The sequence below is a fragment of the Myxocyprinus asiaticus genome, chromosome 9, assembly GCF_019703515.2.
Source record: "Myxocyprinus asiaticus isolate MX2 ecotype Aquarium Trade chromosome 9, UBuf_Myxa_2, whole genome shotgun sequence".
NCBI lineage: Eukaryota > Metazoa > Chordata > Actinopteri > Cypriniformes > Catostomidae > Myxocyprinus > Myxocyprinus asiaticus.
The window spans coordinates 20,040,636-20,112,724 of record NC_059352.1 but is presented as its reverse complement, the minus strand read 5'-3'; the positions used below and the strand labels follow the sequence as shown (position 1 = coordinate 20,112,724).

Here is a 72,089-nt window from a genome sequence, read left to right as displayed (position 1 = left end):
AAACACACACTCTCTCTCTCTCAAACTTGTGTCTCCGGCTCCCCTTTATCTCGCTCTCCCGCTGATCAGCTGATTCAGCTCTGGCCGTGCACCCTCAAGGCCCGGCCAAGCCCTCCTCCTGGTCACAGACATTTTTATGAAAAGGCATATTTTGTTCATGTCATGTAGTGTAACCTTGAGTAAACCTGATATTTTTGACTCAAAAATTCATAATATATATATATATATATATATATATTTACTGTATGTACCTTGAAAATGTATTTGAAAACTTTTTGGAAATTAATGAAGTTGTTTATAGTCTCATGTATTCAAGGTGAAAAGAAAGTATTATTATAGTTTTTACTTGATGGTTACACCACATGACAATTTTAAAGTTTTAAATATTATTGCAGAAAATGCTATAAAGTTTTTTCAAAAATGTATAAATCTAAATTGGACACAAAGATTAAATTTCTGAGAACTTGACACAAGTGTTTTAAACTAGATTTTTAAAAGATTTATCATTTTAACACCTTGGACATTTGTCAATGACCTATAAGGTGGTGTTTCTCACCAACACCTATCATATCACTTCTGAATACATGGATTAAACCACTGGAGTCATATGGATTACTTTTCTGCTATCTTTAAGTGGTTTTTAGAGCTTCAAAGTTCTGTCCACCATTCACTTGCATTGTATGGACCTACAGAGCTGATATAGTCTTCTAAAAATCTTTGTTTGTGTTCTGCAGAAGAAAAAAAAAGTTATACACATCTGGGATGGCAGGAGGGTGAGTAGTTAAAAGATGATTTTCATTTTTGCGTGATCTATCCCTTTAAGGTTTTTGTTTAATATTGTTTTGCAGTTCAATATGCTGTATCCTCCTGATTTAAGGAGAGAGTGGTCTAATGTGTGTGGCACTTTCCTGACAGTGTGTGTATTTCATACTTGAAAATAAGTCCTTTTCATCAGAAGTGTTGGAGGTATCATCTGGTGACTGGGACATGATCTCTTTTCCTAGATGGTCTCTGAAGTATACAATGTTTTTTCCACATTTAAATTGTAAAATGACAACACCGCACTAAACAATACAACAGTAGTAAGTATGGTTAAACGAATGCAACTTTGTGAATGAAATGGCACAGTATGGTTATTATAAAACCATACTGGCATACATTAAAACAAGGGTCACCTATAATGAAGACATTAAACAAAAGGTTGACCTGTGTTCTCAGGACGAGTATTCTTCATAAATGCAGGTCAGTGCAGATTGTATGTTTTTAAACTGTTTACAATTTATTTATTACGATGTCTGTTGGCCAAACAATGATCTTTGTAAATTGGCAATTAATACATATTTGCTATTTTATCAATCATTTTGTGTTTCATAATTGTTTTACTGTTTAAATAATTGTAGGAAAACATACCTCACTAGGTCAACGTGTGTTTAATAATCTGAATCGTAATGACCGAAGACGCTTAACAGATGAGACTATAGATTGCAATAAAGCTAGACAAATCTGGTATTATGCTTTAGCCTAGCTGTTAATTTTATGATTTGATCATTCTTAAAACAGAAGTCAATATATTTTCTTTTACATAAAAAAAGAAATAGGACAAATAAACTGTTCACAGCTCTTTATATAGCTCTATACATCCTATATTTCCCTGCAAACTCATTTGCATTGGCAAGAGTGCATTTATAAGACTACTGCTAGCAAGCAAGTACATCTGTGACAGTTTTATTAAGATAATATTAAAAATGACTTACCTTGATGTGTATTTCAAGTTTGACGGCGAGTTCTTGAAAGCTGATACAGTCATCGTGTATTTGCTAGGCAGGCACAGAAGACATTTAAAAATGACACTGCTGTTATTTCCAGTTATTTTGGCACTTAAATGCATTGGGCAACGCTATTCACCTTATTCAGCACTGGCCCTTTTCAGCATTCCGCTCTTCCGAATTTTATATAACTTTCTGTTTGTATTGAAGATACTGAGAAGAGTCGATCAAAATGGATTACGAGAGAGAGCACAGAAAATATTTTTCATCAAGAGTTGATGGTGAGTCTACACTACACATCTGCTACATGAAAATGCTCGTGAGGTGTTTTCTGTCACTGTACAAGTTTTTTTTTTTTTGTTTTTTTTTATGACACGTGGAGGTAAATTGAACTTGGCAGATCACATTTGGACAGCTTTGACACACTGCACTTTTTCATGATACAAATGTGTAATAGTATAAAGATGGGCAAGGAGGAGGCGGAAACTGGCTGAACAGTCAACATAAACACCAAACATTACATTATTAATACATTAATAAGCTACATATAATTAGTATGTTATTTGTTTATATTCACTTTAGCTTACTATTTATTATTGTTTAATAAGTTCATATATAGGCAGTTTGATAATGTTCTTATCCTTAGTAAACAACTTGTTAATCATATCTAACTTATGTATTTTAGATGATGGAAACCAGTGGTAAAGAAGTGTTTATGAAAACATTAAGAAAGCATAAATTCATAGTTAATAATTAATTCAAATATGTAATGAATTGGATACACGTTTCTACTTAATGTAATGTTTTAGGAACACTTACTATTAAAATCAATGAATGCTTTATAAAGGTTGTAATAAAGCACTTAATTGCTAGCTAAGCTTTTTGCATTACCTAATCTAAAGTGAGAACTAAATATGCCTAATTAAACATGTATTAATTCTGTCCTGGGGTCAGTGTGAGAGTTTGCGCCTTTTGGGCCAGTACTACGTTGTCACTAAATCTTATATTCGTTGATCTTGCAAATGTGTTGTACATGTGTCCTATAGTGTGATTATTAAACCACAACAGCCTGCTATTTCCTTAAAGAAATGTCCAGTTCTCTTGTGCTGCATGCGTGTAAGCGAAACGCTTATTGAATGCGAAGCACGCACCTCTTCCCATACTATTTGTTTAATTAAACTGAAGCCTCTTTACGGTGTAATAATCACATGACCACGTAGCGAACTGCTTATATGGAAGTGAGAAACTATTGTTAAATAGACACAGAAACTGACACAGTAAGCTGTCAAAATAAAAGCTCGGTTTAAATGGATGCATGAAATTGTAGAAATTACCAAATAAATATATTACTACTACATAGTAAAAATGTAATATTAATAATAATAATAATAATAATAATAATTATTATTATTATTATTATTATTATTATTATTATTAATAATATTACATTTTAAAATATAATATTATATTTTGACAGCTTACTATTATTATTATTATTATTATTATCATCATATCAGGAATAATTATATTTAAGAAAATATCACAAGCAAGTGTGCTGTTGTACTGAATGTACTGTAGGTTTTTCATTTATAGAGTGATGCTCTGATGTGCTCAAGTTATTTGACAAAATAACTAATGTGTTTTAGATTCAGCTGTGAAGATGTGATTGAAGCACTTTATTTGATAAATTATTTTCATTTAATGAACGTTTTATGAATTAATTTGATTAGTCATCTTTTTGATAAAAAGCTAATTAATCTTTTAAAAATGGAATTCAGAAAAAATTAAATGGAAAACAACTGGCAAAACAAAACAGAATTAGGAAAAAAAAAATTCACATGATCCTATTTTTAATGCCTTGCAAACTTAAACATTTGCATTTTCTTTGAAGTAATACAAGTTATTGATGTATTGAATATCAAATTTTGCTAATTTTGAAACTTGTCATCAAAGTGGTGATTTGGCTAAAAATAGGCCTGAAATCTGAAAGCTGAATTCTTCGTTGATCAGCATTCAAATCTTAAGACGTTTTTGTCGTACTGCAGATGTTTGTACATTAAATACTGTGTTTCTATCTTTTTACTACAAGGATTGGTACCTGAGATACAAATCTGCCCATGCAATCTCTGGAAAATTATTAAATAAAATACCCTGTTCAGTAACCACAAGTGACTGTGATTGTTCCATGTATATATATATATATATCCCCTTTTTTCCCCAATTTGGAATGCCCAATTTCCACTACTTAGTAGGTCCTCGTGGTGGCGGGGTTACTCACCTCAATCCGGGTGGCGGAGGACAAGTCTCAGTTGCCTCCACTTCTGAGACCGTCAATCCGCGCATCTTATCACGTGGCTTGTTGTGCATGACACCGCAGAGACTCCCAGCATACGGAGGCTAATGCTACTCTCCGCGATCCACGCACAACTTACCACTGCACCCCACTGAGAGCGAGAACCACTAATCACGACCACGGGGAGGTTACCTCATGTGACTCTACCCTCCCTAGCAACCAAGCCAATTTGGTTGCTTAGGAGACCTGCCTGGAGTCACTCAGCACACCCTGGATTCGAACTCGCGACTCCAGGGGTGGTAGTCAGCGTCAACATTAATTAAGTTTAAATGTCTATCCAATTAATGCATATATAATTTCTTTATTAGCTATGAATTCATGCCTTGTTCATGTTAAAAAAAAAAAAACAACAACAACAACAAAAAAAAAAAAAAAAAAAAAAAACTGCCCATAAATGAACTAATTAAACAATAATAAATCATTTGCTACAGTGAATATAAATGAATAACAAACTATTTGTACATAGCTTATTAGTGTAGGAACAATAATTTATAAATATGATCAATTGACTATAAACTAATGACTTTACAAATACTTTATACCGTGTACTTATTATAAAGTGCTACCTCATTGTTTTTGCAGTTCTAGTAGTTAGTGGTGCAGAAATCACACAGCAACTTTCCTGCCATTTCTGCCGTATTGACAGGGCCTGCCATTATTGCTACATCTAATGTGGCGAGTGCTGCAATGGATGCTTGTCTTGTGTCCTGTAGTAGATTTATGTCAGCCAATTTTGCCCATTGAAATTAGATTTTTCTCACTTTGTCACTTCTACAAACATAGCAGACACAATTTCAGCACTTGTGACAGGGCCCTTTGATAATTTGTTCCTGCTGAGAAGTCAGAGGGAGAAATTTGGGCTACACCTTTAATAAGTATTCTCATTGGCATAATTTAGCTCCAGTCGCTGCATAAATTACTAGGTTGCACAGCTCTAATTTGCAATGTAAAGAATGTATTTTCTGCTACAAATTAACATGTCACAGTGTTGCACCCAAAAGGGGCTAGTCACCCCATCTCCTCAATTTGGACTCAACACAGCAGCTATTGCAGTGCTCTCAAGAGAGACTAAATGTGTCACACACATGCTGACACTCAAAGAGAATGTTCAATACAAACCTGGAAGATGAATGTTTGTACATAGCATTCAAGGAAAAACTGATTCATAGTCTGTCACCTCCATAAAGCCCCCATTTCCATATTCAGCCCAGGCAAAGGAACATCACCAGGAAATGTGGGTGGTGACAGCCAAGAACAAAAACAAACCCATTAAAATTTGACACATTAAAAAAAGTTCAAGTATGGTAATAATTAATTATGTACAGTGACATATACTAATTGTTACATTTGCCATTTTGTAGTATAAATACAGTGCAAGTAGTATGTTCAGGCTGAAAACTGCAATGAAATATGTATTTGCTCATTCGAAAAAGTATGGAATGCTAGACACTTTACACACTCAACAGTTGCAGCTTTCCCTAAGTAGTGGGAGGGGTGGAGTTACCTGGCCGTGATGCAAAAAAAAAAAAAAATAGAGTTCCATTTGAGAAGATACTACTCTTCAAAAATGAATACACTATGACGAGTACACAATGTGTAGTATAAGTACATAGTGTAAAATACATCATTTGAGTACATCTGGTTTTAATAAACAATCTGGTAAGAAGTATTGCCTCACATTGCATCATATCTTTTGGTAACTGAAAACATTAAATGTTGGGAGAATGCAGTCTCCTACCACCATAACAGTGCCATCAAGAGTCTTCACTATATAAAGCAAGTACATACAGTATGTTTGTAGATTTACTGCTGACATTCTCCAAATATACCCTTATTTGCTGGTTGAGCCTGTGAGTGAAGGATGACTCATCACAGGAACCTTTTTACACTACTCAGCAGACCTCATGTGCTGGCACCATTTTACAACATTGATTTTTAACATTTATACACAGCAACCTAAACAAAGCATTATAATAATGTTAAATTCTTGACTCACTGTTCTTGAATAAACCTAGATTGATATCGTAGAGCGTTAAACCTGTTCTGGCAATTCCTTGCGTGCCAAGCCATACATATATGTTGACATCATGGTTGAGCAGTCTAGGCTGTCAACAATATTGTGCATAATTGGTGGCATCTTTATCACCAATCAAGCCAATGTCAGAGCAGCCAGTATGCATCCCAAAATATCAGTAATTTAAAACATATTTTTTTACAGAGGCTTTTCCCAAATGCACCTTTTAAATAATAATTCTGACTGACTGTGTGGAATCTTGTTACTGTGGTAACCAAAATATAAATCAACTGCAACTACCCAAAATATGACCTGAAGTATTGTTGAGTTGGTTTTATGAGTAATCCCTGCTCAAAAACTGCAATATAGTAAAGACATTCAGTGCATTGAAATTCTATGAAATTAAGCTGAACACTGATATGCTCTAGCTAGTTACTAAAAGGATACACACAAGGAGATGTTAGTCCCAGTTCTCTTTCACTGCATGTCTCTATAGTTTTTTTTTTTGTTTGTTTTTGTTTTTTTTTAGTTTTTTTTTTTTTACACCTTTTATGTTCCACATAAAGAAAGTCATACAGAATTGGAACAACACAATGATGAAAAATTATGACATAATTTCCATTTTTGGATGAAATATCCATTTAATTAATGCATTACATTTTTGTGATCTGCAACATTAAAAATATTGGCTCATCTTTTTTACAACAAACTATTCTTTGCTTGTTTTTTTTTTTTAGTTGTGAAGCTATTCTCTACAGCTCATCAAAAGCTGTTTCTGAGACAATGCCCTGCCTGTATCTTGATAAGTATAAGAACAATTGAACAAATGTCTTTTTGAAACACCATTCAGTCTGTAGCTGATTATACACCAGACATTAGAATTTAACAAATATAGGTCAGTGAAATAGTTTGGGTTAATCACATAAAAATCATGCACTTTCTGTGCCAAATAGCCTCAGGTGTATTCATGAAATGTTGTCTCATTTGGGAGCAAAATACATTATCAATTTGGATCCTTTATATTTATTTTGGTGGTGAGTCTTAGTAAACAAATCCAAGACAATTTGTATGTTATATTTATATATATATATATATATATATATATATATATATATATATATATATATATATATATATATATATATATATATTGTGTTTGAGCATTTCTTGTTCCAAGCTTCCAAAAAATATAAGTATAGTTAGCTCAATGAGGCTAGTGGGTTTTGCTTTTGATGTCAATTTTCTTTCATGACTCAACCTAAGCTCTTTATTGAATCAAAATTTCACACAATGATGCACATGCACAATGTTGCAGGAGTCTCAAATACCCCCCCCCCCCCACATAAAAGACATTTGTAAAATGTGCCTTTATTCTGTTGACTCCTCCTCTGGCCACTGAATTCCCGGATGAGTACTTGCTGTACCAGGGGATTATCTAATAAGAGATGCATTTAAAACCCAGCCAAGGGATCCCCGACAGCAATTTGTTGGCAATTTGAAATGCAGCATAGATTGGTTCTTGTGGGATGGGACTGATGGGGCCCTATTTGTTTCTGTCTGGCTGAGCCAGTCTCGCAATCACCTCCTCAGCCTCCAGAACCAAGGTTTGACTCAATTATTTCACTGAGATCAAATACAATGGATCAAACATCAATATCCTGTGTCTTTGCCCTCACAAATTGACCCCCTAAATTGTCTGATTTTACTAGTTGCTTGTGTGTTGCAAGATCATGAATTAGCCATACAGCCACTGGTGTATGGGACACTTTTTGAGGGGGCCCCCTCATGGTGTTACAAGCAAATTACATTATGTTTTAGTTTGCCTATCTAGAGCATTGAAGATGAATCAAAGTGGCAAATGTACTGTGTGTTTACACAAACATTTTTAAATCTCACAGATGCGGCTTAAATGCATTTATATGCATACCACGCACTCAAATGTTTGAATGATGTTTGATTTACATGTACAGTAGACCAAAAATGCACAATGCAGGAGCAGATATTTCCAGTTCAACTTCTTTGCGGTAGAATTGAACTCCATTCTAGAATGGCGGAATCTTTTCCCTCTCATGTATGTCTTACATGCTCAACAACACAGTCTGTCTGTTTATATTCTAGCAGTAGAAAGTCTTCGTACTTGCTCTGCAGCAGTAGCAGTAGCATTAACGGATCTAGTCCACCAAGACCAAACCTACCAACTTGTCATATTTTTTAACAACTTACATTTATTCAGAGTTGTTATGACTGAAATAATTAATTATAATGTCACTTCTGAAACATCCTCATCTTCATCAATAGAGGAAATCATGATACAGTTCTTTATTAAACATAATGTTTAGTGCAGACTGATCTCACAGTGAAATCGTAAGTGGCCAAAGCAGTAAGTGTTATTGGGCCTATGGGCATGTGTGAGCTCCATTTTGCGGGTGTAATGTCCACAGAGGCAGAAGCGGGTTGTTTTTAGCTGTACATGCTGTAATACAGTAAAGAGGAATGCATATTTTATAAACTGTACCCCTTAGCCCAAACCTCAAACCTAACCATCAGTGGAGTAAAAATATAGTGTTAGAGGTAAAAATGCAACCTCGAATGCGATTACTTCCTGGTTTCATCGTGGGATCCAAACCGGGTCTCCCACGCTGCAGACCCAATGCGTTGTCTGCACCACAGGGGAAGGTAAACATATTGGAGCCCATGCAAAATATCTGATAAGAGATAGTGCTTGTCAGTGAGTTGGCAGAATGTGCCTGATCTTAGGACACATGAACTCTCTGAAACAACATGCTGACTTCTCATGTGATCATGTTGTTTAGTGTGTGCATTCAGCTCAATATCACATTGGCAGCAAATAAAGTAAAAGGGACTTTAATGATGCAGTTCAATGATAAATTCTAATTGGATGTAAAATTGTGATTGATTTGTGGTCACACAAACCACATCAAGTGGAAAGAACAGCGCAAGTAATAAATTGATGTTGATATGGTCCTGGCCCTAGACAACAAATTGCTACTGCTTTGTGAGTTGGTGCTTCTTGATGGCATTGATCTCCCTGAGGATCCTTTTGTTCTCTCAGGTAATAAAACTGCACATTGATTTATTGGAAGTAGACGGCTACCTTTTGCCTGCCTCCTGTTTACTGCAGTATCTGGTCCTCCAGAAACCTACAGTGGAGCACAAGATAAAGTTTGTGTCAAGTTAGCAATGCATCTTCATCCTGAATCACAAGAATATAACAATGTTTACATTGAAGAGATCAAGCAGACAACACGGCCTCTATTGATCAAGCTTGGCACACTGCCTTGGAGTGCTTAATGAATAAAAAGGTAACATACACAGTTGATGTATGCTCTTTCTTTAATCTCTCACTGTTCCAGAGAGTTTTCCATCTTCATCAGAGGTGGTGCACAGTAAATATATTGTAATGCACAATCTTTTCTTTTCCACCGCTATTTGTGTACAATTACAGCAGAATGATAAATTGTTTTGTCAGGCTAGAATACAAGACAGATTGCCTTTGTAACGTTGTGCCATTTCTTATTGTCATATTGTCATTACAAAACGTGTCAACTCATTGCAGCACACAACTGACAAGCTCTCATTTTACAGGCACCCGGTGCAGAGAGCAGGTGATTTGTATATGCATTCTGGCAGTAACTGTTCCCTTGGTTATTCGTGTTCACAGAGTAATTGCTACTGTGCGGGGTGTTTCACATGTGGAAATGTTGCAGTAACTGCAATGCGGATAGATTCTCGAAGGAGGAAGTAATAAATGTAGTCTTTTTCACTTTTAAAAAGGCTCTGTACTTTTCTCTCTAATCTCAAATAAAGGATTGTAGGATGTCTTGTAATATGCAACTTCGCTTCAAATGGTAGCTGCACATGTGTAATTTTCTTTGACGTACAATCCGACCTTTACATTATGCAATCTGTGTAAATTGCATAAAGATTTTTTTCAGATATAAATCTGCCTTGTGAAGAATATGCCTTCAATGAGTTAACCAAGATACTTCCCTGGAAAAGCATCTGCCCATCATCCGTTGAGTGGCAATTTGCAATAGCTCAAAACCCCTCACAAGAAAATGCAGTCTGAAGAAGATTTTCATAGTCTTGCAAAAGGACTGTGTAGAAATGTGACATTAAGACATTACACAAATTACAAACTAATGGTGAGGAGTTTTTTTTCCAGTCTGGCTGACAACTGGTCTGTTCGTTAAACAATGATGAACTATGGGTAATAGGCAATATAATGATCAGTTCCTACCCATGGATATTTTCTTTATGTCTAAAAGTCATAAATGCTTTAGGGCTTTAAAATTTCCTGCATGTTGGGATTTTTTTTTTAATTATTATTATTATTTTAACATTATTATTCTGAAAAGGAACAAATAAACTTTTAAAGGATGTATTTAAGAGAATTGCTGTAGGTAAGGCTCAATTTATTTACTGTGCTAATTCTAGGTAAAAGGTGTGAACACAGATCATAAAGAGGCAATTTAAACTTTGTGTTGGCATTAATGCAATCTGTCAAGTGACATGTTGACACTAATTAGCATTCACACTTTCTAAATGAATGTAATGCAAAGGAAAGTGATAAACTACACCAAAAAAAAAAAAAAAAACATTTTTGGCAAATGTGAACAGAACAAAAGGTATGCATTACAGTTTATACTGAGGTGCACAAAAAAAAGTGAGAGAAAAAAAAGCTTCTGTTTGCTGTATTTTCACGAAGGCACACTGGGTTCCACAACCTCTGCCCTATTTTGGTATCACTGATACATTCTAAATAAGGCTTATTTGTAATTATATATATATATATATATATATATATATATATATATATATATATATATATATATATATATATATATATATATATATATATATATATATATATATATCATATATATATATATATATATTTACACACACACACACACACTGGCGGCCAAAAGTTTGGAATAATAATTAAAGTGGCATTCAACTGATCACAAAGTATAGTCAGGACATTACTGATGTAAAAAACAGCACCATCACTATTTGAAAAAAGTCATTTTTTTATAAAATCTAGACAGGCCCCGTTTCCAGCAGCCATCACTCCAACACCTTATCCTTGAATAATCATGCTAAATTGCTAATATGGTACTAGAAAATACTTGCTATTATATCAAACACTGCTGAAAGCTATTTGGTTCATTAAATGAAGCTTAGCATTGTCTTTGTGTTTGTTTTTGAGTTGCCACAGTATGCAATAGACTGGCATGTCTTAAGGTCAATATTAGGTCAAAAATGGCAAAAAAAAGAAACAGCTTTCTCTAGACACTCATCAGTCAATCATTGTTTTGAGGAATGAAGGCTATACAATGCTTGAAATTCTGCAAAGATACCAAAGATTCAGAAAGATCTGCAAAACTGTCATTACTGCACGTGGAGGATTTTTTTGATGAGAACTCTTTGAAGTAGTTTAAAAAAAAAAAGGAATTCAAATTGTAATGGTAATTTTTCATGTTATTAGTGTCCTGACTATACATTGTGATCAGCTGAATGCCACTTTGGTGAGTTGAAGTACCAATTTCTTTCCATAAGAGCAAAATCTGTACATTATTCCAAACTTTTGGCCACCAGTGTTTCTATATAATGGTTCAGTGGAACTATAATAATAGAATTCCTAATGCAGAAGCAACAAAGTGTAGAAATGCAGGAAAATGCAGACAATCACATGAGAAAACAGGTCAATACATTTCAACCTGTCACTGCATATGTACAGCTCCATTCATAAGTATTACATTCACAAAGCTCATACCACTTTACATTGGCAGAAAAACCTCATGTACCTTCAATAACACAACACTAACTGAAAATCAAATATATACAGTATATAGATATAAGAAATATTAGAATTCAGATAATTAAACTACAGTACATCATATACATATATTATGACAACTCACTATCCTTTAGACAATACAAAAAGGGGCTTTATAAGCCAAAATATTGTTTGTTTTATTTCCATATCACTGAACATAACCCTATTATTGGCCTACTTCCCTCTGCGTTGATTTTAATTGTTGGTTTGTGTAATCATGCGTCAGAGAGACACTTTTGGAGCATCTTACTTTAGTTGTGTTCGTATCACTAGTTTTCAGCATCTAGTTGTAAGCACTGTATTTTTTAATATGCTGTGTCAAGGTAAATGTTGTTTAAAACTTTGAAGAATGCTTATAGAGAGCCTGCATTCTGTTGTGTTTGGTCCAGCTGTATTTCAGTGCAAAAGCGTGTCGGTGGAAGGATCTGCTGCCTGTTGCTATTGTTGGTTTGATGAGGCATGCTGCCTGTACAGCTGGAACTGACTGCCTCCTACTGCCACATCAATTTGTCCAATGGTAGGAACATTCCTTATTAGGGAATGTACAGATGGATCAGGGAATGATTATGATTAATCTGACTAAATTAATGCATTAAATCGAAAGCCCTAATATATATATATATATATATATATATATATATATATATTATACAGTACTGTGCAAAAGTTTTAGGCACTTGTAAAAAAATGTTGCATAGTGAGGATGTCTTCAAAAATAATGCCATAAATAGTTTTCATTTATCAATTAACATCATACAAAGTCATCAATTTCACATTTGCATTCAGAAGAACTTTATTTGTTGACTGGAGTCGTGTGGATAATTTTGATGTACCCTAAATATGCATTTTGAATCATCAAAAAATGGAGTACATTCACTTGCATTGTTTAGAGGAGGAGGCTGAAATGAAATCCTAAAAGTCTTAAATTCTGTTTTGATGACGAAAGAAACTCAGATATATCTTGGATGGCCTGAGGGTGAGTAAATTATCAGCACATTTTCATTTTTGGGTGAACTATTCCTTTAAGACAAATGTTTTGTGAAACATCTTAAGTGCCTAAAACTTTTGCACAGTACTGTATATATAGTATAAGGTGAATAAAAAGCTACTCTACCTTGCCTTTATTTCAACTTTTTTAAATATGTTATAAGGCCACTGGTAAAATGGCTCAATATAGTTCAAATTGGCAATAGACTGCACTGTTCCAGTAATACAAAGGGTGCATGTAAAATCAATAGGAATCATGTTTCTATAAATTAAAACGTAAACCAAATTAGTAGCACTTACATAACAGTAACACAGTCAAAATCTTGGGCATTCGACACTCACAAACTACACCCTCCCTTCCAATGAAATTTGAATAAGAAAGGCAGAAGCTTATAATGTAATTATGTTAATAAATCTGTTTCATTATTATTATATCAAAGATTTACATCATATTCTCTGCATTTAATTTCTCATTAAGTGCACTCAATTGCAAATATATAATGTGTTTTCATATTCCAACTGATCTGTCACATAGCAATAAAAATATGCTAATAAATAATGCAACCATTACTCCATTATAACACAATGTTTAATAACAATTTATCTACAAAATGTCTGACATCACTGTATTCTTTCCAAGGAAAGCACACTGCCATTGACGCAAAAACAAAACATATAAAAATTACAAAGACTTCATACAGTATATTGTTAAAGCCTCCTCTTTGATCTCAGTGTTGTACTATACAATAAAAATGAGTCTTTTCTTTTGAGCAAGATCTACTAGTGAATGTAAATTTCACAAAAAACTTCAGAGAATATCTCAATTGTTTCATCAGTTTCCAAGAGTGTCTCAACCACTGAAAGTCAAAGCATTGCAGCTTGACTTATTAACAGTCTACTCCGCAATTTTACAAATGTTCTATTGCTGTCAATCAGCTTAGATGTTTTAGGTGCTAGCTACAGAGTTTGGTGGTCTCATAATCCAAAGAATTTGGGAGACGGGCACTAAAGGACTGTAGTGAGGCGTGAATGCGCACCACTTCACTGGCTGTTAGTTTGAGACGGTGGCGTAACAGGCAGGAGAACAGGTCCAGAGGTTGCTGGCCTGGTGGAGAGAGACGGTTTACCCGGTCACGGATTTCCAGCAGTTGTAGCAAAGCCGAGTCCTGTGAACCCTGTGTGTATGGATAGTCCAACTGCAGAATCAAGTCCCGAATCGCTTCCGGGTCAAAATGCATACTGTAACCAAACACTTGAATGCTGTTGATCTTCATATACCCCAAATTTCGAGTAGGGTCAGTAATTTCCAAAGGCTCCAAGTAAACACTGTCATTGGCCCCAGTGCCTGGAGTTTTGATGCGGCTTCTCAGGTAAATGTGAATAGTCTCAAAGAAGGTTTTCCATTTGTTGCCCAGAGTCAAGGTCCAGTTAAAACACTCAAGTGGAAGGTCCAACTTGACAGACTTCCAGTCTGGAAAATTGTTCTCATTCACAGGAATTAACCAGCTCTCTGAATGGCTCCCTCCAAAGGGATTGATAAAGAGCGTGAGCGCAGGTTCGAGTGTGCTGTTTTTAGTAAGACAAATTTGAAGGGAGACACCTAATAGCATGTGGACTAGGTTGGATTTGTATTTATTACTCTTTAGGGTAAGCAGCATCCTCTTCCTCCAAGAAGGATCAAACCAGCTATTAAGACGCATGTCGTTGCTGATGAAGATTGCATGAACCTCCAGGCGTCGATCGGCTCTTTGAAGGAGGTAACGTAGCTCTAGATCCTGAAGATCAGTCTCAAAGCCAAGGTAGTTCTCTGTGGAATCTGCTACCATTGGTCGACAGGACCCTTGACTTAACATGTAGCCAGTATTGCAACTGCCGCAGCGAGTGTGGTTGTCACTTGCACAAGCAGCACAAGTGGGACCTTCCCCAACAGAGCATGGTGTGGGTACCTGGCAGGAGCTGTGATCATATGCACAAATGCAGGTGTGCATCTCTTCTGAGAAGGAGCCCAGCTGATTGTTCTCCGAGCAGTAGATTAAATACTGGAAGTAGTTCAGCCAATATGACTGTGGCCTAGATTTAATGAAAGATAAGATATACAGTATATCAGTTAGACTGCTTAAACAGTAACTGTTGTGATGAAATTGTCATATATCCGAAGCCAGTAAAGCAGCAAATGGATTAAAAGCTCAAACATAAATATAATATATATGTTACACAAAAATACAAGTTACTAACTTTGGTGGGTGACTTAAGTCACACTTAAAAATGTATGAATTTCACTGCAAACATAACAAAATATCAAAGTAAGAGGTAGCTGCACACAAATTATGCTAGACTTCTCAGAACTAACTTAAAACTAACTTTGCTAACTTTCTTTAAGTTAAATGCCACTTGATTTGATATTTTGTTATATATACAAAAACATATAATAAGTGCAAAATACTTGTTTGTGCCATTGTACTAACCTATAAATAAACTTATGGCAAAACTGTCACCTAGCATTTCTCTGTTACAACAATTGCTTCACGTTTTATTGTAATGTGTGCTATGCATCGTTATAAGCAAAAACCAAAGACAGTTAAACAAATCTGAATGCTACATATTAAGCAGCACAATAAACCAATGCTGGTATTATTGATTGTGGGTTAAAACTAAGCTGCAATCTCCCTGGAGATTGTTTGGCATAATTGTCTGCAGAGCGAAACCGGTCTGGGAAGCAGAAATCAATTACATGTTGCTCATTTGTGGGCGAAGTCTTCCAAACGGGATACATACAAGTCTTTCAAGTGCTCCCTATCACTCTGAACCACACTGACAAACATTCTGCTATGTGGCCCATGGAGTCTAAAATGTGGGCCACTCATGAACACAAGCAATAATGATGATACACTGTGTGGAGATTTCCCTCACTGGAAACAGTAATTGGGGGCTTTATTCCATTTCCGAATTAAGTATCAGTGTATTTATCACCACAACAATGAGGAGATAATGAGCCTGTTGTGTTCACCTTTCACGTGGTAAGTTAATGTGGGGCTGCTTTTGGCACCTCTTGCTGAGACTGAAGAGCTTGTACACCACTCGCTGGGCTCTCTTGAAGAGACTCTTCATGCTGTTTTCCAGCTGTTCATAGCGCCGCTGAAACATACCATCCAGTGACCACAAATGCTGGATCATCGAGGAGTTGAGAAAGAAATTCTGAGGCAGCCTCATCAGAAATTTTTTAAACTCATCTGTTGGAGAAAAAAGGGGTAAGTTCTTTCAGATATAGGTGTGTTGTCATGTAAACCTGACTGAACAATGGATGTAAGGGGGTAAATGCCTCAGCATTCTTCCTTTATACTTCACTCTCAATAAGGAGTGAAGAATAAAGGAAGACAACAAGGCCAATAAGGAGGAATCATTTCACTGGAGAAGACTTTTTTTCTAACAGTTCTTTCTGAGATGCACTTTGAGCTTTTCATTTTAGCTGACAGGGCAGAACATTGAATGTCTTTCGTTTCTCTTAAACACATTTATGATACAAGCAAAAGCATATACTGTATGCCTGGCACTTCTCACACTTTCTGATAGCTCTAATAACAAACTTTGAAAGTAGTTGCTCTCAAAAAAAGATGGGAGTGTGGGAGAAAGAAAATCTATGCGTTTTAATATTGTTCAAGAATTAATGGTCACTATGGGGTGACCTCATGGGCAATAATACAGCACCTAAACACTATGCTAAGTGCTCTTATTCATATGCTTGATGAAAGATGCTGGGCTGGCAATAAAGGCATTTTATGGGGGATTAATCCTGTTCAACATATTGTAATGCAATATGCTGGGCAGGGTTTATTTTTTCTAACCCTACTCTGTCTCTGAAGGGCGCTGTGTGACAAATGTAAGGATTCACTGAAAGTCGTTAATATTTACTCAATCTGGCCTATAAATCACCACATTACATGAGCAGAATGGACTGTCTCTGATATAATTATGCAACATGTGATCAAACAACTTGTTTATCTTGTCTCCACCTCTCTTATTTCTTTTGCTTACACTGTAAAAAAAAAACAAAAACAAAAAACAGTTCTTAGATCAAGTAAATAAAGCTGAACTAAAAGGATTTACTTGGTTTTCTTACTATTCTGAAGTTTGAGGAACCCACATATATATACAGTAGATGCAGCTTTTCTATTAGATACTTGTTCAAATGATGGAAGATTTTAAATCATGACTCTTTAAAGGATAAGTTCAGTGAAGACATTTACTTAATATATACTGTACTTAGTAATTTAATTAAACTAGAAATAAATAAATAAATAACCATGCAAACGGCTTCCTTCATTTTTTAAAGTTCTACAACCCCTTATTTTTTTACAGTGTAAGTTATTTTTTACCTGAATCTTCAAACTCTTTGTAGATAAGACCCCAAGATTCAGAGATTCGCAGAAGGCTTTCTTCCATTGCCTGGATATCCGTGTACGGGCAGTTGCACTCTGGGAATTTCGGGTCACACTTGCACCAGCAGTCATTGTCTCTGCAGACAAAAGTTCCCTCTCCATTGCAGGCAATGTAACTAAGAGCTGCTTGGACAAAGGTGTCTCTGAGATAATCTGGCAAAATTACCTGCAAACCTTCAGTTACAGAGAAAAGAAAGGTTATTATGAAAATACTGGGGTTAATAAATAATAATAATAATAATAATAATAATAATAAAGGGGTTTGATGAAGTCACCAAGTCTATATATATATATATATATATATATTATGTATTCATTATGCATGTATGCACAAAATGAAAAAAAAAAAAAACAAACAACAAAAAATTTGTTGATTAGTTATTAGTTGCAACCGTGCTTGCAATTATCATATCATATTTAATTAACAATTAACTGCATGTAGCAGATAGTATACAGGATAAAATATGACATATCAATGGGCTTTTTTTAAAGCTACACTATGTAAGATGTTTTTGTTAGAAATTAACTAAATTTAATTAATAAGCAAGTACACCAACAATCCATATTCCAAACCATGTTTTTGCTTTACCCCAATTCACAATGGTAAGCCTATAATAATGATTTATATTTTAGAGCTGTCGGGACGGATTTGGCAAGAAATTGCATACTTCCGTCATTTGTCTGTGCATGTTTTACATCATGTCTGTAAAGAAAAGAAGGTCCAGGTACTACAGCGCATGTACTGTATATGTGTACTGATTCAGTAGGTGTGGAAGTAGTTTGAAGCTGAAAGCTTGTAGCCACAACAAATGAGCAACATTGACCATGGATCATTTAAAAAGGCAACCCTCTGGGGAATCACCCGTTTTCAAAATAAAGAAAAATCAAACTGAGAAGAGTCTGCAGGCAAAAAGGGAAACCGACTGTGGCAGCGGGGGCATGGTCGAGCGTCCGTCCGGAGAGAGAGAAAGCGGTGAGGGCGCTTGCACCTGAGCTAGATTATGTGTAACACCTGTCTCTAATTCCAGTGAGCATGGGGAGAGCTGCATATAATCAGCCACACCACCAGCAGAGAGGGTGAGAGAGTCTGGCACAAAGAAGGCCACGGTGCTCCTGAAGCTGAAGCTGTTACGTTTAACTTGTTATGTTTATGAAGCTGATTGTGTTTAAGTGACTACGTGTTTATGAAGCTGATGTGTTAAATGCCTATGTGCCTGTGAAGCTGATGAGTTTGTGAAGTTGTAAAGCACTGAAGTGGCCTATTAAAAGTCCTACCTGAGCCAGGAAAAACCTGCTTCCCTGTGTTCTCCTTCCCACCTGTTGTGAAGCTGTTCTACACTGGTGCCAAAACACGGGAATCATTGAGGTACGCCCCATGGGGCCCTCCCAGTTGAACGAGATCCTCCAGTCCCTTGCCAGCCTACATCAGAACCACCAACAATCCCTGCTTGAGCTCTGCCAAGACCAGGATCGGCGCTTCTTTGAGATACTGCGAGTTCAAACAGAGGACCGGCATGCGATCTGGAGCCTTCTTGGCCAGGAGAGAGCCCCAGCTGCAACCCTGGACAACAGTAGCACCCTGCCCCCACCCACACTCCTGAAAATGGGGGCAGAAGATGACGCGGAGGCTTTTCTTGACCTTTCTGAGGTCTGGAGCTGGCCGCATGACAAGTGGACAGCCAGGCTCCTTCTGCTCTTGTCCGGGGAAGCCCAGTTTGCTGCCCAACAGCTGCCGGCAGCTAACCTCCTGGCCTATGATGACCTGAAGAAGGCCATCCTGCAGTGGGTGGGTCGAAGTCCGGAGCAGTACCGACAGCTCTTCCGGACCTTGAAGCTGGGGAAGTCCGACCGCCCGTTTGCCTTTTCCCAATGGCTCTGAGACACGTGCCGGAAATGGCTGCTGGCGGGGAACCGCAACGTCGTGGGTGTCATCGATCAAGTGGTACTGGAGCAGCTTATCCTTCGTCTGCCAAAGGGAACAGTGGAGTGGGTCCAGTGCCACCGCCCGGCGTCGCTGGAGGAAGCTGTCCAACTTGCGGATGACCATATGGTGGCGTACCCGAGGGCGGTAGAGCCCTCTTTTTCTTCTTCTTCTCTCTCTCTCCCTCTTCCTCCTCCCCCTTTGTTTTTCCCCCTCTCTCTCACTCTGCTCTCTCTCCAGAGTTCGTTCCTGCCCCACAGAGGCGAGGAGCTCCGCCACCGCGGCTAGTTCCCCGAGCGAGGTGGGGGACACCCCCCCTTCCCCTACAGTGCCCCGCTGCTCTCCCCCCTCAGGTGGAAGTGTCCGCCGATGCAGGTGCAGACGTGGCACCTGGGCCTGTCTGCTGGAGTTGCGGGGATCCGGGACACTTTCACCAACGCTTGGTTCAACGCGAGGCTTTGGGCACAGCAAAAATGGTAAGGGTGAAGTGTGCGCAAGGGGATATTCACAACTACCCTGTGGTGACCCTTGTTATTAAATTTTGGGGAACAAAACATAGAGTGGAGGCCGCAGTTAGTTCCTGCCTCACCCATTTATTTAGAAATGTATTAAAGGGAATATGCGCTATGAGATGAGTGATGCTCTGGCAGGGGAGGTGGAGCCGGGGCTGTCTTCGTCTGCTCCACATCAGGATGACGTGTGGGCGGGAGAGGCTACAGCCCCTCCTGTCCTCTGGGGATTTCCCGAAGGGGATTTTCCTTTGGAGTAGTCACGAGACGAAACCCTCAAGCACGCCTTTGACCAAGTGAGAGTGATCAATGGTCAACAACTCCAGCCGGGTGTCGCCCTTTCATATCCTTATTTTGCTATTATAAACGAGCGGTTGTACAGAGTGATGCAGGATGCTCAAACAAAGGAAGATACAAGCCAGCTCTTAATACCACGGAGCCGTCGGGAAATGGTGTTCCAGGCAGCTCATTATAATCCCATGGTGGGTCATAGCCTAATAGCCCATATTTATTGGCCGGGCATTAGCGGCAATGTCCGCAGGTGGTGTGCGGCATGCCGCGAATGCCAGCTGGTGCATCCACAGGACACCCCAAAAGTGCCATTGCACACTCTTCTGCTGATCAAGGTCCCCTTTGAGAGAATTGGAATGGACCACGTCGGGCCATTAGAGCGGTAAGCACACGGACGTCACTTTGTATTGGTCCTAGTGGACTATGCAACGTGATAGCCGGAAGCAGTGCCTCTGTGCAACATCTCAGCACACAGTGTTGCGGAGGCACTTTTCAAAATAATCTCCCGGGTGGGGATTCTGAAAGAAATCCTCACCGATCAGGGCACAACCTTTATGTCACGAACACTACGTGACCTTTATGAATTATTGGGCATTAAATCAATCCGCACCAGTGTTTACCATCCACAAACAGATGGCCTGGTGGAGTGATATAATAAAACCCTTAAAACCTTATGATTCGTAAGTTTGTGCACGAGGATGCTAGAAATTGGGACAAATGGCTCGATCCCCTGTTATTCACAGTACGAGAGGTCCCGCAAGCCTCCACGTGATTTTCCCCATTCGAGCTGCTATATGGGCGGCGCCCGCGAGGCATGCTTGATGTTATGTGCGGAGCTTGGGAGGAGGGACCTTCAAACAGTAAGAATGAAATTCAATAAGTTCTTGATCTTAGAGCAAAATTCAACACTTTGGGGAAACTAACATAGGAGAATTTGCTCCAAGCTCAAGAACGACAGAGCCGACTGTATGACAGGGGAACTCGGCTGCGGGAATTTGCACCAGGAGATAAGGTACTCATATTACTTCCCACATCGAGCTCCAAATTACTCGCCAAGTGGCAAGGACCCTTTGAGGTCACACGACAAGTGGGGGATTATGAGGTAAAGCAAACCGATAGAGTTCCTTCACCCCTTGACACCAATTTCCCATGACAAACAGCCTTCTCCACGCCATTTGGATTACACCAATTTGTGAAGCTTCCGTTTGGTTTGTTTGGAGCCCCGGCTACGTTTCACCGTCTCATGGACTGAATCCTCAGACCGCATCCGGCTTATGCCGCTGCCTACTTAGATTACATCATCATTTACAGCAATTATTGGCAGCAGCACATGCAGCATCTGAGGGCAGTTCTGAGATCGTGAGACGAGGGGGACTCACAGCAAACCCCAAGAAGTGCGCGATTTGGTGGGTGGAGGTACGGTATATGGGGTTTCACTTGGGCCATGGGCAAGTGCATCCACAAATTGACAAAACTGCGGCGATCGCGACCTGCCCGAGGCCCAAGACCATAAAGGGGGTGAGACAGTTCCTGGGGCTGGCTGGCTATTATAGGAGATTTGTGCCTAATTATTCGGATGTCACCAGCCCACTGAATGATCTCACTAAAAAGGGAGCTCCAGACCCGGTCCAGTGGACAGAGCAGTGTCAACAGACATTTACGCAAGTTAAAGCCGCACTTTGCGGGGGGGTGCTTTTACATTCACCGATTTCTCTCTCCAGCTCTTCAGCCATTTAAGTTCAAGGTGGTCCACAGACCGGGAGCGCAGATGGCTGTCACCGACTTCCTTTCCAGAAATGGGGGGTGGGAGTGGTAGACAGGCCAAATGTCTCCCCGGCCTGAGTCGGGTGGTGGGGATATGTGGCAGCGGGGGCGTGGTCGAGCATCCATCCAGAGAGAGAGAAAGCAGTAAGGGCACTTGCACCTGAGCTAAATTAAGTGTAACACCTGTCTCTAATTCCAGTGAGCATGGGGAGAGCGGCATATAAGCAGCCACACCACCAGCACAGAGGGTGAGAGAGTCTGGAACAAAGAAGGCCACGGTGCTCCTGAAGCGGTTACATTTAACCTGTTATGTTTATGAAGCTGATGTGTTTAAGTGACTTCGTGTTTATGAAGCTGATGTGTTAAATGCCTACGTGCCTGTGAAGCTGATGAGTTTGTGAAGTTGTAAAGCACTGAAGTGGCCTATTAAAGTCCTCGCTGAGACAGTAAAAACCTGCTTCCCTGTGTTCTCCTTACCGCCTGCTGTGAAGCTGTTCTACACCGACAGAGCCCAAAATAAAACACAAAACAACATTGTATTGGCTTTTCAGAGGTGGCAACAACTTTGAGACCTTAAAGGATTTTCATCCGACCCAGTTTTTCGTGTTTACATGTCCTTACGTGATTATTCTGACAGAGAGTGCGCAGTCTCTCTCTCATGAGATGTGCTCTGCGCTCTCAACCAGAAAAATCATTAATGTTTTTTTATTGTTAATTTTTTGACTTTGAAATATACTACTTATTACAGAAACGTAAACGAATAGGATGGATACAATAGACCACGATTAAAATTTTACAGCACCTTTATCTGATATTTGTATTGCAACCTCTGTACTTGACCTGTAAAGCTGGTACTTCAATGCTAAAAAAGTCAGAAAATACAAAAACAAAACACAGATCAGGCCACGTGAGGGGTGAAATGTCTTGGTTACTGATGTAACCTCTGTTCCCTGATGGAGGGAACGAGACATTGTGTCGATGTAGTGATACTAGGGGTTCGCTCTTGAGAGCCCCAGTCACCATTGCTTTATTCAGAAAAGGCCAATGAAAATTGGCGAGTGGAATTTGCATGCCAAACTCCGCCCTAGACATACGGGAATACAAGGAGATGGCATGCACCACTCATTCAGATTTGTGCTGAGTCGTCGATAGAGAGTCCCGGCCATGTCAGCGGTTGGTTCAGCACCACAGCAGGAGGGACACAACGTCTTGTTCCCTCCATCAGGGAACAGAGGTTACATCAGTAACCAAGACGTTCCCTGTCTGTCACTTACACAACGTTGTGTCGATGTAGTGACACTAGGGTTTCCTGTACGAAACAGCACAGGCACTGAACTGTGTCACGAGGTACAGAGGAGCGGACACGGGCAGGCTGCTGCTTGCCTCGCAGCGAGCACTCAACCACATCGTGACCTTCCAGCGAGTTAGGTAAGGTGTCTCCCTGGTCCCTATAAGGGTGGGAGGAGGCACTTACCCAAGGAGGCTACAGACGGTGGCCTTTCCTGTTTTTTCTATTAAGCAATTTCCAGCCAAGCACCTGCTAGAATAGCACTGGGGAAGTGCTCTTCCCTCTCCAGGAGGGAGAGCACTATGAGACCACATCCTACCGGAGGGAGGTTAATATGTGGAGAATGCCTCACATGGACTTACCGACGGGGAAGTTCACATATGGAATGATGCCACTGGGGAGGACCCTATCTACGGAGAGGGTACACAGCAACAGTGGCCGAGGCAGAGCAGAGCTCTGTCGAGAGGAAACACAGGGTTCACCTGAGGGGAAACCGAACAATGGAAACGCATCATACAAGATTATGTAACACGGGTCAAAACCAGTTCTATGTGCAGGTTTTAGAACCTCGCAAAGGTATTGGGTGTAGCCCAACCCTCTGCTCTGCATATGTCCATTAGAGAGACACCCTCGCCAGTGCCCAGGAGTACGCAACACCTCTAGTGGAGTGCACCCGGACTCCCAAAGGGCACGGCAGGTCTTGTGATTGGTAAGCCAGAGAAATTGCATCCACAATCCAGTGGGCCAGCCTCTGTTTGGAGACAGCTTCCCCCTTCTGTTGCCCTCCAAAACAGACAAAGAGCTGCTCCGAGCATCTAAAGCTCTGCGTACGGTCCAGATAGATGCGCAGGGTGTGAACTGGACACAGCAATGACAAGGCCGGGTCTTCCTCCTCTGAAGGGAGCACTTGCAGGTTCATCACCTGATCCCAAAAGGGAGTGGTGGGAACTTTGGTCACGTAACCAGGCCGGGGTCTTAAGATCACGTGAGAATGTGCCGGCCCGAACTCCAGGCATTCGCTGGTGACAGAGAGTGCCTGCAGGTCCCCAACCCTCTTGATAGAAGTGAGCACCTCCAGGAGGGCCATCTTCAGTGACAAAGTGCTGAGCTCCGCCTGCTCCAGGTGCTCAAAGGGGGCTCTCTTTAGGGCAGGTAGGACAACAGAGATATCCCAAGAGGGAATCAGGTGCAGCCTAGGTGGATTCAATCTCCTCGCGCCTTTGAGGAACCTGGTGATCAGGTCGTGCTGCCGTGAGGGTCTCCCATCCAGTGTATCGTGATACGCTGCTATAGCAGCCACGTACACCTTCAGGGTGGAGGAAGACAGCCATCTCTCCAGCCTCTCCTGTAGGAAGGAGAGCACAGACCCGACTGCGCATCTCTGTGGATCTTCCCCACGGGAAGAACACCAATTTGCGAAAAGACGCCACTTCAGAGTGTACAGCCACCTCATGGAGGGGGCTCTGGCCTGAGTGATCTTGTCTATCACTGCTGGCAGAAGGCCTGCTAGGTCTTCCGCGTCCCTTCCAGGAGCCAGACATGGACGTTCCAGTGCCCTGCCCCTGAGTGAGAAGGTCCTGCCTCAGGGGAATGCACCAGGGAGGGGCTACTGCCAGGAGCATCAGGTCTGAGAACCAAGTCTGGTTGGGCCAGTACGGCGCAACCATCAGGACTTGTTGCCCATCCTCCCTGATTTTGCACAATGTCTGTGCAACGAGGTTCACTGTGGGAAACGCGTACTTGCGTAGCCCCCGAGGCCAGCTGTGTGCCAAGGTATCCATACTGAGGGGAGCCTGGGACAGGGAGTACCAAAGGGGGCAATGAGAGGCTCTCGGGACATCTTTAAAAAGACGCCAATCGTTTGTGTGAGCTCTTTTAGAGAAAATATACTCTTTTGAATATACTCTTTATACACCTGTGGACCAGGGGAAGCACAACACTCGACCGTGCGGGGGTGACCGCTGATATGCGCCGTAATTCCAGCAGCAGAAAGTAAGGTGATGGGACGAACATACACATGCGCTCGGCTCCGAAGAACAAGTCTGAATGAGTGGTGCACGCCATCTCCTTTTATACCCATATGTCCGGGGCAAAGAGTGGCATGCAAATTCCACTTGCCAATTTTCATTGGCCTTTTCTGAATAAAGCAAAGGTGATTGGGGCTCTCAAAAGTGAACCCCTAGTGTCACTACATCGACACAATGTTGAGTGAGTGACAGACAAGCATCTACACTAATTTAAGATTTACACATTTCAAATGTATAAAAATATTATATTTTTTTTATATATATACATTACAATACATGTAATTTATTAAATACAATGCATTAAATACCCCCATTTTATCTGATATGACTAGCAATCATCATGTCTAATGTCACTGTTGCCTAACTTTTGTAACGCTATTTATTTTAAAACAACTGTTTTCCATTAGTAAAAAAAAAAAAAAAAAACAGCAGAAGATATGCTGATAACACTTTATATTTGGATATCCATCTTTTTCTTCCTTTCTTCCTTTCTTTATTTTTTGAGGGGAGGAGGTGAGTTTTGCTGTCGTAACAGGAGCCAGCTGGTACGTGATAGCCATGCGGTATGTGTAAACCTCACTCCCCTGGCCTCAAGAGGTGCATTGGCAACTCACGCTAGAGGCTGTAGCCTTTAGCCTCCTCGTTAGCACGCCCGCCTCCCATGCCGGCTGATGCCGGTTCGAATCCCGCTTGGAGTGGGTAGAGCAGGACCTGTTAGAGTGGTGCCGTAACCCGGATGGGAGTGATGTTTAGGGGGGTGAGTGTAATGGGAGCCAATGGTATGTGATAGCTGTGCAGTATGTGTAAACCTCACTCCCCTGGCCTCAAAAGGCACATTTGCAACTGATGCTAGATGCTGTAGCCTTTAGCCTCCCTGTTAGCGCGCCCACCTCCCAGGATGGCTGACGCCGGTTCGAATCCCACTTGGAGCAGGTCGAGCAGGACTGTTTACATTGTCATTAGTGACATTCACTCTGACAAGATGATCACCTGTAACCATGGTTACACCGGTACTCCTCAAACCATCAGATTCATCTGTGTAGAAGAGCAGAGTCGAAGCCCAACTCACGTAATTACCAAAACAATGTTCCTCCGCCAGTAACTTGCAGTTTTATGCTTACATAGTGTAGCTTTAATGAATAAAGATTTTAAGTTGCATTTAAATTAATGTAGGGAAAGTGTCTCAATTAATATGAGGTAAAAAAAAAAAAAAAGCGGCATGCATAATAATTATAAAAGAATGAGCAAAATGCTGTTTAAAATAGTTTTAGATGAAGTGTAGCATGTCAAAATGCAGGATATGTCAGCTTGCCAAAAGCATTTACCCTGGCACATTTGTGTTTCACATTGAAGCAATGGGTAACAAAATAAACTACCAAAACAAGGCACATGAGGTTTGAATAAAATGCTTTACCTTGCAAGTGGACTTTGTTCTCTGGACTCTGAACCAGCACAGAACTGACAGAATCAAGGTTGTCATAGTTACTGCAACCAAGAGGACCAGTGCGTGTTTCAGTTACCTGGTAAACAAAATACACACCAGAAAATGATCAACATTATCCTACAATTTGCATGGTACTGAACATGGAATACAGTAAATAAATTGCTCCAAGGATGCTTTTGACATGTTTTAATTTTAATTTAACATTGCAAATCTAGCAAAGATCCCCCCTCCCCCCCCCCCAACACACACACATTATTTAATCTATAGTTTTATAAATTATACCTTGTAATTCATATAAAAAAATCCTGCGAACTAGCGTCTTATCACGTGACTTGGTTAGCGCATTATTATTATTTATATTTTTATTTTTTTGCTGTTGGACCAATAGGAAACGCTGCAATAACATTTGCTATGCTCTTAATTTTAACTCTACATGTATATAATGTGAAAAGGGTTCATTTCCCCAATTTCTCTTTAGGTTTCCTTTGTTAAGAAAGGATAAACTGTCTGGCTATGAACAGATGCATTAAGGACTTCCTGTGCTTGGTGAGTGAGTCTTTTGTCCCAGACATGGTAATAATTATGCATGCAGTTCTCCTCTCAAAAATAATCACCCACTATTTTTCTCATTGTATTAAAACACTGAGCTGTGGGAGAAATCAAGCAAACTGTTGCACGATATTTTCTCACCTCTCCATTACAAAATGGATTTAATTGATTAGCTTCCTTGTTTAGAGATTATTTCACACCCACAAAGAAAAAAACACTATATTTCTCTCTAAAATGCAAAACATTAGCTAACCTTAGCAGAGACTTCGAGACTTAATGATGGTCGGGGATCTTTGTAGTCATATTGACTCAGGCATCTCAATTGACCTTTACTGCAAGCTAGCCCCTCTATTATCAACATTTGCAATATGAGATTTTTTTGTCCTTCTCTTTTCTACTCATCCTTCTCTCAACATGACATGGAGAAGCATGCAAAATTGAATCACACTTTTCACACTTATGGTGCCAGTGAACCTTCATCAATTCCGTGATCTCTTTTGTTTCGGCCTGTCAGACGATATCTTTTCCAGGCTGACAGTTAGATAAGGGAAGACAAGGTTGTCTTCTGCCACTCCATCACAAACCCACTGAGGAGTCTAACGTTAGTAACATGGAACATTTTAGCACATTTGCACGTGTGTTCGCTTATGGTGAGATATTTTACATCATCTTGACCTTTAAAGGAATAGTTCACCCAAAAATGATAATTTACTCATAATTTTCTCCCCCTTATGCCACCTCAAACCTGTATGACTTTCTTTTTTACATACAATGCAAATCAATAGGGTTCAAAACCTCTAAAAGGACATAAAGCCAGCATAATCCATGACTCTGTGTTTTAATCCATGTCTTCTGAAGCAATACGATCAGTTTTAGGTGAGAAGCAAACCAAAATGTAACTCCTTATTCCCTATAAATCTTGACATCAGCAGTCTCATTGGCGTATGAATGAGGGACACTCGATTACACTTATTTCAAATACACAGGAAGTGTAATCGTGTAAGAAAGAAAGTCATACGAGTTAAGATGGCATAAGGGTGAGTAAATGATGAGAGAATTATCATTTGGGGGTGAACTATTCCTTTAAAATTTGTTGCACAGGGTTACCATTCATACTATGCCTTGAACATATGGAATAAGCTTGAATTGCAATAAAACAGCAAGCTTCGCGCAGCAGTAATTAATTTTAGAATGGCCATAGCTGGTAAAATCAGATGATTATACTGTATCTATTATTATTTAATGCACCATATTATGTGCCATATGGTAAAGGGGAACTGACTGATGAACAGTGGAGGGTGATATTAGATTTCCTTTACATAAAACAGCTGTTATTCAAAGCGAATTCTTTGAATGTCACCAAATACCTTGTAATGACAGATTATAGGCCACCTGGACCTACGTGATTTTCTCCTGTTCTGACATAATGTGAGACATCAACAGTCTGGTGTTGATTCTCAAACTGCATAGTGAGCAGCTATTTTTAGAGGAGTCAAATTTCTGTATTTTGGACTTTAAACAACATGCGGGGAAGGGCCATTAGCCACTAAGTTTAGATGACATGAGGTAACCTCTAGTAAACACAGCCCTTTTTGTTGTTTCTTTAGTATCCCTAACATATTTCCATATTTACCTTGGATGATTTTGCCAACCTGGAGAAAAATGTTTCTTCTAAAGTGGTGTTCACACTTACAGCAATTAAATTGTTTGGTCCCACTTTATATAAGGTTTCTTTAATATGTACTAACATTAAAATACATGTAATTCATGTACTTATTGTGTATCTACATGTTGTTCTGCAAAATTCTCAATATTCACATTTGCTGCTACTGAAGTTGAGGTACAGGTATGTTTAGGTGTGGGGTTAGGATTAGGTTTAGATTAGGATTTAGGGTAATGGTTGTGGTAGGGTTAGGTTTATGATTAGGGGTAAGGTTAACAGTGTAACTCAAATGTAATTAAATGAAGGTGCAATGCCTTTTATACATTGTATAAAATCAAAAGTACATAGTAGTTAAAGACATCTAATATAAAGTGAGTCCAATTGCAACTAAATTTGACTTGAGGTGGCCAAGCAGAGTAGGCAGAGTGTGTCACTGTCTGCACTCCATTTGTAGTCTCCACGTCACTGCATATTAGCATAAAGTTGTTACATTGCCTACTGTTGTTATAGCTCATGAAAATAAATGACCTCAGGTTGCTTTCTTTCTGTAAATCGCTGTCAGTGTAAATGCCCCTTAACAGAAAAATAGTCAATTCTTTGACAAGGCAAACTACCAAAGAGTTGGGGTTGTCTGCCTGCTGTTCCAGTTCTGACACGGTCTGTATTTCAGAAGGCAGCAGGAAGGAAGAAATTGTCAAATCACGAGCAACATTAACCCTGCTGATTGCAGAATGGCTGGAGTTTTCACGCATTAGACAAACAACCTGAGCTTAGCCACAAAGGTGGGATAAAGCCTGACTTTGTAAGAGCTTCACTTCTGTTTGCTTTCTCTCAAAGTCCCAGCACACCAACACTCTAATAGGATTTTCCTATGAAAATATACTGCTAAATTTCCCCTCTTTGGTACCCAGTGGAGGGAGCTAGACACCTCATTGTGTACTTCATCCACTTTTAATCTGGAATTTATACAGTGGAATGTTCGGCTCTGTCTGTCGCGTGAAATGTAGGCATGGGTCAATGCCCAGTGGAAATGATGGGTGTGTCGGAGACCCCTGCTGCTTTTGCGATTCATTCTCTTGCGCTGTTGGAGCTGCACTGTCCTGCCTTGCAGGCTGCTTCCGTCACTCAAAGCCCTCTTTTGCAATTCTTGCCAGACAAACACAGCATTAACACCTGAGATCTGCCCTCCCAACTGTAATAAAAATGTCTATGAACTGCAGCAGTTGTGTGCCCAGAAAAAGCACTGTTGTATGTAATGTGATAGGGAGGGATAATCAAAGTCTAGTCTAGAATATGCATCAAACTAAGCATTGCTGTGACAGAGTAAATGTCTGCTTGGGGGATTTGAACAGCTTTGTTTGACCAATTTAATGGGCAATTTTAATGGCTGTCAGCAAAAGTGTAAGAGCAATTGCAACTTGTACATGCCCTGGATCCTTGACATATGTTAAACACAAAGATATCTTTGGCAATTAATATTAGTTTGTGTTGACCCATGAGCACTAAAAATACATTTTAAGAATGAAAGGCATGGACTGTGACAAATGCGATATCAATAAGTTATAAAGCACAAGTTATGTCATATAAAAAAATAGGCTAATTATCAACCAAAAAAGCCTTTGCTTCTGTGTACACTTACAGTCATGTTAGATTGCTCATTTATTATTTGTTTTAGAAATATAATAGTCTAATTATTGAGACTTCAGTGACTATAAAGTATATACTGCTGTACAAAGACAAACCACAGTAACTACACATGTTGTCAAAATCTTACTAAGATCTGTTCTGTTTGTTCAGAGTAACTGCAAAAATCTACATGAAGACCAAAAAATGTTTTTTATTTTTAATTTTTTTAAAAAAATTTTTTTTAGTTTTAGTGTTGATGGGGCAGTGTAGATGGTTATATGTATATGACATGTAAAACTGAAGCATTGTTGCCATATTATTATAACATCTGAGCGGTCTCCTGCCCACCAGAGGGAGCCCTCACCTGAATTCTGAACAGTCACTTCCTGTTTCCTGCCACATCAGTTCCTGTAATGTCATTCCCTGTTTGCCTAGTATATAAGCCATGCATGCTCATTCCCATATTGTGAAGTATTGCCAGATCATTGCCTTGTTGCCTAGTGTTTTGACTTCTCTTTTGGATCTCCCCTTTTGCCTGTTTGCCTGGTTGGACTGCTTTACTGTGTTTTTGACTTCACTGCCTGTTTTTCTGACACTGTGTTTGGATTTTGATGGACTGTTTGAATAAACATCCGCATATGGATTCTTCCTCGGCTTCCGCCTCCTCATCATTACAGAATACTTCGCCCATTTTGAATCCAGTGGAAGTTTCTCAGCTTCAAGCGGCGTTCGCTTATCAGAGCAAAATGCTGAAGAACTACCAAGAGCAGCTCAACAAACTGCAGTCGGCAAACAATCATTTGACCCACTATATTCGATCGCTTCCTTCGGCTACACCACCAACGGTAAGACTGGCGTTGCCAGACAAGTTTGATGGCTCTGCAGGACAATGTCGTGGTTTTATCAGACAAGCACGCATTTATGTTGAAAGCCAGAGAGATCAGTTTCAAAGTGAAGCAAGTAAATGTACCTTTCTGATGTCATTGTTATCTGGTAAGGCGATTGAATGGGCTGCAGCGGTTTGGGAGACAGATTCACAGTTTCGTTCCTCCTTTGCATACTTCTTACAACTACTCAGAGATGTGTTTTAATATCCTGAGGGGGGAAAGGATATTTCCACACAATTGTTACACATGTCTCAAGGCAACCGTACCGCTGCAGATTTCGCTATTGAATTTAGAACCCTTGCCGCTCAAAGTGGATGGAATGATGTGTCTCTAAGGGCTGTTTTCAAACAGAGTTTAAACCTTGAGCTTCAGACGGAACTGGCCTGCAAGGGTGAGGATTTAACGTTCTCTGAGTTTGTTACTCTGGCCATCAAGATAGATAACCTGTTGAGAAACAATCCTAAGAGGAAATCTGCTCATCTGCCTCACACACACTTCCTCACTACACCAACCGTCAACCAAGAACCCATGCAAATAGGCTATGCACATCTATCTGATGAAGAGAGAACTCGACGCTGCCAACATGATCTGTGTTTTTACTGCGGTGAAGCAGGCCACTGTAACGTCGAGTGCCCACACAATGTCGGGAGAGCCACCACTACTACCAGACGGGGGAGTGTTAATCAATGCTCTCTTCAGATTTCAAAATTGCTGTTGATTCCTGTTCAGCTGACTACAAAAAATGGTCCCATTACCTTGACTGTGTTGATTGACTCTGGTGCTGCTCTGAATTTGATCAACAAAGATATTGTCAAGAAATACAGTCTACCTACATTACCTTGTGTTCCCACAGTTTGCATCACTAATGTCAACAATAAACCCACTGAGGGAGGTATCACCCGACAAACTGCACCTGCACAGCTACAGATTGGTCTGTTCCATAGTGAAAACATATCATTCTACATCATTGACTCACCCAGGTATGAAATCATCCTTGGACATCCATGGTTATCTGTTCACGATCCTGTACTATCATGGAATCATGGAGAACTGTCTCACTGGTCCAAATTCTGCCTCACCCATTGCATGAACATCAATATGCCAAGACCATGTCTCGCCATGAGTGTTGAGAGTCCGTTCACTGCCCCCAGTCCCAAAATTCCTGCCTGCTATCATGACAATTTAGAGGTATTCAGCAAATCCAAAGCTACACAGCTACCACCACACCGCCCCTGGGATTGCACCATCGACTTTCTGCCCAATGCCATGCCACCTAAGAGTAAAGTCTACCCACTATCGCGTCAAGAATCTCAAGCCATGGAAGATTACATCGAAGAGGCTATTAACTCTGGATTAATTCGACCTTCAACCTCACCAGCAGCAGCAGGTTTCTTCTTCGTTGAGAAGAAGGATGGAGGTCTACGACCATGCATTGATTATCGTGGACTTAACAACATGATGGTAAAATTCCGCTATCCGCTCCCTCTTGTTCCTGCTGCCCTGGAACAACTTCGTGAAGCAAAGATATACACCAAGTTAGATTTAAGAAGTGCTTATAATCTCATCCGGATTAAGGAAGGTGATGAGTGGAAGACTGCATTTCTCACCACCAGAGGTCACTATGAGTACTTGGTGATGCCGTTTGGGCTAGCCAACGTGCCAGCTGTGTTTCAGTCATTCATTAACGATATCTTCAGAGACATCTTGAACCAGTATGTTATTGCCTACATTGACGATATCCTGATTTACTCAAAGTCGGAAGCTGAACACATTGAACATGTCCAAAACATCCTCTCTCGTCTTCTTAAACATCAACTCTATGTAAAAGTTGAGAAATGTGAGTTCCATGTTCAGAAAACAACGTTCTTAGGATATCACATAAGTCATCAGGGAGTGGAGATGGACACTACCAAGATCCAGGCAGTCACAGAATGGCCCCAACCATCCACAATTAAGGAAATTCAAAGATTTCTAGGGTTTGCCAACTTCTACCGGCGTTTCATCAGGAATTACAGCATGATCGCCTCTCCTTTGACGTCTCTTATGAGAGGGAAACCATCCAAGTTAAAGTGGACAAACGAAGCCACCATCGCCTTCACAAAACTCAAGTCAAGTTTTACTTCGGCACCTATCCTGAAACACCCTGACCCTAACCTCCCATTTGTAGTGGAGGTGGATGCATCTGACTGCAGAATTGGAGCAGTACTGTCACAGCGTCAGGGTCAACCAGCTAAGTTGTACCCGTGTGTATTTTTTTCAAGAAAACTCACTTCTGCCGAAAGAAACTATGATGTTGGAAATAAGGAGTTACTGTCCATGAAAGCTGCGATAGATGAGTGGAGACACTGGTTGGAGGGAGCCATTCACTGGTTCCAGGTTATCACCGATCACAAAAATATTGAGTATGTAAAGAGTGCCAAAAGACTAAACTCACGTCAGGCCAGATGGTCACTGTTCTTTTCAAGATTCCAATTTACTGTGACATATCACCCAGGAAGTAAGAATATCAAGGCAGACGCCCTCTCCAGATGCCATGACCCTCCTCTCCAAGTTCATTCTCTTGAACCCATTCTCCCTTCTTCTGTAATTATTGCTCCTGTGAACTGGGACATCATGGAGGAGATCCAAAGACCACGCAGCAAAATCCTCTGCCTGCTATGTGCCCCCCGAACAAACAATATGTTCCCCAGGAACTACGACAACGGGTCATGCAATGGGTTCATACCTCCATCACCTCAGGTCATCCAGGTATCTCACACACAATAAAATGAATCCACAACGCTTTCTGGTGGTCAACGATGAACAGAGATATAACTGATTACGTGAAAGCCTGCCAAGTTTGTGCACAATCGAAGACCCCCAAGGAACTGCCATCTGGCCTTCTGCAACCACTACCCATCCCGCAACGTCCATGGTCTCACCTGTCAATAGACTTTGTTACTGATCTCCCTCCATCCAAAAATGTCACAACAATTCTTGTCATCACTGATAGATTCTCCAAATCTTGCCTTCTTATTCTCCTCAAGGGTCTGCCAACCGTCATGGAAATGGCTCAAGCCCTGTTTCACCAGGTTTTCCGCATCTATGGTTTACCTGAAGACATCGTCTCTGATTGGGGGACTCAATTCACATCTCAGGTGTGGAAAGCCTTCTGCCGACAATTAGACATCAATGTGAGTCTGACGTCAGGCTATCACCCCCAGTCAAACGGTCAAGTCGAGAGACTGAATCAAGAAATCGGTAGATATCTGAGAACATACTGTAGCCGGGAACAGAATCGGTGGGCAGAGTTCTTGCCATGGGCAGAATATGCACAGAATTCATTAACCCATGCCTCTACAGCACTAACCCCATTCCAGTGCGTGCTAGGATATCAACCTCCTTTGTTTCCGTGGTCTGGCGAACCTACATCTGTTCCTGCGGTCAACGACTGGATACGTCGTAGCGAGAGGGTATGGGATAGCGCTCATGTCCATCTTCAAAGAGCCATACGAAGGCAAGAACTCCAGGCTAACCGAAGATGGCGCCCACATCCTCTCTACCAACTGGGACAGAGGGTCTGGCTCTCTACGAGGGACACCAAGTTACGTCTGCCGAGCAGGAAGCTCAGCCCAAGGTATGTTGGCCCATTCAAAATCGTAAAACAGATAAATGAGGTTACATATCAGCTTGAGCTTCCTGCTAACTACCGCATCTCTCCATCATTTCATGTCTCACTCCTCAAACCGGTCCACCTGAATGTTGATCCCAACGCTGAGTCTCAAGAACCTCTGCCTCCGCTGGACATTGACGGATCGCCAGCTTATAGGGTGAACATGCTGCTGGACTCGAGGTGTAGAGGGGGTCGGCTCCAATACCTGGTGGACTGGGAGGGATACGGGCCTGAGGAGAGATCATGGATGCCTGCTTCTGATATTCTGGACCCCTCACTCATAGAGGAATTTCATCGAGCCAGGCCAGACCGCCCAGTGCCACGACCACGGGGACATCCACGCCGAATGCCAGGAGTCGCTCCTAGAGGGGGGATTCTGTAACATCTGAGCGGTCTCATGCCCACCAGAGGGAGCCCTCACCTGAATTCTGAACTGTCACTTCCTGTTTCCTGCCACATCAGTTCCTGTAATGTCATTTCCTGTTTGCCTAGTATATCAGCCATGCATGCTCATTCCCATATTGCTAAGTATTGCCAGATCATCTGCCTTATCAAGCGTTTATATCATTGCCTTATTGCCTAATGTTTTGACCTGTTTGTTTTGACTTCTCTTTTGGATCTCCCCTTTTGCCTGTTTGCCTGGTTGGACTGCTTTACTGTGTTTTTGACCTCACTGCCTGTTTTTCTGACACTGAGTTTGGATTTTGATGGACTGTTTGAATAAACATCCGCATATGGATTCTTCCTCGGCTTCCGCCTCCATCATTACAATTATAATAAAATAATTAGGGCTGTCAATCGATATTTTATTTTTTAGCAAATGAATTACATGATATGCTGATCAATCAATCAAATGAATCCCAACTAATTGCAATTATCAATATTTGCTGAAAAAAGACCCAGAATAAAGATAATATATCATCAAGCGACCCCGCGGCCTCATGTGAGGACTCTCTATTTTGGATTCACTACACACAACGCATAATTTAAATTCTTTTAAACCAATTGCATACTGTTCAGGGCACTCTAAGGAGTCATTTAAGGGTTAAACTTCTGACGCACTGAGTCACGTGACCAAACACCATGGTTTCGATTTCCGTGAACTGCTTCTATGGGCACAACGCCAACAAAAGTGCCTCTGGTAAGAAAGCTCTTCAATTTTTTTCACTGAAACCTGTTTGGTTGTAAAGAGTAGCGTCTCTAGTTTTGTTTGATATGCTGCTTTAAATATTACATTAATTTTCGTGCTTTGGGGCACTGATAAACATTGAGTACTCGGATGAGTGCATTGAAGCGGTTTTCTGACAGACATTCCAAAAACATGTTTGTTATTTTGAATAACTTTTCATAGTAACAAATCTGGGGGTAATTTTGCTTAATTTTAATCTAAATTTTGTTATATTTTTGCTTGTTAATGCCAACGGTGATTCCTCACAGTGATTTGGTCACAGTGAAGGTCGGGTATATTGAGAGAAGGGTTTGATCCAGAAAAGGTAACCATAGTTTTATTGTAGTAATATTGTAGTAACCATGTTTTTTGGTGGAAACCATAGTTTTGATGCAGTTAACCATGGTGTTACTACAGTAATATGTTATTTTAATATAGTAAACATGTTTAATTTTGTGGTTACTATGATTTCACTACAAAATACCACGGTGATATATGGTTACTGAGATAAAACCATGATTAATTTTTGTAAAGGAAGGTTACAGTTAGGTTTAGGGGCAGTGGTTGTTGTCTGTGGGACTCTAAATAAACACAATAAAAACATAGCAGTGATGCCCCTATACTTTATGTTAGTATTTAAACAGAGGTGTAATAGTATCTGCAACTATTTCCACTTAATGTTTTTGTTGCTTTTTACACTTAGTGTAAATAGCATCTGTTGTTATTTGCACTTAGTGTAAATAACATCTATCGCTGTTTGCACTTAGTGTAAATAGCATCTATGTGCCTTAAAAATAATATTTGGCAAATATAAATGAGAGCATAACATACTGTCCTATGACTATAACAATATGTTTTTGTTATTGTTACTTTCTCAAATTGAGCTCCAATAATAACTTAATATTTGAAATGCCCGTTATTTATAGGTTATCCATAAATCTTATTCTTAAACAACTTGTACAACCAGAACTAGTTTACAGAAAATGGCTTTCTCCCAATGCAGTACCTGTCATAAAGTGGCAAATGGGTATCTCTTGATACCCACTCATAGCACATACATGACACTTTTCAGAGCAAGATCATGGCGACAGGGATATATATATATATATATATATATATATATATATATATATATATATATATATATATAATATAAATAAACATGCACTTGGATATTATTATGAGCAGCCGTCGGCTCTGACTTGACTAATGATATACTTTGATAGCACTGGAGGCAATCTGGATGCGGTGCAGTTTACGCAAAGTGCTCTCTCTGTCAGTGAAATAGGAGGCAGCCAGCTGGTGGAGGGCCTCCAGAGTCACAGTCGTGCTATTACTGGTGAAGTCATTCGCCTCTGCTTTCTTACTCAACTTCCTCTTGTCCACAAATATAGTGAGAGCCTCCTCACCTACAAGACATAGAGGGGACAATATTAATTACTATAAAAGTGTTTAAGAATTGTGAGGATGTGTTCCCTGATTTAGACTAATCCAGATTCATCAACATTAGAACAAGTGTTAGAACAAGTGTATGTGCACCTGTTGTAAAACTGGCGGAAGGTTTGCGAGAAAACTTTTTGAACACAATTTGTGTGCAAATATTAGTGAATGAGACCCACTATTCTGATCTATTCTGTTCACCTGAATTGCAAGATGTAATAATTGCATTCAACACCGTGTTGTTGCCATGTTTCTTTTCCATACACTCTTGTACAGTGACTTCTATCTGCAGTTAATGGTACCTCTGTCATTCAAACTATGCATTATCAAATTATTTAGATTCATGTCCATATATTCTGTCCCTCTCTCTGGCAATTAGTTTGTATTCCAGGCAGATCTCTGTCACAAAGCCAGGACTTGCATCTCCATTTTCATGCTCTCACCTTACACTATATTGGTTGCTTTCCAGAGCAGTGAAGGCCACATCAGTGTTCTGCCAATACTGCTGCAGTACGTGAAGCAACTTGTATGCTCAGCCTGTGGGTTTGAGAACTGAGAAAACTAGATGCATGTGTAAACTGGACATAATTCTGGACATGATTCTTGCCTTTGTTACCAAAATAATCTAGTTTGTGTCAAACTTATGTCATCTGTCTACACCTACCTCCAGCCAGACAGCAGAGGTAATGCATTATATAGCAGGAGGAGGCAAAACATGTCACAAGTTGTTTTCCTTGGCTTGATAGAGTACAAATTGAGGTGTACATATGCATGAGTTTATTATGCAAAAGACAACTAACAGTTGCTTTTCAGGCTTGCTTATAATGGGGCTTACACTGAGTATTATTCACTAAACAGAACACAAAAACTTGCTTTTTAACAACTCACAATCCCATTGAACCTTCATACACTGAAATAACTTGAAACTGACATAATTAAAGGTGCGCTATAAACTGAATTTTACTAAAAAAGATATGTTCATTTACATTTTTGTGCACATTGATCATAGCAGCAGTAATACATGAAATTATGATCAAATCATGGAGGAGAGCCTAACTAGGCATATATCCAGATGTCTACACCATTAACTGATTTGCATAATTTCTTTAGTGAAGCAAGTGCTAAAACAAGCAGACAGCGTGTGCAAATAAACAACACTATCAGTTGGCACAATTCAATCTTAGTGACTTTTTTTTCTATCAAATATCACTATGTTTTGTGCAATATCACAATGAGAATGTGTCACAAAAGTATATATTTGTACCTCCTAGTGTAGCTGACAGTAGAAAATGGGTCCCATATTTCTTGATCAGGTTGTCTGTAATAAGCTGGGCAGTGGGCCTGCGTCCCAGGAGTCGAATATTCCATATAAACTCTGAGGTGAGTGGCAAGGGGGAATTCAGGAAACCCCGTCGCTCGACCGCCAAGTTATTCACTTTCCAACGAGCAAATTCCCTGCATGAGGGAAACAGATACAGTAAACATGCCTGTCCCTAATGATCTGTATTCATTAACATATCTATATGGCTATGGAAAGGAGGCCTGCAGGGCAACTACCACTCCTGCCAAGCTACATCTCTAGCCTCATGTTCTGAGAGCATGTTTCATTTCAGGGGTGAATACTTTGCTAGGGTGCTGTCTATGAATGTGGAGCTGACAGGTGCTAGGCTCAATAAACACTTCATGACAAAAATCTGCCCTGACAGAAAGACTCATAGAAGCCTGCCCTATGGTGACAAACAATTCCTTTCATAAAAGTGGGGAGGAGATAGAAAAGTTACAGTAAATGCAAAAATACCATTGCAAAGCTCTGAAATCCTTCCAGGCAAAAGACAGACAAAGAATGCCCCAGGCTTTAGTGACTTATGCATTTTTGTTATTTGTGCCTCCCCTACTGTAGGTTTCCTCTACAGCACCAGCTGATGTGATCAGATGTTCATTTTGACTACCCCAAAGGAAGACAAACAATGAGTTGTATACTTCTAGACAATAGGAAATTATGTTTATAGAAGGTGTTGATTACACACAACCTGCAGTTTTATTTTATTTTTATTTATTTATTTATTTATTGAGTAAAACAAATTTGTTCCTTACATTTGACACAGTCATCTTGATTACTATTATTGATTTATTATTATCTTCCTAACCAAAAAGCAACAAATGTACAATGACAAGTGTAAAGCAATGGAGTCATATTTGTTACAAGCCATTATGAGAAAATAATGAAAATGCCTTGTAATGGACAAAAAGAAAAGACACATCACACAAGGTTAAACAAGCAGTTACATTAAAAACAAGGAGTGGCTACATTGCTTATGCAGTGACTCTGGATATAGTCTATTCTGTGATTTGTATAGTTTGCATGCAAAATGAGTAATTTGCCCAGTTTTGTTGGAGCTGATTGATAGATTCCAAACTGCTCACAAAAAAAATAAAAAAAATAAAATAAAATAAAAAAACCAAAAAACATAAAAGCCTCGGTTTCATTTGTAGTTGTGTATCTTGTAGTGAGACTTTTATGTGAAGGCATAAAATGAGCTCTGGGTGTTAACGTAGACATAAATTGTTGTGTGAAAAATGGAATTTGGGCTAAAAAACTAGAACTGAGCATCAAGATAAATGACGCAAATACAGTCAAGTAGACCAACGGATCTGCCTTAGAGCAAAATACTAAAAGCCATTTATTGCAAAACTGTGTAGCTGATGAAGCCATTAAAAGCTTGTTTTTAATTAGCCCCGACAGAAACTATTTTGCTTTTTGAGAGACAGGTCAGGACTAATGCTCTTTGCTTTGTCTCACCAGCGGCGAACAAAAATGCACTCAAAAATAACAAATTTAACTCACACAGTTTCAGGCAATTAAGTTTCCAAGCATTTTTGGCTCTCTGTCATTGTCTTTCTCTCTCTATATTTCTTTCCTTCCCCATTTTATTATTTTTAAGTCCTGCCTTCTGCAGTTATGCATAAACTAAAATAGACGTATCCCTCCACAATGGCATTGGCCTAATCCCATGCACATGCACACTCAGTGCATCTCAAAACGCTGTCCAATCACTATTCTTCCATAAGGGCTTATTTTAAGTCAGCTGAGAAATAGTGAGTAACCTCATGCACAGGTGATGAATGGAGTTGAGGTGGCCTTCTGAAAGGGGATCTATCACATTAAATCATGAGTAATGACAGAGGCCTCCCGACCCAGATGTTTGATTGATTCATTCCACCAAATGCCCTTAATTACAGCTGCTGTTTTGCAATCCATAATGGGTAAAAGTGAATTATGTGAAATTATGTCATAAAAAATAAAAAAAATAAAAAAAATAAAGTATGACCAAAGCTGTTGTTGGATTTATGTCAGAATATAATTTTCAGTAATTTCATAAACTATGCCTTCAGCTGCTGTAAAACATGGTCAAGACATTTGGCATGTGCCATACCAGCAATTGGGTTGAAGACTGCTAGCTTGAATTTAGAGGATCAATCTCAATTTCACATGGCACCACGATAAGCCATCTCTTCAGCTGGACAGACAGTTCTTTGGGAGCTGTGATGAGCCTGCCTTCAGGAGTTCAAAGGTGCCCCACAACAGGAAGGTAAAGACAGTACAATCCTCCCTGTTACTCTCCTTTACCTATCACCGCTGAGCACGATAAGCTTGGCTTGTCTTATCTTAAACCCTGGTAAGGCTTTGAGGCTGTAACCCTGACAGAGAGTGAGAGCAGTTTAATGACTTCTCCAGGAAGCTCTCTATGGGGCTTCAGTTGTGCTACATGAAATGCTCATTATGGCCGTAGTTTCATAGTTATCATCAGTCTTCACAACAGCACCGAAACTAACTCCAGAGTCTGCTTGTTGGGCATTTTAATCAGCTACATTCTGTACAATAGATTTTTATTTCTCAGCGTTATTTAAAAAAATTCAGAACAAAAAGTACACTAGGCTTATGGCATAAGCCTTTGCCTCTACCTTTAAGAGAAGTAGCTGATTCAAATATAATAAAGAAGGAAGAGGCCAAAGAAGAGAAAACTTTAAATAAGGGCAGCTGTCATCATAAAATAAATACTATTTTATGATATGATCTTTTACGAGCAATTTCAAAATTATTTTCCCACTTACATTATTAAGACTGAGCCAGAGAACTGCAATAGTACATGTGCACATCAACGTCTCTGGAAACTGTCCCGTGGCACTGGCTCACTAAAGCAGGTGGTATATTTGGACCCCGTCTTTGAATGTTATGACATGGCATTTTCCCAATATCCTGGCCAATATTCTACATAGTGAAATCTCCCAAATAATAAGGAGCTATTTCCAACAAAGAACTCATTAAAATTCTTTCAAATTCAATCAAGACGAATGTGGAAAATTGAAGGAGGACAAGACAGTGCACTTTCATTACCCAGATGACAGTGTTACACACCACTGTATGTAGAAGAATCACTTCTGGTAATTCATCTTCTCTCTGTCATTGAAGATTATTTGAATTTAGCAATGCAACAAAGCATTGCTTGTAGGAGGAAAAGCTATTCCCTGAAAATAATATTGCTACTTTTAATCTCTATGGGTCTGTTGCCTGCTAACACTGTTTTTATCAGCAAGAAAATACACTGAAAAAGGATAAGATTGTTTGAGTAAAAAGCTCCCGGCTGCTTTAAATGTGGGTTGTGCAATATATTAAAAGGGAATCTACATTTGCATTAAGATAATGCAATCTAAGGATGTCACAAACACAATATTTGACGTTTTATAGAGAGTGAGAAACCAAGTTTTGTCCCGTTTATCACATTTTACATTTTGATATCTGTACACGTCTCACATATTATCAACCCAAGCAACTGATATCCAAAATGTCCCATCAACTTGATTTGTTCATCACAAAGCTATGACTTCAGAAGACAAGAAATATAGCGCACAAGCCATATGGACCACTTTTATGACACTTTTATCCATTTTTAAGCTTGAAAGCTTACGTTTTTTCTTTCATTGTAATTGAATGGAAAATAGTGACCAGAATATTTTTCAAAATGGTTTGTTTTGTGTTTAATGGAGGAAACAAAGTCATACAGGTTTGGAATGACATGGAGCATTAAATTACCTATTCCTTCAATATCTCTTGATCTACACATACAGCTCTGGAAAAAAATTAAGAGACCACTGCTAAATTATCAGTTTCTCTGGATTTACTATTTATAGGTATGTGTTTGAGTAAAATTGTTTATTTATTTATTTTTTATTCTATAAAGTACTGACAAAATTTCTCCCAAATTCCAAATAAAAAATATTGTCATTTAGAGAATTTATTTGCAGAAAATGTCAACTGTTCAAAATAACAAAAAAAGATACCGTGTTTTCAGACTTCGAATAATGCAAAGACAACAAGTTCATATTTATTTTTAAACAACACAGTACTAATGTTTTAACTTAGGAAGAGTTCAGAAATCAATATTTGTTGGAATAACCCTGATTTTCAATCACAGCTTTCATGCGTCTTGGCATGCTCTCTACCAGTCTTTCATAATGCTATTGGGTGACTTTATGCCACTCCTGGTGCAAAAATACCTATAAAAGTCATATTTATTCAATAAATATTTGTAATCGTCTTCTAACACAGCTTTGCCGCTGACAGTATCCTCTCAAGGGAACAGGTGATAATGCAAAATAATAAGAATTAAGAGTCCACTAATCAGTTGGCCACATGATAAGACTATTAATCTTGCATAGGGTGCACTGAGCCTCTGATGCACCACGTTTAGCCAATACACACAAAAAAAAAAAAAAAAAAGTCAATGTTTTGATGAAGGGTCAGTCAGAGCAGCTATGAAGTAGCTCCCACAAATTAGAAGATGTCAACTGTGGCTTCTGAGAACAGATGAATATTCGATAACTGTCCCTGCAACAAAGGAAATGATGTACAACAAACTGCCCCTAATTTACGAGCTGCAGTCTATGCTCAACATCTTATGGACCAGATTCTACAGAAGTGCATTTCAACAAATATTTTATTTGTTACTTTTTATCAAGTTCACATCAACAAATCTAATGCAATTAGAATACTCATTGTCAAATTATTAATGTATTGACAAAATATTAATATCACTGCAGGCACACTGTACCTGCATGATTCATAAATTTGGGGAACACAATTAAATGATAATTCATCAGTTATATAACAACGAAAATACGCAGAGCTTTAGATAGATTATAAGTCTACATTAAATTAAATATCAAAATATGTTACACTCTGGCAACAGTAAATGCTTTATTTTTTAGATCGAGATCTGATATGTCTAGTTATATAACACATTCTGAGTGGTAAGTTTGATTAAATATACTTCCTGTCAGTGATCTCTTCTGAGTCAATTAAGGATCTAGGACATGCCCTGACCTTCTTTGAATTGATTAGTGTTTTTACTTTTCAATATTCAGCCCAATTCATGAACAAATCATACAGACACATTTTCGATCTGGATTAGCCAATTCATTGAAAAGTTCTGACTCGAAAGAATGATTTGTTTATGAATTGAAATTCTCAACTTTTCATGAAGTGTACGGTGGAAGTAGAGATTTTCAGTAAATCACAACTTCCATTTTGGTCTGTTTGTCACACAAAGTTATTTAAGGCTTAAGAAGATTTGGAATATAGTGCATGAGTCATATGGACTACTTTCTTGACCCATTTATGGTGCTTTTGCTTCCTTTCTGAACCTTTTAGTCCCCATTCATTGTAACTGAAAGGAAAACAGTGCCTGGATCATTAATAAAAAAAAAATAATAATAATAATTTTGTGTTTCACGGAATAAGTCATATGGGGTTTGAACATGAGGGTGAGGAAAATGATGCCAGATCTGTGTGAAATAATCGTTTACCAATAAGCTGTAAGCAAGATCTAATGTAAAACATATTATATATGGCCTCAGTTGAATTAGCACTCTGTTCACTCACCTGTAGATCTTGTATCTTGTAGAAAAACCTTGGCGGTTCTTCTCCACAAACTCAGTGTATTCCTGTGAGTGGTGAAAAGGGCCCTTATCAGAGAGAAGCCAGTCCAGGGGACCTGCAGGGCCTTCTTCAGCTAAACTGGCAGAGCCTGTCAGCCAGCAATGGAGGCTGAAAGTCAGCAGCAGCAGCTCCCATAAAGCCATGAGGGAGCAGCACAACACCTCAGCAGCACAGGCTCTGGTGCAAGACCACACTCCACCACCATGTATGGAAAATCAGCATGGCTTCAGCCCCACAAACACTCACCTAAACACACACAAGATACATTAGTAAACATACAGTCACCTTCAGTTCAACTGCTGCATTAAAGCAAGAGTTTAAACATTGCCGGTTACATGCGGCTTTAAAAGGAACAAGCCGTCCGATCAGAAAATTTGAAAAAGCAGACACATACACAAGAACAAGATCTTCTTCAGTGTGTCTGATATCAACATGCAGCTGGACAGATGTGAAGCAAATACATCTTAAGCTCAGGTTAATACAGGAAATCCATTAAAATAACGGACAATTCTGCTCTTAATGTTGCATTGATGCGTACATTAAATTTCATCTGCATCTGAGAGAAACAGTTTTTTTTCAGTGGTCTTTTTGTCTTCTGTGACTTTGCTGTGCTTTAATATCATGCAGTAACACAGTAACATATTGATTGATCTATGTCGCCATGAATTCAGAGACCCTCCCCTTCAAATCCAAACACAAGTGGTAACAGGAGATGCATTTAGCGACCAGGTGTAAACATTGATGTGTCTCGCCTGAACACATGTGATCAAATCTTCCGAGACGCATCTTAATACCAGGTGTAAATGGAGTCAGAGGTATGCAGAGGTTTAATTGGGATTTTGGCAGTGGGGGAGACCCTAAAATCTGGTGGTGATTCTGATCCCTTGACAAGATATGACATAATGTAGCAATGGAGAGTGTTAACGCCATTCAAGTGTGGATGAGAGTCATAAACATAGTGAAATTAAAATAAGAAGTATCTTTGATAATGGAGATGCACGACTATTGTTGGTAAAAGGCATTTGTCTAAAGTGCCAAAAATCATCATTCAAATGTCTAAATTTGGTCTGTCCAATAGAGTCCCACATTCCACAGACATTTGTTGTAGACTAAAATTTCTAAACAATCTACACACCCTCATGTCACTCAAAACTCACTAAGTTGTTTGCCATGGAGCAACACATGTCAAAGCTAAGATTTGTTGTTCCATACAATGAAAATGCATACTGAACTAATTGCAAGTTTTTCAGCAATCTTAATTTGCTTATTTAAAACATTTCAAGACAGTTTAGGATTTGAAAAGACTATACCACTAGGCAACCATGTCTCATACTTTCTATTCGACCAACTCATTTTACATAGAATTACTATATTCAGGCCCCATTTACACCTAGGGATGTGCCCGAAGCCGAATACCCTATTCGGAATGGCACGAATAATGACTTCAAAACGAATAACGGATTCATCCGAATAATATTAAAAAAAAAATATTAATTTGACTGATAATCCAAGAAACACATGCATAAAGCGACATTGAAAAATTAACATATTCTAAATTACAACAAATGTATGAATCTGTGCAGCCCATATTTCTAAAGTGTAAACCATATGAATAAAAATGCGCACGGTGTGATTTCAGATCGGATGGGTGCGGTCTCTGTAAATTGTGCACGTCTGGAGCTTGTTAAGTGTGATATTAACTAAGATACGACATCATATACACTTTCCACTTCTTGAAATGTCTATGTTAACATATCACATTATTCACGCGTGATTCCCATGTATTTATTTATAGCCTAAACCTTAGTGCGATGTTAAATTCCTGACCTGAAGTGATGATTTCACGTCAGAGCTCATCTAGATGTCTCTTAAAGTTGACCACATTTATATTCACATCAGTGATTAAGGTAGTTATCTGGTTAAGACTTTATTCTGAAAAAAGTTAAAATGCACCATAAAGGTTTAAATGCTCCATATATTATTCATTTATTCTGAATATTCCTGCTTATGTAAAACAAAGTCTTTTATCTTCTTGTTCTTCTTTAAACTGTGCTAAATTTGAGAATGTTAAGTGTTCTTGAGCTTTGAAAAGGCACTGTATAAATTTAACATAATAATAATAATAATAATAATAATAATAATAATATATTATTATTGTTATTGTTTAACTAAATAATGGTGTCATATCGTAAAAATTCCTGATAGACTTATGGGACCTGTTTGTAGGCTATATTGATTTATTATATTTCTTTTAATGCTTGAATTTGTATTTAATATTCAGTGCAAAATGTGTGCTTGACATTTCACGTTTTGCTTAACACCTCCTGCCTCAAGAATAATGTTGTTATACATGACAAAAATTCTGTTCCAGGCAGATATTATTATCAGAAATACCAGTAGAAACCAAAGTTAACAATATATTCCACAGTCAATGTGGCAAACAAATTCAGCTTCATCTGGTAAGAAAAAATAAAATAAAATTATTATTGTATTATATACTAATTGTATAATTAATTAATTATGATTATAAGGCTATTATTATGAAAAAGCATACACAAGGAATATTTTATTAATAGAAACTATAAACGTAAGAGTAACATTTAAAAATGGACATTTTATTTAGTTTTAACGCACTTCCGGTATAAGCCCTGCCCTCACTCGGTTCTATCTGAATACAGAGACAGATACAGATAATTTTGTCATATGAACAAATACAAATACAGATACAGATAATGGCTTCGCTGCACACCCCTATTTACACCTTGCCATAACATGCGTTTCATATCCGGATAGTATCTGGATATTCTTTAGCTGGATTGTATTTACACCTTGATATCAAATGCATTTCCACACTGATTGGATAGAGATCCGATCAAGATTACCTGCGCAAGATTACCTGGGCGAAATGGAAAACACTGGGCCTACTTACATATTACAACAGAGGCTGTGGTAACTGAAAATTCTCCAACTTTAAGCTAATTTTAAAAACATTGATGGATAATTCAAATGCTTTCTATAATTTAAACAGTACAGGTTTTTCCATTATTTAAAATTTTTTTGGTGGCCAACAAAGCTTAATTTCGGGTTGCCGCAGCAAATCCTGATATTAATCTTGCGTCCGGCGCTTTGTATATGCTTCTCATCTGAAATGCGTGAGTTAAGACTGGTTTCATGTGAGCGTCATTTATTAGAAAACAGGAAAGAGACGTGAGCGAGTGGGATTTGAGGAGAGAGACAGATATTCCAAGTATATTCCAATGGAATAATTCATGGATTTTGATTATTGTTCGGGTGACAAGATTGCAAGATGGCAGTGCATGTTCTGTTCTTCACATTGTGATGGCTGCATTAACAGAAAAAGGCAAGAACCCACAACACAGTGCTTTAATAATAATGGATGACTGTAGGGCAACCTCATCATATAATTAATTACTTACGATGTTGTATCCGGATAACGAAATCACATTTGAATTCACACCTTCTTTATATGTGGTCAGAATCCTTTCCTGACAACCTCCGAATGTGGTTTCATTGATACAATCACAATCCGTTCACAATGCGTCTTGGGTGCATTTACACCTGTCATGTAATTTGGTCAAGTGCAATCTGATTGCAATCCGACCACCAAAAATGCATGTTAATGCAAGGTGTAAATGGGGCCTCAGTCAGATCTTGCTAAGGTGTACAAGGACAGCCATTTGTGTCATACATTGTACCATAAATGATATAGAATAGACTGACAAACAAACTGCCAATATTTTCTTTTTTTTAATCAGATGTGATTACAGATCGTTGTGGCCCAATTTAAGCCCTGTCTCTATGCAGACAAATTTACCAAAACACAACACACACAAAGAGACACACATACAGGCAATTAGCAGGAAATTCTGTTTCCTTGAGGCCATGAAATCCACTTAGGACTCCAGCGAGATCTTGTCAACATACAGAGGAGAAGTAAGATGATTCATAGAGAGAATAATCTACTAATTGTCTGTAAGTAAGAAGTATAATGTATTCAAGTAAAAATGTTATCTGCATGGTAATGAGTGTTTTAGTACTTCATAGGAACAAAGTATCACCAATTTTACAATGGAATATTGTAAGTGAAATAATAAGAACCCCCTGTGCACATTCCTCCAGTTTTAGAATCCGCTGTGCTACTGTGCTGTTATTCAAAATGTACATATTCTCCCTAAAATCATTGCCATTATAAAGCCAAATTATTTGGAACTCCTTTCAGCTAAAATGCACACTGCATAAAACGGTGACAACCACTAATACTGTTAAAATGTATGCACTATATTTCAGTCCCAGGGTAAACAGATGCCATGGGAGAGAATTAGAGCATTTTCAACATCTCTCTCAGCAGTTAGTTCTCAGTCTCTGCTCCTGTCCCACCCCTTGTTCTAACCCTGTTATTATTTCCATATTTCCACCAAGAGCTGTCAATCATTCTCCACTGCCGTGACCAAACCAGATGTTGGAAAAGAGTCTCATTACTGTATTCTGATGACAGTCTGTCAAGTCATGTGTGCCATGTGACCGTATGTGTGGGCGACTTTCTAAGTCATCATACTTATATGAAACAGTGTGAAAGTGGATACAAATACAGAAAAAAATAAAAAATAAAAATAAAAATAATAATAATAATAATAATAATATATATATATATATATATATATATATATATATATATATATATATATATAGACTAACCAAGACACTTTAAGATAAGGTAATTCAAAAACATGCAATATGTACCAGACTGGATGCATTGATACTGTGCATCAGCGCTAAGCATAAACTCTAATTATTGACATATTTTGGGCATATAAAAAGCCCTATTATGCATATAATTCAATATATTACATTTTATTACAGGGCAGATGGTGATGACATCAAAATTATACAGCTTTTTCAGTAGTTTGCAAGTTAATGTAATCCTGTCATGAGGATAATGTAAATGTGTTTGGCTCGCTGTCCCTGGAGGTGGGCTCGAGGCTCGAGACTTGGCTCGAGGCTCGAGAATTGACTCGAGCTCGAATACCCCCCCGGACTTGTTGAGTTATTAATGAATAGATGGCAGGAGTTGGGGTGGTGGAGGGATGCTGGAGGAATTGTCGCAGCATGGATGTAAGCAGCTGTTTATATACGCTTACTCTGGTGATGTGATTGGTCGGATTAAATGAACATGCTCCTCCCGAACTTTGTTATGAAATTCCATTGGTCACTGAAGATCCTATTAATGCTAAAGCTTATATTAAAATGTAATCATAGGTTGTCCACCCCTGGTCTTTGTTCCCATGGGAGGCCTTTCTTGTGCAGAGTGGGTGCTGCATTTACACACTCATCCCTCTAAGAACTGCACAATGTATAACATGCTGATAAGCACATCCATAACAGAGTGAATACAGCCCCAATCTTGGCTACAATGCTTTCTGCTGTGATTACAGCAGATTTAAAAGCAAGCCTTTTGCAGTATGACATCTAATTCTTCAACACAGACATCCGTACTTCTCCATGCATATTGATGAGGAAGTCTCAGTGGAACACAGTAACCACTCAGTAGGGATCATACAATGCACAGCACTTCACCACCACAGTACACCACAAAAAAAAAAAAAAAAAAAAAGAAAAAAAAAGAAAAGAAAAAGGCCTTTCAATTGCTGCAATCTCCACATTTCCATCAGCAATTCTGTTGACTTGCTGTTTTTTGCTTTTGTGCAAAATCACTATTTACATTTCACCTGAGGGCAAAGCATTGTTACAAATTTACAAGTTTTACAAGTGACCTTTATTCATTTTTTTTTTATTTTTTTTTAATTTTTGCTTCATTTATTTATTTATTACATGGTAGCTCTACTTGGCAGGTGGCAGTGTGAAAAAGTGATGATTAAAAAGCATGTAAATGTAAGTCACAAGGGCAGAGTAAACTGTGATTGATAGTGCTCCTGCTCCACAGTTTGGTCTTTTCTGAACATACTGTTGAGTTAGTTTAGTTTAGTTCTTTATTATTAAAGGGGTCATGAAATGCATTTTCAAATCTTTATACTATGTTTTTGGAGGTGCAGTTTGTGTATATCCCGGGACAGAATAATGTCTCATGTTCTTACTCGACATCTTACTCTCACAGCAGTAACACTCTTGTGACTGATGGATAGATGTGAGTGGACACACCTGCTTGATTTACATACGCATGTTAAGGGGCGTGTACAGAATAACGCTGATGTCGCGACTGGGGTGATCTCAAATCCTGACGTTTCAGAAAGGTGGAAAACAAATATTAATTTTTTAAAATGAGGAGTTAACTCTGAGGTATGAAACTTGCAGTATGTTTTTATTGTAGAGTAACCTCTTATTTGTGAAAATATCAAAGACATTTTGATTTTCTATTTCATGACCCTTTAATATAAGCAATATCACATTCACAATCGTGTTTTTGTATGGAATATCAGCATGTCTATGATCAGGCCGCAAGTAATCACAGATTGTGATCTGTGCTGACAGTGCTGCTAATATTTAGTACAACAGCATGATTGCGAGTGTAATATTGCTTTTAGACAATTGTTCTACAAACAAAAAGTTAATAGCAAGTAAAGCCTGGTTTACACTGTACGATTTTGGCTGCTATTTTGTCGTCTGAGAAAAATTTGGGAATCATAAAATATTTATCTTGACCGGCAGTCTTTGTTTGCTTACATGTTCACAGAAGGCCGATAAATTACCTGATACAGTTTTAGCAGCGTCAGAAATTTTGCGTTCCAGTCGTGCAGTGCGACTGCTCCTACGATGGCCTGATGAGATAAAACGCCCAGGGGGGAATTCACTAAGAATGAATTGCACTCTGTTAAAGGGCTGATTATTTGCATGTGCTGTCTGTGCTGGTTTAGCACCTGATTTGCTAAAATACATTTTGCATATCAGGCAACGGAGCAAACATGCCTAAAAAATCTTTGGACACAAATCAATTTGCACGCACAATTCCTATCTTGACGATACTGATGTTATATAGTGGAGAATGCAGCAGACCACCATGATCTGACATACTCTGCCGGGATGGTTCACTTTAATCCAGACACCTGAATCATCTCTTTAACATGCTGAAAGTGCGCTTGACTACATGGCTCATCTGGATATACACAAACATCTCTTTTAAACTGAGCTGTCAAAGTTAACACTCTAACACATGCAATAAATTAAAAAAGTTTAAAGATTGAATTTTTCATAATCGCAATTAACACATTTACATTAATAAAGCATAAACCAGCATAAACACTGATCTTTGGCAGAAGATCACTGGCAGAATCTTTGCGATGTGTCCGCCCGATGTCATTACGCTGACGTACACACCACAAACACACAAAGAACAGCCGTAACAGTGATCAAATGATGGGGAAAGGAACTTTAACGCTATTTGTTGTACAAAACAAGCCCATATGGTACTTGTGACAGAAATCAAGTACTTAGCAACCTCTGTAATGCACAATTGAATTACAGTTCCTCAGAAGCATGTCAAGTCTTAACCATCACCAAAATGCAGAATGAGACGTTGTCTGCAGCACTTTCCATGTGGAGTTCAAAGCGGCACTTGAAGGTGGCGGCTTCATGATTGTTGTAGCAAAGCAGAAAGCCACTGTCTGCAGCCGATTAATATTTTGGAGGATTAGAGTTTAAGAGATTTAATGCCCATTGAAATTAATACTCAACCGATGATCTTTCAGTCAGTCAATCTCCCACTTAAACTTTGTGAAACATTAAATGTTAATTGAATTGTTACTATTTTATTGCATTTCTGACTTTATACTGTGGAAGGCTTTGTTAAAAAAAATGTTAATAAAGCATTATTGTTACATATTGTAACAATTTCGGAAATAAATGCATTCTGACAGGAAAAGAAGAATATAGAGTTACATTTCAGTGCTTTCAAAATATGCAATTAATCGCTATTAACTATGATAAATTATGCAATTAATAAATAAATAAAATGTATTTAAAAATTATTAAATATCACCTGTTTATCACCTGCTTTCATCTACCGGTAATAGTACGATGTAAATTGGACCAGGCGATTTTTGTGAATGACTCTATAATGAGCCTAATTTACATAGAAAGGAGGTGTGTTTGCGTGGGAAGAAATGACAATAACTTATTTTAAATACTCTAGACACAGCACAATTTCAGCACTGATTGCAGCTGCTAAATTCGATTTTGGTTGGTTGTTTAATTAGATGCAAGGTTTTGTGCTGTAATACCACGTGCCAGTCAATGCTGTCAATCAGGACAATTGGGACCAAATTCTTAGCTACAATGTGTGTGGTACTGTCTGACAAAGCTTTGGCTTTAACCAAGATATCACTGGGATCATATCGAGCAAGCAACAATTGTAAAGGACTGCAAAAATTGAAGAGTTTACATTAGGCTTAACCTGTGTTTAAGACAAAATTTGACCAGAAGTTTGTCTGTTTTTTTCTCTGCTAAAGAAAATAGTTCCAAAAGAAGCCAAAGCATGATCCATTGCTTTTCGCCAAATAACGCACAGATTGACAGCCTGTGTAGAATCAAGTGGAGTAATACAAACCTCATAATATCAGCACTCTTGGAATGCTGCGTGACCAATCAAATGAGAGGATGGGTATAAAAAGCAGCAAAACTGCACTGAGTACAATACTCAAGAGCAGTATGGCATAGGGAGCACGGTTATGATCACTGTAACTCTCCTGATCCTAGAAATAACCTGCAACCTTGAGTTAACAGCCCAGATCTTTACCCATTGTCCTACCGTCATATGTTGAATGTGTGAACATGTATTCACTGAGAGCACTTTTCTTTTTAAAGCAATCTGCTGCTATATAATCACATTATTTCCAGCCACCCAGAGCAGTAACAGGATTTCCATTATTATCTGCAGGAATAATATCAGGTATGTGTCATTCCCAGTTTACAAGGGCATCATCCGACAATATCTGTGTTTACAAAAACAATACACTTAATCAAATGCTGTTAAACTGTTCCATCCTGAACCAGGGGCCAAGGTATACTTTTTATAAAACAAATAAAACATCTAGCCTGAGAGAGAATTTTATTTTTTTTTTTATTTTTTTTTTTTTTTATCATCAACTGTGGAAACATAAAGAGCACCAATGGTGACTCCACTTAAACATATTTGAACACCATACACGCTTGAAGTACCCTTTGACTGGTCTAATATGTCATAAGGGGACAAAAAAGGGACAATTTTTTTAGCTCCTACACAACTTCATTTTGATTAAGCCAATATTTTATGCAAAGCTGCTTTGAAACAATATGTATTGGGACAAGAGCTTTCACACATAAAACCGACTTCAATTGACTTGACAGCTGTGAGGTGTGGAAGGCCCACAAGGAAATGTATGTCAAAAATATTACTGTGTGGGATGAAGAGAGAAAAATAAATGATGGATGAAAAACTGTAAACACATAAATGAGGATAGTTATGAAATGATAGAAATTAAGCAAGAGTCTGGTGGGAGAGAAGACCAAAAACTGGGAAATAATTATTCAGAGATAAGTTGAATTGTACCACTACAAACAATTTTGTAATAGTAAAATTCAACTTATCTCTGAATAATTATTTTCTCCCAGTTTTTAAATATATACTGTATATATGTTTTTATGCATTGTCATCTCAGCCATGCTACACTACAATTTTTCATTTAAACAACATGTTGAAAGTGTATTTGACCACCTACAGTCCGTGCTCTGATGCACATAGCACACAAAATTGGAAAACACTTTCTCAGTCCAAGCAGCCCAAATCGTATTGGCTGGTTTAATGGAACTTCCGCGATTAGAGGCACACTGGACTTTTTATCAGTCCGCCTGGAAACAGAGTCATGTTCACAAGGTTCCGTTTTGATATACCGAGTGCATGCAGGACAAAATAATCACCAGATCTGTCCAAGTTTGCCAGGTTAGTGGTATCAAAGATATTCAGATTTATGTAGAAAGTAAACTTTGCAGAAAGTAAAGTGAAAATCCATGAGCAGGGCTGCATATTCTGCTTTGTTTACTTAGTTATGTCTGTGAAATACTAAGTGATGAGGTCTTCTGTGCTCTACTTAGACACTCTACACATTTTCCATCTTTTTCCTGTGTGTCTCCTCTGGAACCACTTGCGGAGACTCAAGCGGCATTTTGTAAATTGCTTATTTCCCATGTCTGTCTTCTATTATGATATGATATATATCCAATATCCTTGAACCTAAACAGCACGTTATGACAAAACCAACAGTGACTGATTACTTTACATGTCAGTTAGTTTGAAAAAGTTTGTCAACCATTGATCATGGCTGAAAAATATAAATAAAAAAACATTGCAATAATGAACTAATCTAATATAATCTAATCTAATTAATTTATCTATTTTAACATATGCAGTACATTTCTCAGTCCCTGCCATATTGTATATTTCAGGCTATTAGATGATTGTACAAATCTAGTTTGTGGCAAAGAATATGTGAAGTGTGGACATTGCCTGTTATTAATATATAAATAACTGAATGTGTGAACGTCAATAGAACGGGGTTTATTCTGTGTCAGAATACCCATATTTCACTACTATATAGAATACCAATGGAGCAGTATGTCCGAATACTCAGCATTCATAAAACAGTAAGCGAGGCAACGTCACGTTCACAATGTTGGATTTGAAAGAACAGAGAAGAACTGCAAGTCAGATTGCTCTTTTGAACTGTAAGTGGTACACTGTATATATACCAATAAAGTTGTTCCTTGTGCTTAAATGGTGTTTGTTTAACAAAACCAGAGTAGAAAATATTGCGGTTGTTGTTTTTACGTCTTATTCGTCCCCGGATGAAGTATGTCCGTAGTGTATTCGTACTACTTGTATGCATACCTAAAACAAATTATGTTTTACTGGCTGAGAAGTGTGTCCTTCATCAAATGCAGTACAAACTCTGACAGTATGCGATTTTGGATGCAGGGACAGTGTAGGGATTAATAAATGACCAACTAAAAAAACCCAGCAAAAGCAAAGAATATCCATTTTGCTGGGCAATGTTAAAATGTGAGAAAGACGTTCTTCTATTAGCTGTGTATTTACTTTTGTCACTTACAAGAAAGATTGAATGTCAATGCAAGTTTATTGAAACTCCTGACTGAAATGAACTCAGGAGTGCAGAACTAGCCACATAAAAACACATTACAATGTGTCCTCATACAATCATGCTACAATGTCATCTACAATTCCATTTAAACAATATTTTATCAACATCTCCCAGGTCTTAAAAAGTCTTGAATTACCAAGGGAACTCATATACAAGAGAAAATATTTAATTTCAAAGTAAGATCGATCTCAAAAAGAAGTGTTGTTTTGAAAAGGTTGAGATTTGGGAACTCTCAAACTTGAGTTCTCAATGGCATTTCAGTCAGCCATGTTCAAGGGACTCAAGTGCGCACTTTGGACTCAGGGCATCTGTTCAGTTCTTTCATATAAAACCTGTGCAACTGCACTGAGCTTTCAATGTCTCTGCTGGAAGCATGCAAATGAAGCTACGTTCTTTGAGATATTCCCTAATCTGAATTTGTGTCCTTAGGGTGGATAACTCTGTTTGCATGAGTTTGTATCCAGGAGTGTGAGTTGACTTCAAAGTTTTATTACAATTTCTACAATAGGATCCCATTTGTAATTTGTGTTCTTTCAGGCTTGTCTTTGAGTCATCCCTGAAACTACCTTCAGAGTCTGCAACAGGAACTGATAAACTTCACATCCTCCTCTCTCTGCTGACTAGTGAGCTTTTACTCCTAATTAGCTAAGTTATTCACTAAACCATGACAATCAATGCTGTCTTTCATTGTTTGCCTGAAGGTAAAAGGTTTCTTAGCAAAATAATCTGGCTGCAAGTCATAATTATTTATCCATGTTTCATTTTGAGTACAAAAGGATGTGTACAAAGAGATGTGTGAGGTGGTGATGTGTGTAATGACTCAAAGAGAATATCCCAAAAGATATGCAATAAAATAAATATGAAATACTAGTTTTATATCAGTAAATGAGACCAAAAGGGTGGGAAAGAATGACAGCCATTGTGCTGGGTTATAAATGCAAAATCAAACATTCTCTCTAATCTCGTTGTCACTTTGAGAAATAGCCCTCAAGGAGCAGACAACCCACGAAGCAACAATAATTGTCAGATTCTAGATATATCACTGAGAACCAGACTATATAACATTAATTTGTAGCAATGTTTAGGCACATCTGACATAAAATTGTACTGTTGATACCACCAACTGACCATGTGTATCCATATGCACAAATTTGCTTACTCATAAACTTGAGCAAGTTTAAAGCCAAAGTATATTTCATACGCTATATTTTTGCATCATCTAGGTCTATAATGACAATCTAATAAATAAGCATGTCTGTGAACATTACTCAGAACATTACTCAAAAGGCCAATGTACTATAGAACCTAGTATTGTGGAAAAAGAAAACTAACGAGGAAACTAGTAAAAATATAAAGGTATAAAATAAAGTGGTAGCCTACATGTGGCAGCAAGATTGTTGGTGAGCAGATATGCGAACACTACATTTAATAACACACATCCACTTGATAGAATTGTCTCTATGGACATGGCACACATTTTAATATGAGGGTTTGGAAATGCTTCTCAATCTCTAGGGTGCAATATTTTTATTTACTTATTTATTTGTATACAAAATTGGACTAATTGGAATACAAAATTATTCAAATAAAGCTTCTGATCTTTGAGGGAGCATGAACAAAACTAGCCATTCTTTTGATCATTAATATAATAATAATTTGGATGATCAGTAGTGTAGAAATATTACATATTATTTTAATGAGACATCCTGTTTAAATAGCTATGGCTACTCAAATATAGGCCATACGTATGTAGCATGGTTTATAGTGGACTAAATCAATTAACCATGACCATTAACAGAGGGATTCATTTCATTGAAATGTCTGTTAGTTTGAATACAACACAACTAAGAATTTATCACAGGTTAGATGTAATCCCATGAGTCAGTGGTGATACACAATGCTGTTTTAATTGTCTATTTAATTATTGCATTCTTGATCATAAAGTTCTCACTTTTACTTGGCCACCTATCAGTGTAAGGCGGCGAGCAATGCAGTGGGAAAAGCAGCCATTAATCTCAGTAAACCACACAGTCTTCTTTTTAAAGATGAGTCCAGCCAGACCTAGTGCAAGAAGCCAATAGTCTCCTCTTCAAACAAAGGCCATTAAGGGTTGGCCCTGACATTCAGGAAATATATCTAACCCAGGCCTTTTAAAAGCACTTTATATTTAACACTAAAGCCAAACATTAATTAAATTAACAGAAATCTGTTGAATTTTATTGGAGTTTATCCATTAAGTGCATTAATGGGATAGTTCACCCAAAAATGAAAATTCTGAATATAATTCTGAATATACTGAAGTTTTATGGATTACTTTTATGCTACCTTTATGTTCTTTTGAAGCTTCAACATTTTGGTACCCATTTACTTGCATTGTGAGGACATACAGAGCTGAAATAATCTTCTAAAACATTTTGTGTTCAGCAGAAGAAAGTCATACACATCTAGGATGGTATGAAGGTGAGTAAATGATGAGAGAATTTTCATTTTACTGATGTAAAAAAACAGCACCATCATTATTTGAAAAGTCATTTTTGATCAAATCTAGACAGGCCCCATTTCCAGCACCCATCACTCCAACACCTTATCCTTATGTAATCATACTAAATTGCTAATTTTGTATTAGAAAATCACTTGCCATTATATCAAACACAGTTGAGATTTCATAGAAAGCTGTACACTACAGTCTTCAAAGACAAAGGACAAATGGCTCTAACAATGACAGAAAGAGATGTGGAAGGCCTGATGTACAACTAAACATGAGGATAAGTACATCAGAGTCTCTAGTTTGAGAAATAGATGCCTCACATGTCCACAGCTAACAGCTTCATTGAATTCAACCCGCTCAACACCAGTTTCATGTACAACAGTAAAGAGAATACTCAGAGGTGCAGGCCTTATTGGAAGAATTGCAAAGAGAAAGCCACTTTTGAAACAGAAAAAAAGAGAAAAGGTTAGAGTGGGCAAAGAAACACAGACATTGGAAAACAGATAATTGGAAAAGAGTGTTATGGATGTTAAACCCATTGAGCTTTTGTGGGATCAGCTAGACTGTAAGGTGTGTGAGAAGTGCCCGACAAGACATCTATGGCAAGTGCTACAGGAAGCGTGGGGTGCAATGCCACCTAAGTATCTGGACAAACTGACAGCTGGAATGCCAAGGATCTGCAAAGTTGTCATTGCTGCACATGGAGGACTTTTTTTATGAGAACTCTTTGAAGTAGTTTAAGAAGTTCTGAACATTTTTTTTTTTCTTCAAATTTTAATAGTAATTTTTCACGTTATTAATGTCCTGACTATACACTGTGATCAGTTGAATGCCATTTTGGTGAATAAAAGTACCAATTTCTTTCCATAAGAAATTCTTTCTTTCCAGAAAGTTGTCAACAGAGTAAAAGTAAAATAAATTAAAATCTAATTCATTTTAAATAACACTGATGTTCAGAAATAATAGTATAAAATAAGAAAACGTCTCGGTTACTGTCGTAACCTCCAGACGTTGTGTACTGATAGTGATTATCAGTACGTCGCTGTAGTGATACTAGGGGTCGTTTTGAGAGCCCGAGACACCTTCAGATCTTTGAGAAAAGCCAATGAGAATTGGTGAGTAGAATTTGCATGCCACACCCCCCGACATATGGGTATAAAAGGGAGGCTGGGATGCGGATTCATTCAGGTTTTTGCACTGAGGAGCTGAGACAAGGTCCCGGCCATTACAGCGGTGTAGTTCAGCCTGTGGCAAGAGGGACACACTGTCTCATTCCCTCCATCAGGGAACGGAGGTTACGACAGTAACCAAGATGTTCCCCTTCAGTCACTCACTCGACGTTGTGTCGATGTAGTGACACTAGGGGTCCCTATACGAAATGCCACAATGGCTGAACTGTGTTACATGAACTGCCGATGCAGGTGTAGGCAAGCTACTGTGAGCATAGGAACTGATGCACTCGGACTGCACGTAGCCTCCCCAGATGCCCCAAAACGTCATGTAATTCCCAAAAACCTTGAGGGGGGGAAGGAGACGTATATAGTATGGGAGCAGGCCGCACCAGCCGCAGCCTTTTCTCTCTAAGTTTTTCTCTCCACAGAAAATTAGATTCGGCTGGGACCTTTAAACCTCATAAAATGCACCGGGGAAGGCGTTCTTTTCCGTTCCTATTCTTCACATGGAAGAGGCGCGGCGGTAGGTCCTGCCCTTCGTAGGGGAGGAGCTCTACAAACGCAGCGACTGGGGCAGAGAGGGCTCTTCCAAGGGAGACCGTACCGCGGAAGATACATCACAGGAGGTAACCGGGGTAACCGAGACCTGTGGAGCACTTACCCAAGTACAGGGCACGTTAGCACACGTACTGGGTTCGACTACGAATTCCTCCGCTGAATTTGTGAGCCAGAGGGCTAGGAGAAAGGACATCCAGGTTTCACAGGTTGTAAACACACATGGGGGAGAAGAGCACACGGCTTCACCTCGTGGAGGGGAAAGGCACTATACACAATCGGTACACCCGGCCAGCTGCCCCGCGTAACAAAACTTACCTGTTCGTACCTGAAAGAACACGGGATGAAACAAGGAAGGAAGGGTCTGTGTCAAGATAAAATCGAGATGTGAAAGTATGTGTCCTTCAGGTCTACTGCCACAAACCAATCTTGATGCCGGATGCATGTCAAAATGTGCTTTTGCATCAGCATCAGAACTCGCAGGTCCAAGATTGGCCGCAACCCACCGCCCTTCTTGGGAACGATGAAGTAAGGGCTATAAAACCCCTGTCTCACCTCGGAAGTAGGGACAGGCTCTATTGCGCCCTTCTGTAGGAGGACCGCGATCTCTGCCCGCAGGACGGTGGCGCTCTCGTCCTTCACTGACGTGAAGAGAATGCCGCGGAACCGGGGCAGGTGCCTGGCAAATTGAATCGCATAGCTGAGTCGGATGGTTCTGGCCAGCCAGCGCGACGGGTTGGAAAGTGATAGCCACGCGTCCAAACTCCGGGCAAGGGGCACAAACGGAAGGATCACATCCGACATTCCTGGGGGTGGGGCCTCGCGGCGGGGGGGAGCAGGGAGTGCTGCATCGGGGAGCGGTGCTCCGACCCGAGGCAGCCGCGCTGAGGGGACCCTCGAAGCACTTACCTTGCTCCACGTGCCCAGCGTAAGGCGGCCTGTACGGGGTGCGGCAAACAGAAAAGAAAAAGGGAACAAAAGATTTTCCTCCAGGCCCTCCACCGGGGGATGGAGCGGTCTGGCTACCAGCTCAGGAGTTCCCACAGACATCTCAATCCTCGGATGTCCCGTCTCAAGGGCACTTGGGAGCACTCCTGGGGGTCTTCGCGGCCGGCCGAGAAGTGGGGGGTGTCCCTCTCCTGCAGGGGGCTCTACACCGGGGCCGAGGGCTGGGCTCGGTCTGGGGGGAGCCGGTTAAATTTGTGTCGCCGCAGGGGGATGCCCTCGGCGAACAGACGGGGTGCGCACTCTTGAGCCGCGTCGGGGCAAGATGTGCTGAATGGCCTCCGTCTGTTGCTTCACCGCCGAGAACTGCTGGACAAAGTCCTCGACGGTGTCGCCGAAGAGGCCGACCTGGGAGATGGGCACGTGAAGGAACCGCGCCTTGTCCGCATCCCTCATCTTGACCAGGTTCAGCCACAGGTAGTGCTCCTGGACCACAAGCGTGGACATCGTCTGCCCAAGTGCATGTGCTGTGACCTTTGTCACATGGAGGGTGAGATTGGTCATGAGCGCTGCTCTTGTAGCACACCGGGATCAGAACTACCCTTGTGTAGCTCTTTCAAAGCCTTGGCCTGATGGACCTGTAAGAGGGCCATGGCGTGCAGGGCGGAGGCGGCCTGACAGGCAGCACTGTAGGCTTTAGTCGCCAGAGACAACGTCGTCCTACAGGCTTGGGAAGGGAGTACCGGGCGACTCCGCCAGGTGGTGGCACTCAGTGGGCACAGGTGTGCCGTGATCGCCTTATCCACCTGGGGTATCGGTCGCCCCACCGTCGAGGGTTGTGAGAGCGGACAAACCGAAGGATCGGGTTCGGGCAGTGAAAGGTGCCCTCCACGATCACGTCAGCTCGTCGTGCACAGCCAAGAGTGCTCAGGGGTGGGTGGAGGGTTCCACTCAAGCCCAACACTCACGGCGGACCAGGCAAGCATGGCGGTCAGCTCCACGATGGCCTCAGACTGGGCTGCCACACCCGAAGGCGGCATCCCGGTCGAGTCCTCGCCGTCCGACATCACCAAGGCGCTCTCCGATGCAGCGATCGACATCTCATCTGGCTCACGAGCTCCGAAAGAGACATTAGGCTGGCACTGAGGCGAGCTGCCTGTCTCATCCCAGAACTGGACGGGCGCAAACGAGCGTACCGGGGAGTTGGCAGTCCGTGAGGGTCTACCTGGCAGAACCGTACCCACTGAAGCCCCCGAATTGCCTTCAGCATCAACCAGGGCGGCCTCGTACCCGTAGGTAGAAGGACTAGTTGGGGGGACAGCTGAAGTGGCTTTCCCTCGAAAGAAGGAAAGCCGCGACCGCAACGTTGCCATGGTCATGTTCTCGCAATAAGAACATGAACCATCCACGAACACTTCCTCAACGTGATTTTGCTCAGGCACGTGAGGCAGTGATCATGACCATCAGAGGCGGAGAGGTAATGACCACATCCAGGAACTGCACAGAGACGGAAGGGCATCTTTAAAAATACACGTCTTTAAAAGACATTCAAAGTCACTGTGCCTGCTCTAATAGAGGAAATATACTCTTTAGAGGAAATAACTCTTTTTAAAGCGCTGTCGAAGTGCCCAGGGGCGTAGTCTGCAGTGGAGTGCAGAGTGGAGAGAAAGCCGCTGGAATGCGCTGTATATCCAACAGCACACGCGTCTGAAGAAGTGAATGGATCAGTAGTAGTATTCAGCTCGCTGAAATACAACCGCTCGGCTCCGAAGAAAAAAATCTGAATGAATCCGCATTCCAGCCTCCCTTTTATACCCGTATGTCGGGGGGAGTGGCATGCAAATTCTACTCGCCAATTCTCATTGGCCTTTTCTCAAAGATCTGAAGGTGTCTCGGGCTCTCAAGATTGACCCCTAGTGTTACTACATCAACACAACGTCGAGTGAGTGACAGAAGGGAACTACAAAATACCTCAAAGAGAATTTAAGTATTATTTTTATCTAAATCAAGTCCATCTAGACAGTTGTCTAGAAATCAATATCTAGAAATAATCTGTGTGGGTGCATCATGACACCCCAGCCTCCCACCCCCCCACTCCCCAACTGCCCATGTCGCCCATGCCTAAATCCGCCACTGCATTGGTGGATCAACTACAGCATCTGCTAATATTTTATGCAAAACCTCGATTCCACGATTAAAATAAATAAATAAAATCGTGTCAAAAATGTAAATTCCAATTAACTGAAAAAATCGTGGTGCACAGTCAGATATTTTTTATTTTTTTCAAAAGACATAGATTGTAAAAATCAAACAAATATACCACGTGACGTAAAATGAACTGATCGTGATGATGACTGTAAACTTTCAGAAGTGTTACTGTCTTGCATACCACTCATTGCTTGTCAATTCATACAAGGATCAAGGTTTTTGTTTGCCTGGTTGAAAGGTGTCATGTCACATCTTTACCTTCTTTTCAACTGCATACCCCTGAGGGTCTCTTTGTTTTAAAGCTCTAATCAGTAAGCCAATGTTCCTGTGCCTGTCTTTTCTCACGTTTGACTTGCATTGACATCTCTGCATCAGGATGGATTCAGTGATCCAACTCATTATCATAAAATAATGGGCTACAGCTCACCATCATAAAGCTTTGCTCCTGCTCAGGCCTGTCTGCTTGCTGCGTGTTCAACCAATCAGTCCACGCTGTGAAATTTCTGATGTGCTGCAATTGCTGCAGAAGGGCCTTCACGCACGAGTCATTCATTAATTTGAGGACTTGTTAGGGAGCCACTTTACCTGCAGACAGCCATTTGAAGGAAAAAGGCTCCATTGAGGCATATTCACTGGACTCTGAGAGGTATTTTACTGGCTCTCATGGGCTCTCATCCATGGCTATATCGCGCATCAGTATAGGATGAATGAGCCATTGAGCAAACACAGCAATAGATGCTGATGCTTGCATGTGTGTAACTGTGTGTGTATGTGTGCAATAGTCTTTAATGTGGCCGCCTGAAACCCTAAATGGTGTTTTTGGAAATGGCTAAAACTGTGCCAGCAGACAGCAATGATGAGAGGCAGCTGGGAGACAAAAGCACACACACACATTTGGTTAGACCCTTCACACAGGGAAATGTGAATGCAGCATTCAGCTTGTCAGTGTTGTGGTGCCAGTGGCTTTTTTGCAAAAACATCCACCGTGCAGGGCTAACAGCACTCACACAGAGAGAATAAACTCAGCAATAACTAGCACAAGGTTTGTCCGCCTTCATGAACCACAATATGAATGTAGTTTCTAAACACAACAAATCAAATGTGCAACCAGTTGCAAGGTCCCTTGTAGAAAGGGCCCAGTAAAAAGACTAAGAGAAGGCTCTATATAGAGGTGGCTGTCTGTCATTTAAGAATGGCTTTACTACATTAGTCATTATTTAGTTTCAGTGTTCTTCCTCAAAGAACACTTCTCGGATATCTGCCTCTACTGAAGCAAATATCATGTGTAATGTTTTTGATTTTAAAATACTTTTCAATAGACACAGCAAAATTGGATCAACCAATGATGAGTTTGAGGTGGGACTACCTACAGTATTTGTCTGAACATTGGAGTTCAACAGTGCCCACCCACTTTTTCAGCCATCTTAGATTTTTTTTTTTTTTTTTTTTCATCAAATCAGTCCTAAAAAAGTTCTAAACCATGACCCAAACCAACCAGCTCCGATGTGAATCACGCCATTACAAACTTTGATTTGAAGCAAAAAGGTATTTGAAAATCAGACAAAAACACAAAGGTACAAGACTGTGTACTTCCCCTCTTTCCTAAGGGCATAAACTACAATCCAATGAAGCATTGTGAATGACATAATCAAATTAGAAACGCTGGGGAAATATAAAATGATTGATTTCATGTGGTTGATTATAAGTATAGAAATAATATATTTTAATTTTATTGCAAAATATTTAGAGTGTAGGAAGACTGACTCGATTGCATCATTCACAGTGTGACATGCAAGTGGGCAGTCACTGCAGAGCATATTTGCCGCACTTTGTTCGCTGCGATTCTCTCATTGGTGGAGCATTTCTCTTCAGGATCATGGATAGTGTAGTTTTTCAGGAATTCTGCTATTACAGTAAACACTATTTCTAAAAAAAAATGTTGAAATAAAACATACTGGTGGCTTTAACAGAAGCAAAAAGTACCATTGATTTACAACTTCTGAGCTCACGGTAGGTCTGTCTCTATAGGGATTTAAGTTATCGTTAAAAAACAATACACCTATGGAAAAAAAAAAAATAATAAATAAATAAAAATATTTCAAACATTTGTAAGCATAGTTCAAAGTTGACTATAAGGAAGTCATGAGGCACCTCTATTGAAGCATACACATACATCTTTAAAATACATCTTTATAAGAGCACTGTAAGTGTAAGAGCAAGTAAATGTTTGTTGCTGTGTCAGAAGAATGCTGAACAGTACCTCCCAATGATTAACACATGCTATCTTCTTTAAATGTAGACTCATCTACTAGTGGGTGGAGTTTTATATTGAGAGGCACATTCTGGTCATTATCATGGGATGAATTTCAGCTTATATGTTCCTATCATTACACAAGATTTCCTTTATTATTCATTAACTTATTTTACCTTTATAAATCTTCCCTTTTATGTACTCATACTGTTTTTATTATTAACCCAACTGAGATTTTCCCATAGATTTTTGGCATTTAGTTGCCCTTGCCACTGTTGTGGGTAATGAAGAGGTGTATAACTACACTCTAAACTGATATACTGTGCTCTCTGCTCTCCATGAGATATCCATGTACATTATGATACTGGATGTCACTCAAATTAAATGTATTTTTTGTTTTCAATAACATATGTTATATTTTAAAGCATTTCAAAGCAAGCTATGTTCTATTTTAAAAACAGATGCTAAAATTTAACAGCATCAATGCTTCTTGCAGACTGTAATTAATAGGAATATTAATTAACACTCACGTTAGGCATACATAAGCAGCTGATGTACTGGGTAGCAAACATTTAAGGTTCATTTTATATATATATATATATATATATATATATATATATATATATATATATATATATATATTCTATACAACCATGCAGCGTATAGTGATTTTGCTTGGTATAGTTATCTTTATTGACAACTATTTTAAAATAAGTTCATATTGCATTCATCCCAACTAAGAGTCAGTTCAAGAGCAATATGTATAAATTGGCTTAATCCTTTGCAGAAATACTAACTTGGTGTGTGTGTGTGTGTGTGTGTGTGTGTGTGTGTGTGAGAGAGAGAGAGAGAGAGAGAGAGAGAGTCTGTTTTATGTGTATCAAGCATCACATGGCACCTCTCAATACATAAGTACATTAATGGTCTTAAGAGATCACAGTTGTAACTCGTGTAAGGAGATTTAGAATTGCTTTTTTTTTTTTTTTTTTAATGCATTTTTGATGGCCTGCCGTATGCTAATCATTCATAAGAATATCACAGCACTCAGGTTGGAATTTTTATTTTATTTTATTTTTTCAATGTTGTCCCCCTATAAGTCGTCTACGCTGCAGCAAGAGACAACGATTATATTTGCAGTGGATAACTGACAACATAACCAAGATTAAAAAATAACTCACCACAACGTAGATCTGCGCTCAAACCTCACGCGGTCATGTCCTTTGCATTCTTCGCTGAAATTTGCAGGTGTTTTCTATTTATTAATTATTTTATTTATTTATTCAACACGTCAAAATTCGTTAAATGCGAACATAACAGGTGTTAACGTTAAACCTACGGAAGTTAAGAAAATTGTTTGGCATAAAAGACAAAATGGACGAAAGGTCGATCAGCACCTTAGCTTTTAATTTGGGGATACTTCGCTATAGTCCTCTGGCTAACTTCGGTAACAAATCGCTTCCATGATAAAGCGAAGGTGAGGTTATCCGTGTGATGTTTTGAATTGTTCTTTGTAGAAAATATAACGACCTTTAGCCAAACAACGTCTTGCCGAATATAAATCCACTAACACCACAGACAGTTAGAAACAGACCCTGGCTTTCGGGAAAGTGCGTGCTCAGTTATACGCGAGTAGAGGAAAACATCCGCCGACGGACTGCGACACGGTGAGGCTTCACAGTGTCTTTTGGACGTGCCTAGGCTATGGATATTCCTTTATAAAGTCAGCACCATCGCACATCTCTGCTTGACCCTCCTACTCTGCACCGTTGTCCGTGTGTGTGTGTCTGTGTGTGAGACAGAGCCAAATTTCAATGGATAGACGCTGGCAGACACTGGCGCTTGGTTCTTCGCAGCGGCTTCTCTCACCCAGTCACATGTTTAAAATACAAGTAGCCCTCTGTGATGGCTTTTCAGAGGATATGCATAAAACCCAAGACGAGGCAGGAATGATAACTAGGCTATAAGACCCCTGTAATTACTTAAAAATACTGTCCTATCTTATGTTTCATTAAATTACTTTAAACTACTGTGGTGGTTTACTACTAATTGGCTACTATTTCTGAAAAGTGACAGAAAGTTAATAACCATTGGGTCAAAAGGTCAGAATCTCACACTGTCTATCATGTTGTGGTGTTTTTACCCTTTCACCATGTCTTAATTACTGTAATAAAAGCCTCTTCTCCAGATAAGAGTCACTCTATGCAAACAGTATCAGATCTAATGGCATTTACATTTCTCATCTGATTCATTTTTCATTTGAGCTTATTCTGAAATGTGAGCAGCATGTGTGGGTGCTCTCGTCTCTCTCCCTGGCCCTAAGCCCCTGTACATCTGTGCTGTAGGAGTGACTCAGACTGCAGTGGCAGCTTTTAAAAATCATACCTCTGATTTCAGCCAGTTGCATCAATATTGCCATTTTACAATTTGTATAAATCAGAAAAAGACAAAGAGACATTTAATGAGCATTAGTTCACTACTGCCATGCTTTGATGTTTATATGATTATTTCAGACAAGGACGAACTTTTTCATTAGTGTCAGAGTATTGGTTAAACCCATTCCATAGTGACTGGCTCTCTAACCATTACCAACGCGCCTCAAATCTATTGCAGAGGTTGGCGAAGTGAGATTGTTTGTCTTCTGGCAATCTGCTGGAACATGGATCAGTCCTGCGTGTGTGTTATTAGGGAGCAGATCATGATGGATTAGATACATGGGCAAAGTGTAATGCTGCACTGGAACTGTCCAAGGTGCTGAACTGCCATGAAAGTGCAGTTTAACTTTATTAATCTGATTACACAGTTCCATTTTGGCATTGTCATTCATTGTGTGGTTTATTAGCTTAGGTAATATTCAACCCAGTGGTTTAATACTAATACTGACTGAATCATTGAATATGCATATACATAAAGTAATGTATTGCCTTTGGGGATTAGAGTTCTAGCCCTAAGAAGGTGTGTAACAGACTGTTGTACGTCTGCCAATCCATAATTTAAAAAGCCAAACTCTAGAAAATCTTAGTGTTGTTTCTTACATGTTGGCATGTAATCAAGTGTAATAGCCACTTAAAAATCTTAAATTATGCTTTGTTTACCACACAAAGTGATTGTATACCTTCAGAAGACTTTAAATTAATTTACAGTAAATTCCTGGCTACTAGCTGCATGACATTCACAGTGTATTTTACAGTAGTATTTCTGCAATTTATTTAACTTAAAAGACAACTGTGACTTCACAGTGAAATGGACCAAGAAATTATTGTAATGTATCAGTGCTGTTTTGTAGAATCACAATGATCATCTGTATTTTCTTTTTTTTTTCTTTTTATCTACATTGTTTGTTAATTTTCACCATCATGAGATTTGTATGCTATGTGTTGATATCTTGCCTTCCTGATTGACAACTCTTGATAAAAATTTATGAGCAATAAAACCAACCATATTATAGCCTAGCTTTGCAAACATCCCTTCCTCATTGTTCATTTAAAATTAAACTATTTCTTAACTTTCAAATGCATCATATAATGTAGACTATACATCATGGTCCATCATAAAGACAACCACTAAATTTACAAATTTTCTCCATACATCACAATACAATGTGATGTATGCACCAACTGGGAGAAAATTAATTAGAAATAAAAATAACACTAAACACCATAATGGTGACTTCGAACAAAATACAATTTTCCCGTAATGCAGTACGATATTCTCATTTCTTTTTTTCACAGTAATTTGTTGTGTTGTGACAGAAAATGACCTAGCCTGCATTGATTTTATAGTAAAATACTGAAAACAGTATTTTGTTGTAAGAAATTACTGTTAAATCTTGAAAAATCCAATGTTTTACAGTGCAAGTCGTATGGACTACTTATTTTTTATGAAGCGTTAATGTGAGTCACTATGTACTGACATTATATAGAATTCATCCAATGGACATTCATTAAATATTTCCTTTAAAGATGACAAAATTTCAATTTTTGAGTGAGCTATTCTTCAAGGTAACAAATGCACATGTTCACTTTTGTTTTATAATGACGGTAGACCCTAAACATTACAGATAGCTGTGGCATTGCATCATTAAAACAAATTATTAGATGTACACTGAACCCATTGATTTCCATGGTGAATCAAATGTTCTGTAGTGTTTTCTTGCCTACAGCACCTCTTTCATGTGGCCTAAGGATCCTATCAGTTCTTAAGCTTTTCTGGTCCCTGCCGAGCGCAGTAGGAGATTGAGATTATCTCTCACAGAATTGGCAAACTTTCTCTGGCATTGGAATTTAATGCTTGCAGATGCTGATGTAATTTGACCTTGGCCTTCCTCAATATCCTGTGTTGAATATAGAGGACAGTTGATTCAGATAACTCCATTCTGTGAGCCAGCAAAATGAATTTAGCTCTGTTGGACTAAGCTCTGTTTCACCCCAGGTCTATTCGTCCTGGTTTATCATTTCCCGAATATCATCATCCAGTGCTGTTATCAGTTTTACATTTAAACAGGCAGAATTGTTCTGCACCCTATGAGCAGATGAGAAACACAAAGTACCTCCCATTGATTAACACATACTATCTTCTTTTAATGTAGATTCATCTACTAGTGGGTGGAGTATTAAAATGAGAGGCACATTCTGGTCATTATCATGGTATGAACTTATCTGTTCCTATCATTACACAAGTTTTCCTTTATTATTTATTAATTTATTTTACCATTATAAATCTTCCCTTTTATGTACTCATACTGTTTTTATTATTAACCCAAAGGAGATTTTCCCATAGATTTTTGGCATTGAGTTGCCCTTACTGAGAGAAAAAAAAAAAAAAAGAAATCTGCAGACACTTTGATTGCAGTGGATTATTATTATTATTATTATTATTATTATTATTATTATTATTATTATTATTTCTTTCTTTCACATCATAAAAGCTCATCTCCTTTCAAAGTGACTTATTGCATTCAGACGCCTACTTAATCTTGTAAAATGCCCCCAAGATGTTTGTTCAATATACTAAAGATGTGATATTATGAAATTGCTAAAGAGCATTTCAGTGCAGGCACAATCTCTATTATGGTACATCTCATCATGTCTTAGTGGTGTGACAACTAATTCAAATGTATCTGAAGATGGATAAACCTCATTTTCTTTTCCTCATGACAGGTGGATCGCTCTGAGCATCCTATTAAGATAATATTGTTCCTTTCATAATGACTCAAACAATGATACTGAGGGTTAAAATCAGCCTGTCAATCTAATTTAATATTTTTTAATACCTCCGAAGGTGGCTCGGAGTCCCTCCTAGTTTCACATCAGTTGGGCTTTACATTAGATTGGGTCAGCTCCAGCATCCCTTGTCCTCTGTGGTGGAAGAGTTCAAGGTTGCAAAGTGCAGGGTGTCAATGATGTATCGTGATTCCAGTGATGATCACATCAGAAGTGCATGGGTCATGACAAAATCTGGGCACAAGTGGGCAGCTGACGTGTCTACGGTACAAGCAGAAATCTCACTGATGTTGAAGGATATCATTGGAAACCCTTGCACGGGAAGACAAGGCCTTGGAACCACCCATTTCCAACAATGGAGAAAAGCAGATCCAGAAGAGAGAATGATGATCTAGTCTGAGGTACGACATCTGGAAGAGGAAAGACAGAGGGTGAAGACTGTGGAATTGTCACCTCAGGGAGCCTTGACAAAGTGTGACCGCCCAAAGAGGAAATTCTCATGGGTTGAACTCTGGAAGCTGGAGCCCTTCCGAATTTCCTTTCTGCTCCGTTCAGTGTATGACACCCATCACCCACAAATTTGCATAGGTGGGAGCTGAGAGAAGACCCACTGTGTAAGTTATGTAGAAGGAAAGGCACCATGTGTCAAGCTGTAACATCGCACTCAGCCAAGGAAGATATAGGTGGTGGAATGACAAGGTGCTCCTGGAACTAGCTTACATCCTGGAGCAGTGGTGACACAGGAAACATCAGACCCATAGGACTCAGACACCATCCATCCAGTTCATCAGGGAGTGCGAAATGCCTTCCGAGGTCCACCCTCAGCTCCCACTCTTGTGTTTTTGGAGGATGTTACTTTTGGTCTTTTTGGAGGAAAATGGCATGTTCCCCCAGTGGTTCAAACATCCCTGAGGCCGGACGTGATCATTTGGTCTGAGAAGGCAAAGAAGATCATCCTGATTGAACTTAGTGTCCCATGGGAGGGTGCGATGAGGAAGCAGAATGAGCCTCAAGCTGGCACTGGAATAGGAAGGAGGAGGTGAGCTAGATGCCAGGAGTAGATGGGCAGTGACTTGGCCACCACTGCTGACCCGCCAACTGGGGGTGTTACGGTTAAGGGTTGAAACACCCAATGAAGGTTGGACACTGTCTGATGACATCAAATCCTGGCCAAAAGCTACTGTCATTCATAGAGTGGCTGAAGATAACAAGATGTATGTTCATATCTAAGTATAATCTTTTTAAATACAAGAAATAATCCATGAAGGCACAGGAATTTGTTTAATCAAGTAACAAATTAATTAAATTATTGACATTGAGGAGCATCATAATTCTGATTAATGTAAAAATGGTTACAAGGATGCCTCAAGTGAAGCAGCTGTATTCATAAGAGAAGTATTTGTTTGATGTGCAATTTTAAAGTAGTAGCATTGTTTAACAT

At 39.3% G+C, this 72,089-nt stretch overlaps 1 protein-coding gene across 1 annotated transcript; it reads right to left on the bottom strand.

Moving 5' to 3' along the window:
- Positions 1 to 13,560: 13,560 nt before the first annotated feature.
- On the bottom strand, positions 13,561 to 67,187 carry LOC127445805 (BMP/retinoic acid-inducible neural-specific protein 3-like). The gene is made up of 8 exons (XM_051706137.1): positions 66,608 to 67,187; positions 44,589 to 44,891; positions 38,913 to 39,103; positions 37,427 to 37,617; positions 26,634 to 26,739; positions 17,357 to 17,593; positions 15,991 to 16,213; positions 13,561 to 15,053 (listed from the first exon to the last, which is right to left on the bottom strand). The coding sequence occupies exons 2-8, from the start codon at positions 44,786 to 44,788 to the stop codon at positions 13,937 to 13,939; spliced, it is 2,265 nt and encodes a 754-aa protein (XP_051562097.1). The 5' UTR covers positions 44,789 to 44,891; positions 66,608 to 67,187; the 3' UTR covers positions 13,561 to 13,936.
- Between the last annotated feature and the right edge of the window lie 4,902 nt (positions 67,188 to 72,089).

Bases quoted from the DNA above. Each gene is read 5' to 3' on its own strand.
- LOC127445805 (XM_051706137.1), bottom strand. From the start codon at position 44,788: ATGGCTTTATGGGAGCTGCTGCTGCTGACTTTCAGCCTCCATTGCTGG. The intron at 39,104-44,588 runs GTGAGTGAACAG...TCCCTCATGCAG, and splicing joins ACAAGATACAAGATCTACAG to GGAATTTGCTCGTTGGAAAG. The intron at 37,618-38,912 runs GTACAAATATAT...TATGTCTTGTAG, and splicing joins ACTGTCAGCTACACTAGGAG to GTGAGGAGGCTCTCACTATA.